Here is a 72,089-nt window from a genome sequence, read left to right as displayed (position 1 = left end):
TATCAGTCATCAATGATTGAAAAAAGTACAGTAGCAAAGTCAAGATCACATTGTGAAGAAGTGAAAAAACGTGCTCGCTAATAAAATTCTTTAAAATTACAAGAAAAAGGTCTTTAAATTAACAGTGAAGTGAAGGTGGTGCATCCTGAGACATCCTGCTACACACCAGCCAGTGATTTTTTTTTGTTCCTCCTCGCCAGACGGCTCTTTGGGCTCTTTTTTAATAGTGTCTTTTATTCCTAAAGGTAATATCATTGCTCCAGAGGCTCTCCATACAACTTTTCCTGAAATACAGTCCACTAATTGCCATTCTAATATACTTAAAGGTAACCAATTGATACTGAGGCTCAAGGAGAATATATCCGGATACTAATTTAATTTCTGTTGGTTTCCTTGAAGGTTTGTCTGCACATTTTTTTTGGTCTTCACGCCGACGAGGAGATCGAATTGCATCCCTACCATGCCTAATACATTGGAGAAAAGCCGTGGAGCTTACAAGGGCCAATTGACCACCATCAAGAAGATACTGGAAAGATACAAGATGAATCCTAAAGCCCTTGAAGAGGAAGGAGCTGAACGCACTCTCATAGCCCAACGTGAGATGGTGGGTCGCATTGAGAATAAATTCCAGGCGGTTCAAAGGGGAATTATCGACGAAGCAACAACTCCGGAAGAACTTACTGCTGAAGAAAATGAATTAGTTAACTTCATAGATGAGTGTTGCCAAGTGGAATTGGAGTTAAGTCAATTGATTGCTTCATTTAACACTCCTGATAAAGCCGCCAAGGAAGAAGGATCAGTGTCAGGTGTTGATTCAAGCGATCAGACTATTCAACAATTGATAACTCTCATGTCTAAACAACTTAATGAACAAAGACAGCAGAGAATGAGCGAAGAGAACAAACTAAAAGAGATTCTCGCTTCCCAGCGAGCTGAAATTGAGAAAATAGTGAGTTCTAAAGTGGAATCTGATCGAACCAGCCCTGAAGTGCGTAATAATAAAGGCTCCGGACTTGAACCAATCAAGATCCCAACATTTGGAGGATTATATCACGACTGGCCAACGTTCAAGAACTTATTTATATCCACTCTGGAGAATAATAAGAGCCTAACGGGTTCTCAGAAGATGCAGTACTTAAGGTCAAACACAACTGGAGAGGCCTTAGGATTATTCGTGAACATGCCCCTCACAGATGAAAACTACAAGATTGCGTGGAGCCGACTAGAGAAACGATACGATGACAAACTGGTTATTGCAACAGCCTTCATGGACAAATTTTTGGGAGTCCAAGAGACCACTAAGCCAGATGCTGTAGCACTACGTCGCATTCAATCAGTCACTGGACAATGTCTTGAGGCGCTTGATGCTTTGCCCGTCACCGGCCGTGATCCTTGGCTAATCCATTGGACTTTGCAACGTGTTGATCATCAAACTCGTTCTCTGTGGAGTGACAAAAAACCTGAAGGAATTCCAACCTGGAGCGACTTCGACGACTTCTTGAACGCGAGATGCAAAAGCCTGGAGAGCTGCAGCAGTCAGCAAAAGAGTAAGTCGAATAAAGGTTCCTCTTGTGTTGTTGAAAATAAAAAGGTTAATTGCAAATATTGTAAAATTCACCCACACAAACTCTATAAATGTAGAAAATTCTTGAGCAATGCCCCTACTCAAAGATTAGAAGTAGTTAAAAATCTCAAGTTGTGTCAAAATTGTTTGATAGAGTCCCATAATCTTGAAAGTTGCTCATATCAATCTTGTAAGAAATGTAATCAGAGACACAACCATTTGCTTCATGACTCACTCACAATTCTCGCGCCTCCAACCAATTCTAATTCCAATGTACCACCCTTGCCATCACCTCCTAATGGGAATCCGCCAAATACTTCAGCTACCCTAAGTTGTTCTGGAGCTGCCAAGGGCGTCAATTCTCACGTGTTGTTTGCAACTGCAATGGTCAAAGTTCTTGGAAAGGATGATGGGGTTGAGACTTGCAGAGTAATTTTGGATCCTGCTTCCCAAGTAAATATTATTTCCACAAATATGTGCCAAAGGCTACGTCTCTCTCCTAAGCGCACTAATTTCATTGTGGATGGGGTGGGATGCTCATCAAATTTGAGTCAGAAGTCAGTCCAAATTAAACTACAATATCAAGTTAACAGTTCTGTTCAAGTGCAAGCCATTGATTGTCTGGTCATGCAAAAGGTTGTCGGTGAACAACCAAATTGGAAAATCAATGTTGCAACCATTCCCATTCCTGCTCATGTGGTATTAGCTGACCCATCCTGGTACGAAACTCAAAGGGTTGATCTTCTCATTGGGGGAGCTCATGCTTGGGACTTCCTGGGAGTTGAGAGACAAAGTCTAGGGGAGGGCTTACCAATGTTGCAGCAAAGTGTTTTTGGGTGGTTAGTTGTAGGCCCGTGTTACAGTGTGCAGCAGCCTGAGGTTGTCTCATGCAATGTCACGACTCTTAGCAGCATTGAAAGAGCAGTAAAAAAGTTCTGGGAAATCGAGGAAGTCCCAAGGGAGTTCATATCTTCATCTGAAAATCAGGAAGTCGAAGCTCAATTTGGTGCTACAACAACTCGAAGTCCAGATGGTAGATATGTAGTGCAAATTCCATTGCGCTCCAATGTAAATGAACTTGGTAACAATCGTCGTATTGCAGTAAACCAATTGAATTATTTGAGACGCAAACTGGAGAAAAATCAACCATTGTACTCAGAATATGGAAACATTTTCAAGGAATACTTGACTCTGGGCATAATTGAAAGAGTCCCTTTGACCCAATTGGAGAATCCTTCATACTATCTCCCTCATCATTGTGTGATTCGTGAGTCTTCAGCATCCACAAAAATTAGAATAGTGTTTAATGCAAGCTCTAAAACCAAGTCGGGAATCAGCCTCAATGATTGTATAAAATCGTGCCCCGTTGTTCAACCCTCGCTTATTGCCATATTATGGAGGTTCCGCATGCACCAGTACGCCATGACTTGTGACATCGTAAAGATGTACCTCCAGGTCGGACTCCACCCACCTCATAAAGATCTTCACAGATTTGTCTGGGTAGAAAATAGCGAAGTAGTGGATTTCCGTTTCCAGAGAGTTTGTTTCGGAGTGGCGGCTTCTCCTTACCTGGCAACGCGTGTGCTGAACCAATTGGCAGAGGACGAAAAACAGACATATCCAATCGGCTCTATGATCTTGCAAAATCACTTTTATGTTGATGACTGTCTGTACTCCGCACCTACAATTGAAATGGTTCAAGAGGCAGAATCTCAGCTGAAAGGAATTCTTCAAAAGGCTGGAATGACTCTTTCCAAGTTTCGAACCAATGACGGAGCCATATTCTCCACTGAAAATGATTCACTTTCTAAATTAACGTCCCTTGAATTAGACAAGGAGGCAAAAGCACTGGGAATCACATGGAATCCCTCAAGTGACACATTTCAATTTAAAGAAACGATGTCAGAAAAGCCAGAAATAATCACTAAGCGTTACTTATTTTCTACCGTAGCAAAAATCTTCGACCCCTGTGGATTGATAGGACCAATAATCACCACAGCAAAGGCCATGCTTCAGGAGACCTGGACCAAAGCTCTTGAATGGGACAAGGAAATTCCTGGAGACTTACTACAGAAATGGAACGCATTCACAGATGATTTGGCACACTTGAAGGAATTGAGGATCAATAGATGGATATCCCACTTGCCCAAAGTTTATCAATATGAGTTGCACGCTTTCTGCGATGCAAGTATGCTAGCCTATGGCACTGCAGTGTACTTGGTGTGTGAGAGTGAAGATGGGCAGCGCTCATCAAATCTGCTGACATCGAAATCCCGAATCACACCTATCAAGTCAAAGGAAGATGGTACCCGAGTGCTCACAATACCCAAAGCAGAACTTATGGGCGCAGAATTGTCTGTGCAACTCATGAAAACAGTTTCTAAAGATCTAAATATCCAGCAATGTTTTTTCTGGACCGATGCCAAAGTAGTTTTGCATCAAATATACGCACCTGAGGGGCGCAGAACTGAATTTGTCAGGCACAAAGTGTCACTGATTTTAAAATCATCAGAAGCTCATCAATGGCGGCACGTGTCTACAAAGGAAAACCCTGCAGATGTCCTGTCAAGAGGGTGTAAAGTTACCCATTTGATGACACACGATATTTGGTGGCATGGGCCTGAATGGCTCACGATGGATAAATCTCAGTGGCCCCCCGAATTTGATCCCACGAACAATCCACCTTCATGCCTCAACACTATTGCTCATGATGAACCGGAGCCTGCAAGTGTCTTTGAAAAACTTCTGGAACGTTGTAGTTCATTTGTTCGCATGAAAAGAATACTTGCATGGGTGATGATGGCTGCTCAAGTTTTCAAAACTGGCTTGAGTCGACGTACTAGGAGTTCTGTTTTGGTAGATACCAGTAGACTCAGAGTCAAGGACCTCCAGAAGTCCGAATTACTATTGTTGAAATGGGATCAGCAAGCCAACTTAATGGACGCAATTTCATTGTTGCAAAGGAATCAATTCAACAATATTCCACCCAATGTTCGAAAACTGAAGCCATTTTTAGATTCCGATGGTGTCATGAGAGTTGGAGGGAGAATAGATCAATCAGCTGAGCCATACAATGTCAAACATCCAATCATATTGCCCCGTGGAAGACTAGCAGAGTTAGTTGCCCTCAGTGAGCATCAAAGGTTACTTCACCCTGGACCTCAATTGTCACTGTCCTCTTTGAGACAGAATTTCTGGCCGCTGAATGGAAGAAATCTAGTCCGAAAAATTGTGAGAAATTGTATAGTTTGTACAAGAGTCAAGCCTCAAGCAACTCAACAAATCATGGGTGATTTACCAGCACCACGAGTGACTCATGTTCTACCATTTCTTCACACTGGTGTCGATTTCACAGGACACATTTCCATTAAGCGAGCTCCCAGAGGTAAAGTTTTTGAAAAAGCCTACGTTGCAATATTTGTTTGCATGTCAACAAAGGCGGTGCATTTAGAAGTTCTCACATCATTGTCGACTAACGCGTTTCTGTCAGCTTTCAAAAGGTTCATATCCAGAAGAGGGTTGCCAGCTCACATCTACTCAGATAATGGCACGAATTTTGTCGGAAGTGACAAGATGCTCCAAAAAATGCTTCAGGATCACCAAATGCAGAACGAATTGACGGACTACTCGAGCAATTTGAAAGTGCAATGGCACTTTAATCCGCCGGCTGCCCCTCACCACGGAGGTCTTTGGGAAGCAGCGGTTCGTTCTTTTAAGCATCATTTTAAGAGGGTCATTGGCGCTGCTATTTTGACGTATGAGGAGTTAAATACCATCGTAGTTCAAATCGAAGCGGTCTTAAACAGCAGACCCCTGGTAGCAGTCACGAACCATCCCGATGATCCAAAAGCCCTGACCCCAGGAGACTTGCTGATTGGGAGAGCACCCGCGCAACTTCCAGACAATTCTGACCCTGGTGAGGGATTGAGCAACCTACAACGCTGGCAACTATGCACAAAAATCCGCAATGATTTCACAAAACGTTGGAGGCAAGAGTATTTACATACTCTTCAGGAGCGACAAAATTGGGATAAGGAGCATTCGGATTTGTCGCCAGGTGATGTAGTTTTGTTGAGAACGGAAAGTGCAAATTCGGAATGGCCACTCGGAATAGTTCAACAGGTGTGCCCTGGATTGGACAACAAAGTAAGGGTGGTACAAATAAAAGTCAAAGACAAAATTTTCACTAGACCTATTTCCAAACTTGCAAAATTACCAATCGAAAAATCAAATTAAATAACGATTGTGTCTCTGAGGATAGGTCTCCCAAATTTAAATTGAAGTAAATCTCAAAGCAATATTAAGTTGAATTAAAGTTGATATAAAGTTAAATTTAAAAAAAAGGTATTTAAAGTAAAATATTAATTAAATTAAAAGAAAATTTTAGGTAAAGTTAAACGACAATCAAAATCTGGGGGAGTTAATGTATGGGACAGTTCGAAATGAGACGAATATTGTAGATTTTGCTTGTCTCCAGTCAAATGCAATTGTCTCTCTTTTCCCACTCTGTATCTTTTTCTCCCAAAAATTAATGATTGTTAATTTCTCTCTATCACTCATCAATGATTGAAAAAAGTACAGTAGCAAAGTCAAGATCACATTGTGAAGAAGTGAAAAAACGTGCTCGCTAATAAAATTCTTTAAAATTACAAGAAAAAGGTCTTTAAATTAACAGTGAAGTGAAAGTGGTGCATCCTGAGACATCCTGCTACACACCAGCCAGTGATTTTTTTTTGTTTCTCCTCGCCAGACGGCTCTTTGGGCTCTTTTTTAATAGTGTCTTTTATTCCTAAAGGTAATATCATTGCTCCAGAGGCTCTCCATACAACTTTTCCTGAAATACAGTCCACTAATTGCCATTCTAATATACTTAAAGGTAACCAATTGATACTGAGGCTCAAGGAGAATATATCCGGATACTAATTTAATTTCTGTTGGTTTCCTTGAAGGTTTGTCTGCACAGATATGATTTTTTGAATTTCGTGAAATTTGACCCCTCATATCTCCGGTTCTATTTGACCGATTTTGATGAGTGAGGGCTTAAACGAAAGATCTCACTAATTGCTACAACTTTCTAGAACACTTGAACTTCGTGGGACCAACACCGGGAGCGCCACAGTCGAAAAGCCAATTTCAATATCACATAACTTCAATTATCTCGACTGTCGCTGAACCGAGTCTGATAATTACTTCGACATAATTGTAGAGAACATTTGTCTCTATATTTTGTCCTTACATCACTTTTCGATCAGATAATGCTATCTGTCCGATTTTGTCGTTTAAGTGTGAAAAAATTGATTTTTCCCATAATAACGCTTTGAAACCACTCAGATGCCAATTTGACTGCTTCTACTCGACTAAGACACTTAAATTAGGGTTTTAAATGGAAAGTGTCACAAAATACAACAATTCTTTGATATAGGCTGCTATTCTGCCATCTTTATAATTTTGTAACTGAGCAAGATCCAAGAAATTTGGTATTCTCACAGAAAAAATATAAAGTTCTAAAATATTAGTACTCTCCAAATATTTTAGACCTTGTTATAAAGTCTCCAACAAAATTTTCAAATTACCGTATTCTATATCCAAGAATTTTTCAATTAATCCAAGAATGGTTTTATCGCTTTCCCTACGCTGTTGTGTTGAATTGTAGCGACATTCGCTTTTTTCTGCCCAAAAAAATACTGTGAAAATATTGATAAATTGAGACAAATCTGTGGATATGGCTGGCGGAAAAGCAGGCAAGGATTCTGGAAAAGCCAAAGCAAAGGCCGTTTCGCGTTCAGCTAGGGCTGGATTGCAGTTCCCTGTGGGCAGAATTCATCGGCATCTCAAGAATCGCACCACAAGCCATGGACGCGTGGGGGCCACAGCGGCCGTCTACTCAGCTGCCATCCTTGAATATCTCACCGCTGAAGTACTGGAGTTGGCTGGTAATGCATCAAAAGATCTTAAAGTGAAGCGTATAACTCCCCGTCACTTGCAGCTGGCCATCCGTGGAGATGAGGAATTAGACAGCCTTATTAAGGCCACTGATTAAAGATTAAACTGCGAGAATTATCGCGGTATCTCTCTGTTGTGTACTGGATATAAGGTACTCTCCAACGTTACGTATAGTAGACTGCTCCCATGGGCAGAAAAGATAATTGGTTCATATCAGGCAGGATTTCGACCGGGAAAATCTTCAACTGACCAGATTTTTGCATTGCGCCAGATTCTGGAAAAATGCACAGAGCAATCCATCACTACACATCACTTGTTTGTTGACTTCCAACAGGCATATGATAGCATAAAACGCGATCGGCTATGGGACGCCATGGTATCTTTCGGCGTTCCTAATAAGCTTGTCAGAATGGCAAGACTTTCAGTACTGGGTAATGAAAGCTGTGTCCGTATAAATAACAAGCAATCGGACAGCTTTTCCATTAGCTCTGGACTGAGACAAGGGGACCAGATATCGCCTTTACTGTTTAATTTTGCACTGGAGGCAATTATCAGACAAGTAACCATCAGCCCCAATGGCTCCATATTTAATAGATCCTCCCAAATTTTGGCATATGCCGACGATCTGGTTCTGATTGGCCGAAGAGTGACTGATATACAGCAGAGATATCAAGAACTCGAGGAAGCAGCATCGCATATGGGACTCGCAACAAACGAATCAAAAACAAAATATATGATGGTATCGAAAAGCGATGCAACTCACAGTGGAAACATTTCATGTGGAGAGAAAACCTTCGAATGGGTGGATAGTTTTAAGTATCTTGGTTCCAATGTCAACTCTAAGAATGTAGTAAGCACAGAAATTGCCTCAAGAATAAACCAAGGAAATCGGGCGTTTTATGCTTTACTACATTTATACAAGTCTCGGTCCCTCTCGATCCACACCAAATTAAAGCTCTACAAGACACTTGTGCGGCCAGTGGTAACTTACTCGTGTGAATCCTGGACAATCACAAAAGCTGATGAAAATAAACTTGCCTCTTTTGAAAGAAAAATTCTTAGGAGGATTTTTGGTCCAGTAGAGGAAACGGCTGGAAATTGGCGAATCCGTAGGAACGATGAGCTCAAACGGCTATACAAGGATGCGAGTCTAGTTGCACACGTCAAGGCCACACAAATACAATGGGTTGGACACGTTGTGAGAATGGAAAAGGGTACGCCAGCTAAGCGAGCATTTGAAGGGGAACCAGCAGGAAAACGTGCTAAAGGTCGACCCAGGATGAGATGGTTGGATCAAATAGAGGGAAATTTGAGAAAATTAAATGTAAGAAATTGGAAAAGGTTGGCTGAGGACAGATTAAAATGAAGACAGGTTGTGAATGAAGCCAAGGTCCTAGACGGACTGTAGCGCTACAAATGATGATTAAGGCCACAATTGCGGGTGGTGGTGTCATTCCACACATCCACAAATCGCTCATTGGAAAGAAGGGTGGTCCGGAATAACCGTATCACTCCGGAAATCCGAGCTCGTAATCATAATTTCCAAAAACTCCAATTAAATATATCCATCTTTCCACGACTTTAATTGCCTTTTCTCTCCCTAAAATAAATTACTTGACCAATTTTGCGTTCATTATCTTATAAGTACAGGAACCCTAGACAGATGGATCTTCAATGCAGGAGTCCACAGAATATCTATTTGTAATGTCAAATAAATTCCGGACAATTCTTTGACAGTTTCATACATTTTCTTGTACGATCCAAGGAAAGTTTAGAGGTCTTTTTAAATTTTGTGAAGTGAAAGTCTTGAGAAAATGAATCGAAATTTGGCCAATGTAATGCTATTATAAAAGATAGAACGTCAAGAAATGCTGTAAGTGTTGAATAAAGTCAAATTACGCATATAATTAATATTTATTTTTAAATAATTGGTTTATTTTTTATATTTTTTTAAAAATATTTTTCAGTTCAGAAAATGCTCGCAACTTGAAATATTTGAAATGTCAAGGAGATTTGTTTGATATTTCTACAGAGGCATTCATAAGTCGTTTCCGACTGCTTCCTCATGCTGCCCAACAATTAATTGAAGATCTGGAACAATATGATCATTCCGCATCAGAAATTCCATTTCACACCAGAGTCTTGGCTAAACTCAACTTTTTTGCGACCGGAAGCTACCAGATGCCCGTTGGAGACAACAGTTTGGTCAATTTGAGCCAGCCCTCAGTATTTCGATGTGTATCGAATATATCCAAATTAATTGTGAAGAACATGACTAAATACGTCAGGTTTCCAGGAAATCATCGCTCCTCCGAAAACGGATTTGGAGCACCACCACATCATTTTCGATGTTACAAAAGATTTTATAGCATTAATGTTGAGGCTATGCGTGATAGTTCTTTGCAGTTCTTAGCAGTAAATTCTAAATATCCGTGTGCTTACTATGATGCCAGTATTTGGGCATCTTCATCTTAACACGGATGCCGTTGAAGAATACGAGATTTACTTCAATGCGCGACAAGTTCCCACCAGAAAACATATTGAACATATCGAGCTCCAGTACCATCCTATAAGAGCAGCCAATATTATTTACTGCTGTTTCATTTTGAATAATTTTATGCGAGCTCATAATTTTCCAATGAGTGAAGATGATGTCCCGGCTGAAGAATTCGAAGAACGAGCACACGATTATATTGAAATTACCCTTTCTAGATTCATCAGAGATAATTATGCTCGAAATTTAATATAAAAATAAAATATTATTATCCGATTTATTTCACTTTTATTTAATTCTGAATTATTATGTTCAGAAATCACTCAAATGTTTTTAATTCAATTTACAGTACTTCATTGAATCACAAATTATTGCTTAGAAAATACTTTCTCGAGAGCTCCTGCCATCTTATTTGCTGCATCTGCAACAACCTTCATAATTTGGGAATTTTGACGATCAATTTGGAGCCTTTCTTCCTCCATCTTCAATCTCTTTTCATCCATTTTCTGCCTCTCATTTTCTTTGCTTTGCTGATCAACCATCACCTCGATTACTTGGTCCATTCTGTCTCCTAAAAAATACGTAAAAAAAGACTTTTATGAAATTTAAAATAAAAGCACAAATTTACCATTTGTGACTGCGACACGGCGTCTCTTCCTGGAAATTGCAGCTGCTACATTACCGGGAACACTCACATCAACCAATTCTTGATTTGAACTCCCGGCTAGGAATTTCTAACAACCAACAGCGAAAAGTAACAGAATGTTAACAGCCGCTGTTACCAATTTCATGCGAGTGGAAAGTAGGTGACGGTTGGCATGAATTTCATGCCAGTGCTGTTAGGTTTTTCAGTTATTTTAGCGCTCCAAGCGGTCGATCGCAAATACTTTGCTTTTGATATTTGGTTCGGCTCGCCGCGGTGTATGATTGTGAAATTTTATACAAAAAAGTGAATAAATCCTGTATCCTGCCTGACAAGTATTCTGCAAAATTAATGAGGTAAGCACCCAAAAAAATCAACAGTTGAGAAAGTAGAAAAAGTTCAAAGGAACATTGAAGTATACTTTTATTTCCTGAAATTAACAGACTTCTAGGATTCATTTTACTTCACAAAATCCTAGACAAATAGTACCAGAACTTGCCTCTGGTCTTATTCATTCCTCAAGAATCCCATACAATGTACTCTGAATCAGTTTGTCGGTTGCTAAATCAATCGCAGTGGATGGCAATTCTTGAGTCTGTGGGTAGGTGTAATGTGGCCTTCCAGGGAACACTGATGGAATCGCATCCTTTTTCAACCTGATAACTTTTAGTGGAATTTTAGTTGAACATCCATCCACACGATGATATTTATCCAGATCAGATGGAGTAAAATGGTTGAGACACACTGCAGAATAATTTGAAGGAGTAAATTGTGGACGATCCATAGATGTTATCCATTTTTGCTTCAATTCAACATCATTCGGAAAACTGAATGTTATGATCTTGTCCTTGTAGCTCTTACATCCTTTCACGGAGCAACGACGAGGCATTTTGACTATGTAAAATATTTCAAGATAGGAGATAGAGGAAATTACGTATCAATTTGAATAATTTACCTTGAATTATTATATAGCGCGACTTATTGACACTATACGAATTCGAAAAAAATACCACCGAATTATTAGGACCGAAGATATATTTCATTTTGAATTTTCGAAAATATCAAAAAACTAAAAATCCGCATCAAAAAAGAATCCAGGTGCAACCAATTCATTAATTCACTTACTTCCCAAAAACACTTTGCTTCGTTTCTATTTATATGAGTATTAATATAAACATCAAACAAAATTGCACAATCATAAAGAGTATTGCCAGAAAAACTATTTAAATTTTTGGTCTGTTTTTTTCCTTAACGTTTATGGAAGCAAAAAAAAAAACACTGAATTAGAATCTGTTAGACTTTCCAAGGTTGTAAAACGTTTCACAAATTTTGTTTATCGGTTTAATTTTTATTGTTGATTTTCGGTCGCTAAAAAGTATCACGTTTTTAAAGGGTTAATTAGCCAGAATCTAAAGAAATTTACCTTTCTTATCAATGAATGAAGGATGAAATACAAGTGAATGTATAGTGAAGCAAAGAAGCACAAGCCTGTAAAAGTATTTAAAAAAAATTAAGTATTTCACCTCGATCATTATAGATCATAATCTTACTTGGTACAGAGCAGAGATTCTCGAATTAAAGATGAAGAATGAGTGTAATAAAATGTTGTAATGAAGTGATAAAGCTGCAATAGAATGAAAAAAAAATTGTAGACATTTTTACTAATATTTGTGGAGGACAGAGCGAAAATGGCACATATCCTATGCTTTAGCAATATCCTATGCTTAGCAATAGAATATGTGACATTTTTGGTCCGCTCTCTACATTTATCCATTTAAATTCATTATTGAAATATTTCTTACTGCCTGAAAAAATTGCTCTGGATGACTCATCAAACACTATACTGTTATATCAGGAACAAAGACCTCAATGATATGATTGAGGACGCTCAGTCTATCAACTGCAAGATTTTCTTTAACAAAATAACTAAAAATCGTACTAAATATTCACTTCCAAGTTTAATAACATAACATTTAATGTTTAGATTTAGAGTACACAGTATTACACTGATTTAACAAATTTTGAACTATTCAAATACTTTTTAGACAATTTTTTTTGGCGACAAATGAACACACTGATAGCACTTAATAAAAGATAATGAGAGATCGAGTGATCAATGCAATCGTTTTTATAGCTTCACAATTATCAGTGAATTAATTGACAAAAAAGCGGGAAACGTAGAGAATGATATCCAGATTTGCTCTGATTTATTGACAATTATTTCGCGCCAAATTTAAACGCAACGGTTATAAACATGTTGAATCAATATTAGAAAGATTAAGTTCCACAGCTGCATATCTGTAACATTAGCTCAATATGTTTTACTTTACAACTAAAAGCAAGGAATTATGAAATATAAGAGTATTTTATGAACGTGATTTTCACATCGTTTATGCTGCAATGACTGTTTAGAATGGTACTTCTTCTATATGAAATATTGTATTTTTTGGGTTGTGTTAGAAATGGCGCCAACCTTTTTGCCGTTGGCGGCGCTGACGAGACTATGTATGGAGGAGATAGACGATTTTTCGATGTAATTTAATTGTCAAGCTGAGGGGAAGTAAGAATAAAGTGAAAAGAAGAGTATTGTGGAAAATTTTGAGTTTTTCTAACAAAGTGACGCCCAAACGTGAGCATAATGCCTTCCGAATCAACACGCATTGAGGATGAAGCAGCCGGGCAAGTTGGCCTGAAGAGAAAACTGGAAGTAACTCGCGAGAAGATAAAAAAGTTAAAACACGAGGAGGAGACGCTATTGCATCAGATTGAGACGACTGCTGAAACTGACGAAAGGCAAATCGGATACCGTGATGAGGATTTCTGTGTGATAGAGGAACCTAATATATCGTCAATTAAGGAAATGAAAGACCTTTCTATGGCTGTGACACAGCAAAGCCAAAATGTCGCAAAACTGGCAATACGATATGCAGGATTAAAGGAGCTCCCGAAATTTTCGGGAAACATTGATGAATGGGCAAATTTCTATGCACAATATATGAAAACAACTTCCGACGGGCAATTCACTTCGTCAGAAAATGTCACCCGATTAGAAAAGTGTTTGTCTGGTGAAGCCAGAGAATTGGTGGCTTCTCTACTGACAGTTTCTGGCGAAGCGGAGTCTATTATGGCGATTTTGAAGGAGAGATTCGGCCATCCGAGGCAACAGCTTCAGAGATTGATTCAAAGAGCAAAACAGGCTGAGGCTCCAAATGACAACAAACCTATTTCTGTAGTCAAGTTTGCAGCCGAGGTGAGGAATGTAGCGATTATACTTCAAACCTTAAATAGAGGACGCCATCTTCAAGACTCAACAATTTTAAATGAATTTGAATATAAACTCACTCCGATTATGAAGAACATGTGGGCGGAAGTGATTCATGAAAATCCAGACTACTCGATAATGAATCTGATGGAGTTCCTGAATATGAGAGCAAAGTTGGCATTGGCTATTACACCTTTGGACGGAGAGGTGCCATCATCAACCTCATGCCAGAAGCGCATGGAAAGAAAGTGCCCCAAGTTTAGAGGTAATGGAGTCTTAACAGCATTATCGATCAGAACAGGAAGTTGCGCGGTATGCCATGACGGTCATCATGCATCTGAATGTCCCAAGCTTAAAGAGATGTCCCTGGAGCAGAGACTTGCCAAGACCAAGGAATTAAACTTGTGCAGATCATGCCTCGGGCGAAATCACAAGATGTTTCAGTGTCTCAAGAAACATGAATGTGGGGTAAATGGATGTAAGTTATCACATAATAACTTGTTACATCAAAAGATTGAGAAGAAAGAATCCACGATGGAAACGACAGTATAAGGTAAAATTTAACACATACTTCCTTTGATATGAATTAAAAAGAGAACAAAAAATTTTAAGAAATAAAAAAAAATATATTGGTAAAATAGAACATGAAAAAAAAAGAAAGTAAGAGATACTAGTAAAGAAGTTATGAGAACTAAAGGGAAATATAAGATGTTAAGAGAATTATAAGAAGTAAATAAATGCTGTAGAAGGGTATTTAGCTGATGTTTTGTTAATGCCGAGTTATAATTCAAAATCTAGGCTAATATGGCCAAGACAAGAAGAGTTATAAAAAAAAAGAAGAAAGAAAAGAGAAATAAATATAATGGACAACTGTAGTTAAATTTAGAAAGTTACCAAAATCGCTAGTATTGCGGGAGTTAATTTAAAAGCTACCTATAATTTAACCCTTTAAGGACGAAAAACCTTTCACTAATTGAAAATCAACAATAAAAGTGAAACCGAGAAACAAAGTTAATGAAACGTTTAACTTAAGATTTTGAGAAATACAAGATAGACGGATTCGACGTTTGGCACCTCATGTAATGAACGATTGAGGCTTAAAATCCACAACATTTAAGATTTCCTAAAAATACCAACGAATTATAATTGCCATTCTCGTAAAAGATTTTGTATAGTAATTACAATTTGAATTGCCAAGAAGCTTTACGAAAACATTTGGAAACATAAAAAAAAAGATTATAAAATTAAACGATCAATGAGACATTTTAAAAATTCGTGATTTTGATCATAAATAGTTACTATATAATAAATAGCTGAAGATTCGCAAAGTATCCTAGATTCCTGCAAACTTCTACTTGTGACTATTATATCGATTTTAAAATAAAAAGGGTAACTTTAGATATTCAAAAATATAATCATTGTCTGTGCTTGACATACTGGTGTGCCAATTGTCCTTAAATGGTTAAAGGTAGATTAACTCTAGTAATTAAAAGACAAGGTATTAATATCTTGAAATGGGTATAAGCGTATTAAGTAAGAACAGTGTGTTAATATCCAGCAATGAATATTAACCTGTTAAGCAAGAACAGTGTGCTAGTCTTGTGAATAGAGACTAACCTGTTAAGTAAGAACGCAGTGTGTTAGTATCCCGAGTAAATACTAGCCTGTTACATGTAAACAGTGTGTTAATATCCAGCGATGGGTATTAACCTGTTAAGTAAGAACAGTGTGTTAGTATCCTGGATAGATACTAACCTGTTAAATAAGAACAGTGTGTTAGTATTCCGAGTGAATACTAACCTGTTAAGCGTAAACAGTGTGTTAATATCTAGCAATGAATATTAACCTGTTAAGTAAGAACAGTGTGTTAGTATCCCGAGTGAATACTAACCTGTTAAGCGTAAACAGTGTGTTAATATCCAGCAATGAATATTAACCTGTTAAGTAAGAACAGTGTGTTAATATTCTGAAATGAATATTGACTGTTAAGTGAAAAAATGAGCAAGTAGTAAATCTGGGCAGTTAACTATGATTAGTGCTAATACCCTTCGCAGGTTTATCAGGGAAAATTCTAAAAGTAAACAAAATTGATTAATTTAAATGAATATAATTTTTAAGGTATTGAGACAATGCTTGTTGTAATGATGCCTTGATTAAAATACGAAAGTGCAGAGAGTTAATGAAAGTAAAATGAAAAAAAAAAGATATGAATGAATTTATTAAACCCGATATTTTTAGTATAAAAATAGTAAAGATTTGAGTAATAACTATGGAAAATCTTTACCAATTTTAAATGTATATTGCATAAATCTACGACAAAGTCACGTAGCGGTACGAGTTCAAAGCAGTACCGGCACGAAAATGGGAACAGTTATGAAGACCTTGATCATGCTCAATTCACGAGCTACGGTTATAAATAAATTATTGTAATTATTATTATTAAAGGCGCGTTGATTGGCAAAAGTATTACAAGAATCAGACTTGTCTGAATTATTAACTACAAAGAACAGCAAGATAAGAACTAAAACAACCATTCTAATACTTTGAAAACATAGAGCTTAAACATCAGTAGGCAGCCAAAGATTCTTAACGGAAAGATAGTGATACATTGTTTGCAATTCATCAGTTAATACCATGTGTAGAGTACGTTTGTTGGTTTGTTTGTTATTTTACACATTTACAATAGTTCATACATAACATGACTGAAGATAAATATCAGGTATCCCGCAATGAATACGGTCAGCTACAACTTGAACGATAAGAAGTTGGTGGAACTGAGTAAAATGATTTTCACCTGGGTTGATTTTGAGGACGAAAATTCAGTAAAATCTTGATCTAACGCAAAGATAAGACTTTAGAGATTCTGAAAAGTACAGTTAAACATGTAGGTAAGAGATGTAATTAGAGGCAAGATTCCTACATGGAAGATCCTAGGGATACTGATGTCAGACTCATAGCAAACAACCGGACGTGATCGGCAAATATGAAAGAGAGTGCATGAAGTTTAGTTCGAGTAGTTGTATGAAGCAAAAATACGTTATCAATCTGATAAAACCGTTAATTGAAAACTACCATTACGTTCCACCAATAAACACATACCTAGTATTTTAATGTAATAGAAATTATTTGGATAATTATGTGGATAGTCGCAATAATGAAAAGAGAGAGAGTAATGCATCTTGTTTAAGACAACCAAGACAACAAATACAAAATAGAGAAAAACCTATGGGAAATATTTTTTCGGATGTCTTCATTCAGATCTTAAAACGAAGCACAAGCAGATATTGTTTCGACTATACGAGAATCATTCGGAATGTTTATTATAAAGGTTTACAACAATCTCCTAGGGCGGCAGACGAAACGAAAAATTACCCGATAGAATTATTAAAATTAAAGAACACGGACAATGTATTTGTGGCAACTGTACGAGTTTGAGGCTCTTGTTGTCTAACTGTAACGGTTTCAAGAAGGGAACGACTTGAAGTACGAGAACTTACAGAGATCGGAGTAGATTAGATCTTACTATTACAGAATAACTTATTTGTGATGCATGAAGGATACATTATCACTGTCACTGGTAATAACAGAATAAAGGTTGTAGTGCTGAGAGAGTTGTCTGGCTTTTCTATGCAAGTTGCTAGGATCGTTAATTGAAAGCCAATTGATACCGTAAAATACAGATCGACGAATATAAAGTTGGTATCTAAAAAGAATATTTTCAAGCAATTCTGAAGTGCAATGAATGAAATTAGACTTGAGAACCAGTAAGTCCTAAATGCAGAAAACCATAGCGATCAGTTAATACCCTAACTACCATAGAGATCAGGGGTGACATGATAATTTATTTTCGATAGTATCGACTGTCGATTCTGAAAAAATTAAACTTTATCTGCACCTTTTGTAGCTATTGTAGATATTTATCAAAGGTTGCATTCTTTTAAGGATATCACAATGAATGGTTGAACAATACGTAAAAAGTCAACATTTGTTTAATCTAACAGTTATAGATTTATTTATTTATTTACTCCAGCTTTAATTTACCAATACAAGCACAAAAGATAAAGGGAACTTCCAACACTTCCAACGATAGTCCTGAGTTCAAATTGGAAGCGTATATCTATCGCTTTACCAAAGTTTCCAGGAAAGGCAACGGATCCAGATTTTTGAAAATCTATCGTCGCCTGTACAAGCCAGTCAGAATATGGATCTTAGGATGGAAGAATTAGTCGAGAAGGTATTCGCCCAGTATCCTACCTTGCAGTTCTCCAGTTACTCACCGCAATGCGGGAATGCACAATGCCAGAATGGACAAAAATGAAAGAAGGAATTGGCGCTAAATAGAGCCCCAATTCGGAGGGGAATGTTAGAAATGGCGCCAACCTTTTTGCCGTTGGCGGCGCTGACGAGACTATGTATGGAGGAGATAGACGATTTTTCGATGTAATTTAATTGTCAAGCTGAGGGGAAGTAAGAATAAAGTGAAAAGAAGAGTATTGTGGAAAATTTTGAGTTTTTCTAACAGGTTGGATTATATATTCTAAAACTGTTACTAATGTAATTTCGTAATTTCTCTCTTCTTTTTCCTGGTCCATCATATTGCAGATGAATACCGAATATTTTCCTAAAGTATTTGATTTTGAAGAAGGAAATGTTTTGAAATTTAAATTCAACCGCGCGGCAAAATTGAGAAGAAAGAAAAAAGAGGGAGAGTCACACGTGACCAGTACCGCACCAAACAAGCGCTTTATAAAGTGACTACCGAATACATTCAAACCTCTACCTATCGTCTATGCTGGTAATATGAAGGAGTCAGATGTTGTCAAAGTGCCAAATGGGTTGTACTGGGAAATTCTTCAACACCTAGAATAATCTTCATTAATTGATCCTTCCGATCAGCATTTCTTCCAATTTGTATCGAATTGTTGCAAGATACAAAAAGATATCGTCGGTTCCAAAGAAGATTATTGTGAGTCGAAAATGTCAATTTTACAGGAGAGAGCTTTAAAGTTTGACAGCTAAAATTTATTTTTATTAATTTCACTGTAATTAATATACTTTTATCTTTTGAAACTATTGTATCATATGTTACCAATAGGGGGTAACTTTTTAGTCCCACGATGCGGTGCGGTGATGGTCTTCTGGAGCATGAACTCGAGGGAAGACACAATCACCGTACTTACCTGGTACACTTCTACTTCTCTAATTTTTTTATGTTGGGCGCCAGGTCTTTAAGAGACCATGCACCAGTAGGGGAATTCTGTAATAGTATGATAATATCATATGACAAATTTATACTTTTTTATGTGGTAAATTCGGAAGAACTAATCAAAAATCCGATTTATATCAGTTACTAAGGGCTTCATAGCACTCCTTGTAATGGCCATATCATTCGCACTGGGCTTTAATGTTGTCCTACTCCAGAAGTTACTACGAAAATTTGTCATATGACATTGTCATATCGTTACAGAATTCCCCTACAGGAAGGAAACACCCACGATTTAGGACTAGAACACCTATATTTCAATTAAACAAACACAGTGTTTTACAATGACAATTTTAATATTTACAAAAAAAAAAAAACGCGGAACAATTTAACACTAGGTGTTGCTGGGACGCTGGCTGCAGAGCAAGAGAAAGTGTCTCTCCCTATCACTCGATATCAAAAAAATTGCAAAAGTCGATGAATAAAAAAAAGTAAGATGTTCAAAAAAAAAGTTTCTTCCACAAATTATACCCTTTGAGTTCCTCTAACGAACAGTCCAAGTGCGAGAATTGTGGGTTACTCCTGGTCCCAGAAGTAGATGGCCAAAAAAGACGTTGCAAAATGTGTCTTCCTCGACATAAATGGTTCTGGATGACCATGGTTTATCCAGAGCAGATTAAGTATACCAGATTCTAAAAGCTAATGAACCAAGCTTTCCAACAATAGTTCACTCATCCAATTATGTTCATCAGGAACTGAGATATACCACTCCAAACTTTCAACCTCTTCTAGTGACAGAATATATGTGCTCATCTAATATATCTTTCGAGGACAATTGTTAGGATCAGTTGGGACTTATATAAACTATATTTATAAAAAAAATTACTAAATTACGCAAATTAATTTATGGAGATAAACCATCCGAAAGAATCGACCATTACTATACTATTCTAACTGAAAATGTAATTTGAAATTTGAATATTTATAAAACATTCAATTGAGTTTTATCCATTGGAACAGAGGGAGTAGTTGAACGATATTTGAATTTTTTTTTAGCAATAATTTTGATGAGAAAATTAAGACAATTGCGATAAAAAGAACATTAATTTAACCCTCAGGACAATCTTTAATCGCGTTACATGCTCACAAACATTTTTTCTACTGTAATTAAATGAAAAGCGCAAAAATCATTTCATTTTTGAGACTTCCACTTCCGCAGTACTTCCACCTCAGTGTACATGTACACCACTTCCAAGCAATTATCTCCACCTTGTTCATAAAAATTAAGTATCGTAAATGAAAATCCCACCCCTCGTGTATATTTTTCTCCGTCGCTCCAATAGAAAAATGCAATAAGTTGTCTCAGCGTGCTTTTCAGCCACGCCACACAACGAAACATCAACTGAGCGCGCGATACTTTTTCTCTCCGTCACTCCTGTGAGTTCAAAGCGGGAGATCGAAAGAGGAGAGAAAAATTCTCTGGCGCGCGCAGTTCCAACGACTCCTTCATATTATCATAGACGGAAGGTAGAAAATTTTATTCATACATACCCAGTCGCCGATAGGTATCTCGAAGCCCAACGACTTTTGCCGATTGCTACTCACCCCACTCACTCGCTCGACACGCCGATGATATGAAAGAGATGATGATGAGAAAAAGAGGAGGACAATGCTTTTTGCTTTTGGTTAAAGACGTTTTAATTTTCAGTACTTCTGTATTTTTCGCTTCATACTTACAATTTCATCACTGACTAAAATTGAAAAATTTTTGAATATAATATTGCTTAAATTAAAAAAATTAAATTAAAATTGCACACATATGTTTAAAAAATATTAACAAATGATTTGAGGGAACTTTCAAACCACCTCTTTGCATTTCATTAAAAAAATCATCATCGATCTTAACACCTATGCCATCATACACAAACTCCTTACATAAATCACAAACTTTTTTTTTTTAAATAAGCATGAGCAGCATATCCACAAACATAAATATTAGCTGATTCATTATATTCTGCTTCATCCAAATAATTGGTGTCCAGGATATGTAGGTAACTGCTGACATTTGTTTCCGGTACTTCTGTCTCTGCGCCTTTCTCAATTTTAAAATCCAGTAGATTGGAGTATCGCAAAATATTTTGGATCCTTATTTTTTTCTCAGATTCCATTAAATTGTTGATTGAAATATGGTAGTTTGAACCTGATAAAAAGCGATACCTTCCAAATCTTCTTTCGAGGGAATCTGTTTGTATTTTTCCAGGTAAGAAGTATGATACGTTCTGAATTCTAATGGAAAACTTAATAAACTTGATCATACATTCCGTAGTTTGGTACATGGCGCTGTAAGTTTCCCTTGTAAGGCAACCTTTATTACCATCACAGTTCCATATCTCCAGCCATGACAAAAAATCGTACAGGAACCCAATGCGGAAGTCAGCATCTGAATAAAACGGGGTTTGCCAGTCGTTTCTTTTCTGAATACCAATCAAATTATTTCTTGTGTTGAATATTGACCACCATTTCTTAATTATATCCATGAATTCATAGGTCTCCGTATATCCTTTGACCTTCAATGAATTAATAGTTGAATCATGGAATATATTTTCAACTAGAATGACTTTTTGTCTGTCTATTCCATCAGGATTCAGAGTTAAATGGTTCAATTTAAAAAAAAATGGAGCCTGGCGAACTGGCATTTTCCTTTCCTCGTTGTAGAGCTCCCTCAAATCATTCCAAGATGCGTATTGCAATGCATAAGACTCAAAATTTGGGTATATAAATTCTTGAGAATTTTTGCAATTAACCCAATTATTTCTGACATTTTTGAGCAAATGCACGGAATCATAAAATAAGAAGATATGATTTAGAGGATCGACTGGATTAAGTATCATAAATTTGGTCCTGCACACAAGATCTCCAGCATCAGTAAATTGATCAGTTAATTTTAAGAACAACGTAACATTCACCTTGTTGTTATCGAGTTCAATTACTCGAGTAGTTAAACCTACAAGTTTAATAATCTTGAGGATCCTTAGAGTTTGATCAAATAGATCGTTGCCGGTGCAATCTTTAACTGGGATTATAGCAATAACTTGTTTAAAATTGCCATATATTGAAGACACCATAAATGTTTGGGCCGTCTTTGCAACTTTGGAGGGATCATTGTCTGCATATCCTGATATTGTCCCAGCTCTATAAGTTACTCGAGAACTAATATGAATTTCGTCGATCAATAAAGCTACAATTTTATCTTGAACGTCTTGTATCGTGGACACAATTTGCTTCAGGAACAAGATATTTGAGCATTCCTGATCAATGGACACGCTCAACTGACTGCTTAATTGCCTCAGATAAGTATGGTTAGGCAAAATCAAAAAGGTTCGTAGTTCTCTGTATGCTGAAGGTGAAATGTTGTGAAGTAGGAAACTAATCTCCAAAGTAGTTGGATCATATCGTCTTCGGTTGCTAACCATCAGATTAAGTTGATTTTTGATAAAATGAAGCTCTCCGACGTATATAAATTCCTCAACATCGTTTGTTGCATCAATTGCTCTATCTATAGCGTCTCGCGCCATTTCAATATAAAATGTGACACTCAAATCAATTCCCGTCTTATTGTTTTTGAAATAAGACATCAAATTAATCATTTGAGACCAATTTGTTAGAATCATGTCCTTGTGCATTATCCATTTCAAGCTCGTATATTTAATTTCCTTTCCGTCTTGAATTATTCTGATTTTCAGGTTACACACAGAGAAGTGATTTTAAGAAAGCGGTGTTGAAATTGGGGTTGAATTTGGTGTTGGAGTTGCTTGAACACCAAATGTAGTACCATTCACACCAAATTAACACATAGTTTTGAATCAATGGTGTTGTATGAAATGCTTTGGAGGTGTTGTATTAACTCCACCACAAAAATGTCTAAAATGGTGCAATAGTAACACCATCAATTCTCTATAATGGTGCTGTCACAACGCCAAGCGGTGTTCTTCACTATCCTTCGTGTGCTCTTTTCCCTCCCTGCTGCATTAGTAACAAATTGGCCAGTGAAGAGTGCGGAAGTCATGTTACGCGATTTTCTGTGCTTTATCTAAAATATTAATTGTGTTAATTAGTGCATTTTCGGAACGTATTTTTTTACCGATAATTTAGATTTAATAAACCGATAATTTACCGATAATTTAGATTTCGGTGGCAGAAGTGTTTTCTTTTTTTTCAATGGAATTTTCCAGCGGAAACTTCACAGAGATTTCTTGGTGAGTTTGCCCTTTGATTAATAATCTATATCAGAAAAATACCCCTCAATAGGACTCAAAAATCCCATTTATTTATTTAAACTGGTGTTAATGCTTGTTTACTGCTTTTGAAAAATTTCAGGTCAAACTGGCCGAATGACGATTTTGAAGGCAGGAGTCCAGAAAGGGCAATTCGGAAGATATCTCAGGAAATGTTCAAGCTTCATCATCAAGGAAATTGAAAAAAAAACCAGGGCCTCGCGATTGGGGCTTCGGAGTTGAAGCCATTTTTTATTTCACTCCTCCATCTCGCTTACTCTTATAGAAAAGTGCTAAATTTTTAAACGTTAGGGCTTGTAGTTTAAAAACTATGGTTCTTATCAAAATACGGTTTTGACTTATCAAAAGTGGATCTAATAAGCCATCATTATGCAAAATATAATAAAAGTCTGAGGTCTTGTTTAGGCTGTGGTACTCGTTCCGAAAAAAATGCGTATCAACACACAGCATATTTGAGTGTATACTTCAATATTACGCAATTGAATCAACCATTGCGTTCAATTTGAGTTATATTGTGTTCATTAATTGCTCTTAATGATAATGATTTAAAGAATTAATACTTATAAGATTAATTTGAGCACATTTCGTCACAATTTTTACATTTTTGCCATTTACTTTTGTATGAAACCCAGTAAATAATCAGAAGTGGAATTATTTTGGAATGTCCATGGAATTTTCTTAGGAATGGTCTTCTATTATATTAATTTGAAAAACAAATTTTTTTCGTGAAATATCATTTCCAATAGAAATTTAACATTAATTCTTCTTTTTAATTAGAAGATAAAGTGTAATACGAATTATTTTGTGCTTGAGATATTGCATGAATCTTGAAATATTTAAGAATACATCTCCATTTTTTGTTTTTTTTAAGCAATTAATGTAAAGTTCCCTTTATGTTTGGGAGGATTGTCTAAAAGGCAATGAAGGAAATTTTAAGAAAGGTATTTTTTTCTAAAAATCAACAAATTTTGAAATAAAAATTGTTTTCAAAATTCTTTCAGTTAATTTGGAGTTATACTCACCTGTTAACAATATGGTTTTATGATTCTCAATAAATTTATTATGCGTTGTGCTGACTAACGCTAAGTTGAGTTTTTTAAAGAAGTCTCAAAAATTCAAATGCCAACGACAAAATTTTGATTTGATTTTGTGTAAATTGAATCAATATTGCAAAACCTAAAACTTTGAGCAATAAAAAATATCTAAATATATTTCCATTTAAGCAGAAATGGAAAATTAAGTCTGATTTCAAAGTCTGGAAAATATTAAAAAAGAAAAAAGCATTTAATGTTTTTATATATTTATATTTTAATAAAATACATTTTTTCTTTAAAACAAAAGTGGATCACATTTTTCAATTTCTTCACATTATGTCTTTTTTCTTAAAGTGAATCAATTTCTATTTATCCAGAAATCGAAAATTCAGTGCGTTTTTAACGATTTTGACAAATATAAAAAAAACAATTTAGAAAAAGCATTTTAGTTGTCTTATATTTTTATGTTTTCATATACTATAATTATTTTATAATTTCTTATAAAATAATGAAACACATTTAAATTTCTTTTCATTGTATCTTTTTTTCCTTAAAGTGGATCAATTTTTATTAATGGGGAAATGGAAAACTTAAACTACTTTTAACTGGTTTTGAAAATAATAAAAAAATATATATAAAGCATTTTGGTGTTCTTATATTTTTATTATACATTTTAGTCATTTCTTAATAAAACATTGTTAGCACTAGCTTCTCCCCAACGGTTAAACCCCCCGTTGGTATTTGAATTTGACATCATAGATGTCTCTCGGAGCGGCGCCGATTTCTCCTAAGAGTGTTCCTAGTGTTAGCCTGTGAGTTACCCCTACGGATCGTCGTAGTGTATAGATCGTTAGGAGGAACGCTGAGGGTTCTGGAGAAATCTCTGGCGGCCAAGGCGCTCATCCACGCGATTGTATTGAGGGCTCCGCCCTTACAGATTCCCTGACGGTTCTAACAATATGTCTTTTTCTGCAAAAAAAAATGGAACATATATACATATATAGACATGTATTTACATTAATTTGTACTATAGTCAAGTGTGCTAAGCTAATCCGGGCGCTTCGCTATTTGGATCGTTTATGCCTAATCCACTTAAAATAATATTTTTATTTTTATTTCCGTAATATACTCACTACAGTAACATGATAATATAACAATTCAACTTTGAAAAAAAGCAAAATTATTATTTATTTCCATTAAATAAGTGAGTGTAATCGACTCATTTAAACTTGTGCCAGCTGGGTTCTGCACTAAAAATTTTTTAGCGGTGATATTTTCGCTAATGAAAGCTGGTTGATTAAAAACAATTATTGTTCTTTTCCTTGTGAAAAAAAGTATTTAAAATCCAAAGGTTTAATTAAAAGTGAATTACCCAAAAGGCGACCCAGTTAGTGCATGCTGATTTTTTTCAGTATTTATCATTATTTTATAAATTTTCGTTAATATTTTTGATATTTATTTATATTATGTTTCTGAATGAAACAGTGCATAATTCTATGGATTTAGAAGAAGTAAAAAGAATTTTATCAGTCCAAAAACTAGCGTTTAAGTAGCACTCTACGGAAAACGATCCAGTTACCCACCTTACTATACATAAAAAAATTACATATTTTTAAAATGCACTAGACTGTGCAACTTGCTTCGTTCTGAAATTACATCATTTATTTGAAGGCTTTGGACATATTCCACGTGAACATTTCGTCCAAACATATGTGACCAAAAAATCACCATTCAAAGATATAAGATTAACTATTATAGAGGGTTTTTCAAACGATTTGATTCAATATGGATTTTTTGGAAATGTCTTGAAATAAGTAATGAATCGGTTAAATATCCATAAATGACATATCTTTCTCGTATTTACATTATTTGTATATTCGTATGCTTGTAACTAATGCCAAAGTATTATAAAAATTATCATTTCTTTATCAATTTTTGTTTTTGAAATGCTTTTGTGATTTTTGAATCAATTTAATATTTAATCTCTAGTAGACAGGTAAGTACCAAAAGACCATGTAGAACAATATCTAATTCACGGAAAGCTCTATCTCGTGAGTTCAAGTATACGCAAAGCTAGGAGGATTTACCATTTATTTTTTTTTTAAATTCTTTTATACGTAATAAGGTCAATAAAATACATAAAGCAAGTATAAAAATTATTAATCAGAATGGGCCACCGGTGTTCGATTTTTCTTTACTATAGACAACAAACTATTTATTTATTTATTTATAAAGATACATTCGAGATCCCCTTACATAGAGATAGACTACGTAGTTTTTAGCGTCCACCGCCGTCTTAGCGTTGGTGACCAACCTCCAGAGGAAAACGGTGGACAAGCTCTTTCTCAGGTTGTATATGCCAAATAACTCATTAATCTTTAAGAAAGGGTTTACGCAAGCCTCGAAGTAAAAAAACCATATTTTTTCTCTAATTTTTTTTTCAAAATATTAAAAAGGAAGTATATTAAATTTAAACTATTACTGTGTTATCACACTTGCACATTAAAATTTTAATATGATTCACAACGCATTGTCGCTGGTGAGAGTCCAAATGTGTACTTTGTGTGTTTGAATCATTTTATATTCAAAATTTGATCTATTTGTTGATAAAAAGGTAGACTTGGCCCGCAAAATTTGATTTATAGCATTAATGTGAAAAATTAATGCGATTTTCTCTTTAATTTTTTAATGTGAAAAATATTTATGCTTTAGGTAAATTTAAACTTACTTTTGCAGGCCAAGTCCACTTCTTTATCAATAAATAGAAACGCCCTAAATATCAAGTGACTCAAAGACTCAAATAATATATTTGGACGCTCACAAGCGACAATTAATGTGAATCACATTAAAATTTTAATGTGCAAGTGTGATAATGCCGTTAGGCATGAAAAAGGACATTAATTGAACATACTTAATAAAATGAAATTTATTAATAAAAAAGAGATGGCAAAGCGTCCCAGCTTTGCAGAATGCTCGAACTCACGAGATAGAGTTCACGGTGAATTAGCTATTTGCATAATCTTTTGGAATCACTGATCTACTAGAGATTAAATTGATTCATAAATCACAAGAGCATTTGAAAATCAAAAAATCGGTTCTTAATCCATTCATTACCGATGAAGATAGATGCAGCCGGGTTCTAATTTGCAATACTTTTCTAAAAAATCAAAATTTAACCAAAAAGAAAAATGAGCCTTCCAAAGTGGTTGGCCTTTGACCTTCAATAATTCCAAATGGCGAATTTTCCGGTCATAGGTATGTTTGGGGGAAATATTCGCCTGGACCAGCTCTAAAACATATACAAAAATCTTTGAAAAAGCTTGGGCCAATTTTGAGAAAAACCGGAAAAGCATTATTTTTAGGGAATTTTAATTATTGGGGATGTAAAATTATTCAAAAATCGGTACTTAACCGGTAAAGACCGATGCAGCCGGGTTCGAAATTACAATACCTTTCCAAAAAATCCAAATTTAACCAAATCTGTTCAAGTCTGAGCCTTCCAAAGTGGTTGACCTTTGAGAGCTCTGCCTTATATTCCTTTTCACAAATTTTTCTGGTGCATATAAAATTATTGTCGAATTAAATTTGTCTATAAGTCACCACAAAACCATTTTCATGAAAATTGTTCAAGAGGGTTTCAAAATATCATTAACCTCTTAATTAGTTAATTGACCAAATCGGGTGAAAAGTAGGCTTTTGACCTTGAATAATTCAAGATGGCGAATTTTCCGGTGATAGGTGTCTAAGAACGAAATGTTCAGCTAGACTAGGGTAAATGTCCTAATTCAAAATCATTTGCAGACGCTTTAACTTTGACAGAAGATTCAACACATTAAGTTCATATTTTTTCTGAAGAAAATTACATAAATTTGCGCCTTGACTCTTCTAGAACGTTACTGTTAGTGAAAATTCTTTAGATATAATTTGAAAACTTCTTAAATACAAGAAAAATACACGAGTGTAAAATGCTTCTATTGGAAATATATTAATCCAAATGGAGACAAGGGAAAGTTTCTAATTGGAGACAAATGAGACGCTCAGTGCAAAAGTGGACCGTTTTAATACGGAAATGCATACAAAGGGGACCACTCTTGCTCTGAGCGTCTCAAATAGTGTAAGTGGAACCGCAACGAAAGGCTTCCAAAACCTTGTTGAGTTGCTCTTGAGTCCACGATTTGTTCTTATTCCCGGTCTTTTCTCCTTTCCCATCAACAACAATAGGAAAATCTCTCCGAAAAAATCATATTTCCAGGGCTTCCTATTGAAGCATTTGCAGACACTTTAGAAAAACCATTTTTGTTCACGAAATAGGTAATTATTTGATTTGAAAACTTCACGTACCGTTAACAATAAAGATTAGCATTTAATTTAACTAAAATTAGCCAGAAATGTGACATTAAATGTTAAACAAGACCAATAAACAACATTTACCTAATTGTGTTTTTCATTGGTCGATCGATGAAAAATTCCATGGTGAAAAGGTACACTTTTCATTTTTTTGAGAAATTAATAAATTAAAATTTGTGAATATGAATGGATTTTTGCTTTATTTGGAGCAAAATTAACTAAATAATAAATCTCTGGTATAGAAAATACATAAATATAATAATTTAATGCTATATTTATCGTGAAAACAATGACGTTTCCATTTGGAGTAGCGAAAAATTTCCATTTGGAGCAGGTTTTGAATTAACTTAATTTACCCTACCTGCGAAACATATCCAAAACTGAAAGAAATCGTAAGGGCCAATTTAAAAAATCCTATGAAAAAATTTCACTGCCCGCCCATACCGACAAGAATTTTTAAAAGCTCTATTTTCCAAAGATTTATTTCGAAGGAATTGAAACTCTGGGAATTTATTCTTTTTACGTTATACAATTATTCAAACAGATTTTATTTTTTAATTCAAAGACCCACGTAACTCATTAAAAGGTTAAATTAATTGAGTATTCAATTGCGATTAAATTGCGATTATTTTACATATATAATATATTTAAATTAAAGTTAAATAAAAAATTAGTGAAAATTTGATTTTTTGGTTAAAAATACCTGTACTGTTATTAACGTCAATTTGGAATTTATATGATTTTTTCTTCGAGTTTTAAGTGTTAAAATACTAAGAAAAATAAAATTATGTTTTCTTCACGAGAGAGAAAATGTTTTTTTTAGTAAATTTTCAATAATTTTTTACAACATTGGAAAATGTCCTATGGATGTGTCTTATGACTCTGCGGACAAAAAATTTACTGGGATTTCGTGGAATTCTCCCGCCTATGAAGTGATTCTGCGAAATATCGCTATTTCTCTATTGTTTATAGATTTCTCACAATTTTCTTAGGTTCACTAGGTTCTATGAACACTGATTAATAGAAATTTGGATAATTTGGTTCACCATATAGTTGTATTTCACAGAATTTGAGGATTTTAACACTATTTTGCACTACATTACTTACCCGTGGAATGACACCTTTCGGGAGTCTCTTTCTGTCGCTCCGCACACTATGCATCGCATTTTTCATCACACTGATTAAGATTTTACCAAATTTACACTTTATTTTGCGATTATAAAACAAATTTTCGCTTAAAAATTCCGCGACGGCTTGCTTTCATGCACACACATACACACACTCATGAAAGGACCGCGAAGCATTTCGACTTTCCGAAGCAAGTCGGCGCTGCTACCGCCACAAATCAGAATTTCGGAAGAGCTTCATTTAGCTCCATATAAAATGAACAGAACACCGAGGCCCTGAAAAAAACACGAGATTTCTACCATTATCATTATCATTTTCAACCGATTATTCCTTTGGGGTCGTGAAAATATTTACTAAGGTAAGTAATTTATTTATTTTGAAACCGAAATTATAGCTATACCAATTTTTTTTTCAATGGCTACGGGACATCTTTTACATCAGGAAAATTTCATGAAATCAAAATTTATATCCCTTTCTTTCTCAAGAGCTTTGCTTAATGTCTTTCGCCCTCTTCATTTCTTTTGAACATCACACAGAATTTAATTTAGTTTGGTCCAATTTTGAGGACTTATGCAAGTCTTGTGAGAGAGAAAGGGACGCGAATTTTGATTTCTTCAAATTTACTGAGCTAAAAAGTGTGCCTTAGGCATGATGATTTATATTGAGAAATATAAATACCTATACATCGCGCACATTAATATGTGGTAAATTTATTTAGCTTTCCAAACTTAAAGATAAAATTGCGAATACGTACTTAAACTTATCTTAAGGAGGGTGCCTGCATTACTAAAATTTTATGCGTTCTCCTGGATATAACACTTTAAGCAAAAAAAACATTCACGCAGGACCCAATCACGAGAGTTCGAACATTTCCTAAAGTTGGGACGCTTTTCCGCCCATTTATACCTAGACCTAAAATTTAAGAGCCGTGCATGATTTTATTATTGTTTAATTCTACTTTTAGTTAGATAAAGATTATTTAAGATATTTTATTAAGAAAAACTCCGTGTTTCATTTAAAAAATTGAATATCTAATTTTCTTTTTCAAACATAAAATTAAATGTTTATTTCTAAAAAATGCGCTATGCTTTATATATGTTTTCAGATGAGGAAAATTGATGGCCTGAGGAAAATATCCAGCCGTGAGAACAAGTGGAAATGAGACGGAAAGCCACATTTCAACTGCGATGTTCAATGAGGGAAAAAATTTGTTTTCTTTGGTATATTGGGAAAATCCAGGTAAATTATAAAAAAAATAAGAAAAAAAAAAATTTTTCATGTGTTAGAAGCTTTTTACAAAAAAAATGTGATTAAATATATGAATTAAAAAAAATTAATGTTATATTATATTTAATTCAAATATTGTACTAAAAACTCTTTTAATAAAAATATTTATTATAACAATAAAATTTGTGTTTCATTTATTCTATTTCGTACGGCTATAGGTTTGGATATGGAAGCTTTTGAAAAAATCGTTATATTTAAAAAAAAAATAGTGGTGGAAAATTCACACTTTTATTGGTGTAAAACGAACACCTATATCTTCTTGAGATGGTGTGATACAAAACCCACAATGGTGTTCCAACAACGCTAAATTTGGTGTTAATAATTGGTGTGAAATTGGTGTAATCAGAAACCAAAAACCGGTGTTGGTTGCTATTTTGTCACCAATTGGTGTATTCTGAACACCAAATTGGGGTTAGTTGATTTTGGGGTTGAGGTTGGTGTGTCCAACAACACCAATTGGAGTTGTCATGCCACTAAAATTTCTCTGTGTGTATGATTCACGAAAATTTGAATTGGGATTCTCAGTTGTGATGGACTTTCATTTGATAAATTTACAATGTAAAATATCATCTGATGATAGTCTTCGTATACTTTATATTCCGCCAAATTCAAATGGTCCTGATACGAAGCTTTGAAATCGTGGAAGCTCTTGATTTTATCACTGTTTAACAACTCCTCATTTTGTTTATATATTTTATTCCATTCCTCGGTTGCTGAATCAATCGCAGTGGATGGCACTTCTTGAGTCTGTGGGTAGGTGTAATGTGGCCTTCCAGGGAACACTGATGGAATCGCATCCTTTTTCAACCTGATAACTTTTAGTGGAATTTTAGTTGAACATCCATCCACACGATGATATTTATCCAGATCAGATGGAGTAAAATGGTTGAGACACACAGCAGAATAATTTGAAGGAGTAAATTGTGGACGATCCATAGATGTTATCCATTTTTGCTTCAATTCAACATCATTCGGAAAACTGAATGTTATGATCTTGTCCTTGTAGCTCTTACATCCTTTCACGGAGCAACGACGAGGCATTTTGACTATGTAAAATATTTCAAGATAGGAGATAGAGGAAATTACGTATCAATTTGAATAATTTACCTTGAATTATTATATAGCGCGACTTATTGACACTATACGAATTCGAAAAAAATACCACCGAATTATTAGGACCGAAGATATATTTCATTTTGAATTTTCGAAAATATTAAAAAACTAAAAATCCGCATCAAAAAAGAATCCAGGTGCAACCAATTCATTAATTCACTTACTTCCCAAAAACACTTTGCTTCGTTTCTATTTATATGAGTATTAATATAAACATCAAACAAAATTGCACAATCATAAAGAGTATTGCCAGAAAAACTATTTAAATTTTTGGTCTGTTTTTTTCCTTAACGTTTATGGAAGCAAAAAAAAACACTGAATTAGAATCTGTTAGACTTTCCAAGGTTGTAAAACGTTTGACAAATTTTGTTTATCGGTTTAATTTTTATTGTTGATTTTCGATCGCTAAAAAGTGTCACGTTTTTAAAGGGTTAATTAGCCAGAATCTAAAGAAATTTACCTTTCTTATCAATGAATGAAGGATGAAATACAAGTGAATGTATAATAGTGAAGCAAAGAAGCACAAGCCTGTAAAAGTATTTAAAAAAAATTAAGTATTTCACCTCGATCATTATAGATCATAATCTTACTTGGTACAGAGCAGAGATTCTCGAATTAAAGATGAAGAATGAGTGTAATAAAATGTTGTAATGAAGTGATAAAGCTGCAATAGAATGAAAAAAAAATTGTAGACATTTTTACTAATATTTGTGGAGGACAGAGCGAAAATGGCACATATCCTATGCTTTAGCAATATCCTATGCTTAGCAATAGAATATGTGACATTTTTGATCCGCTCTCTACATTTATCCATTTAAATTCATTATTGAAATATTTCTTACTGCCTGAAAAAATTGCTCTGGATGACTCATCAAACACTATACTGTTATATCAGGAACAAAGACCTCAATGATATGATTGAGGACGCTCAGTCTATCAACTGCAAGATTTTCTTTAACAAAATAACTAAAAATCGTACTAAATATTCACTTCCAAGTTTAATAACATAACATTTAATGTTTATATTTAGAGTACACAGTATTACACTGATTTAACAAATTTTGAACTATTCAAATACTTTTTAGACAATTTTTTTTGGCGACAAATGAACACACTGATAGCACTTAATAAAAGATAATGAGAGATCGAGTGATCAATGCAATCGTTTTTATAGCTTCACAATTATCAGTGAATTAATTGACAAAAAAGCGGGAAACGTAGAGAATGATATCCAGATTTGCTCTGATTTATTGACAATTATTTCGCGCCAAATTTAAACGCAACGGTTATAAACATGTTGAATCAATATTAGAAAGATTAAGTTCCACAGCTGCATATCTGTAACATTAGCTCAATATGTTTTACTTTACAACTAAAAGCAAGGAATTATGAAATATAAGAGTATTTTATGAACGTGATTTTCACATCGTTTATGCTGCAATGACTGTTTAGAATGGTACTTCTTCTATATGAAATATTGTATTTTTTGGGTTTGATTATATATTCTAAAACTGTTACTAATGTAATTTCATAATTTCTCTCTTCTTTTTCCTGGTCCATCATATTGCAGATGAATACCGAATATTTTCCTAAAGTATTTGATTTTAAAGAAGGAAATGTTTTGAAATTTAAATTCAACCGCGCGGCAAAATTGAGAAGAAAGAAAAAAGAGGGAGAGTCACACGTGACCAGTACCGCACCAATACAAGCGCTTTATAAAGTGACTACCGAATACATTCAAACCTCTACCTATCGTCTATGGTAATATGAAGGAGTCGTTGATATGAAGGAGTCGTTGTTCAGAGCGGCAATGCCTGAACCATTGCCGCTCTGAATATGGATAGGGAAGTGAGCGTGTATGACAGCCTGCTGATGCGTTATTGCGTTAGTGTGCGAGTTTGAGAATGCTCAGTTGTTTTCATGCGGGATGCTCCCACATTTTGTTAGTTTTTCGCTAATTTCTTAAGTTTTTGTGAAAAAATAACATTCAAATTACTTAAAATAAGTGATCTTTTAGCATATAGTGATGAAAAACTAGTGAAAACAGTCTAAGAAATGGTTAAAATCGTTAAAAGAACGAAACATAACCTAATTTTGAAATGTCAAATGGATTCCCGATATTTTACTTCGAAAATGGGACTTTAAGTTATAAATGGGGCTTCGAAATCGATAAAACTTGGTTCTGTGATTCATGTGCAAGTGGTCTTCAGTGATTTTTACTCGAAATTAAGTCAATTTTTAATAGTTGTAACGCAATCAAAATACATCAATAACTTTCTGATAGTTCACTCCCGGACGGACTTTATGCAAGAATGGGACCTCATTTGTTTAGTGGATCGTCAATAAATGTTAGAAAAGTGATTCTTTCGATCATCTAGAATAGGTTTTCAGTAATTTTAACGAGAAATTAAGTGATTTTTGTGTAGTTTTGAAAGACACAAAATACGTGAATAACTCCCGGATAGTTCATTCCCTGAAGTTTTTTCTACAAGATTGAAGCTCAGTTGCACAGTTATTTGTGATTAGTTGTTGGAAAAGTAAATCTCTGGATAACCTAAGACAGATTTTAGTGATAAAAATATATGACGATTCCGGAGAGAGAAAATCTTGTTCAAGCATCGGATGACGTAAAGTTTATGGTCTTTCACATGGCATGTATTCATGTATTCATTCAAAGACAATACCTTAAGTGCATTGATAGAAGTTACATTAGAAAGTGTTCGGTCAGAAGGTTTTGTAATTGATATTGAACAATTCGTCAGTTAAATCAGCATTTGTCGTAACTACGGCTTTATATGTTACGGCTTTATAAACGATGGAAGTTACGATAAAATCTTATTGTGTTTCATCGAACATATATCTCAATATCTCAGCTTTTAAATCATTTTATAAAGATTTTCTCGAGTTAACTTACAGTTTATTAGTGCCACTTTTATTATTTTGACTCAAAAGTATCGCATTTGGGGCTCATTTTTAAGAAAAAAATAAAGCTGAACTGAAAATTTCGTCTCCTGAAAAGTTGTGAAACGTAAGTTACGACAAATGCTGATTTAACTGACGAATTATGTTCAGTATGTGGAGTTCTCAGTGAAAATATTTTTAAGATGGCCTTCAGACCGATGGTGAATTTGCTTTTAAGCGATTACACAAAAAATATGATCTCCTGCTTGGGCAAGAAAAACTAAAAACTCTGACAAAGACAGAAACTCTACGATTTTCATAAGTTAATGCTAAATGCTTAAAATATTAAATTGATTAAATATTCAATTGAATAATAAAAATATAATACTAAAGAAAAAAAGTATCTAAAATGTGTAATGCTTTAAGATAATAAATTTTGATAGAATTCGAAAAGTCTCATGATATAGTCACATTTCACCTGCGAAAACACAAACATTTTTTTTATTTTAAAAAATTTAAGAAAATCACACAAAATTATATTAAATTACTTTTTTTTTAATTTTAAACATATTCCAACGACGAACGAATTGTGCTGCTGCACTGAACACCTCAGATCGCCAATGTTCGCTTGCACTTATGTGTGTAGTGTGACCATTGCCGCTCTGAAATGTAGAGAGGGACAACGACTCCTTCATATTCCCAACGACTCCTTCATATTACCATAGACGATAGGTAGAGGTTTGAATGTATTCGGTAGTCACTTTATAAAGCGCTTGTTTGGTGCGGTACTGGTCACGTGTGACTCTCCCTCTTTTTTCTTTCTTCTCAATTTGCCGCGCGGTTGAATTTAAATTTCAAAACATTTCCTTCTTCAAAATCAAATACTTTAGGAAAATATTCGGTATTCATCTGCAATATGATGGACCAGGAAAAAGAAGAGAGAAATTACGAAATTACATTAGTAACAGTTTTAGAATATATAATCCAACCCAAAAAATACAATATTTCATATAGAAGAAGTACCATTCTAAACAGTCATTGCAGCATAAACGATGTGAAAATCACGTTCATAAAATACTCTTATATTTCATAATTCCTTGCTTTTAGTTGTAAAGTAAAACATATTGAGCTAATGTTACAGATATGCAGCTGTGGAACTTAATCTTTCTAATATTGATTCAACATGTTTAGAACCGTTGCGTTTAAATTTGGCGCGAAATAATTGTCAATAAATCAGAGCAAATCTGGATATCATTCTCTACGTTTCCCGCTTTTTTGTCAATTAATTCACTGATAATTGTGAAGCTATAAAAACGATTGCATTGATCACTCGATCTCTCATTATCTTTTATTAAGTGCTATCAGTGTGTTCATTTATCGCCAAAAAAAATTGTCTAAAAAGTATTTGAATAGTTCAAAATTTGTTAAATCAGTGTAATACTGTGTACTCTAAATCTAAACATTAAATGTTATGTTATTAAACTTGGAAGTGAATATTTAGTACGATTTTTAGTTATTTTGTTAAAGAAAATCTTGCAGTTGATAGACTGAGCGTCCTCAATCATATCATTGAGGTCTTTGTTCCTGATATAACAGTATAGTGTTTGATGAGTCATCCAGAGCAATTTTTTCAGGCAGTAAGAAATATTTCAATAATGAATTTAAATGGATAAATGTAGAGAGCGGACCAAAAATGTCACATATTCTATTGCTAAGCATAGGATATTGCTAAAGCATAGGATATGTGCCATTTTCGCTCTGTCCTCCACAAATATTAGTAAAAATGTCTACAATTTTTTTTTTCATTCTATTGCAGCTTTATCACTTCATTACAACATTTTATTACACTCATTCTTCATCTTTAATTCGAGAATCTCTGCTCTGTACCAAGTATGATTATGATCTATAATGATCGAGGTGAAATACTTAATTTTTTTAAAATACTTTTACAGGCTTGTGCTTCTTTGCTTCACTATACATTCACTTGTATTTCATCCTTCATTCATTGATAAGGAAGGTAAATTTCTTTAGATTCTGGCTAATTAACCCTTTAAAAACGTGACACTTTTTAGCGACCGAAAATCAACAATAAAAATTAAACCGATAAACAAAATTTGTGAAACGTTTTACAACCTTGGAAAGTCTAACAGATTCTAATTCAGTGTTTTTTTTTTGCTTCCATAAACGTTAAGGAAAAAAACAGACCAAAAATTTAAATAGTTTTTCTGGCAATACTCTTTATGATTGTGCAATTTTGTTTGATGTTTATATTAATACTCATATAAATAGAAACGAAGCAAAGTATTTTTGGGAAGTAAGTGAATTAATGAATTGGTTGCACCTGGATTCTTTTTTGATGCGGATTTTTAGTTTTTTGATATTTTCGAAAATTCAAAATGAAATATATCTTCGGTCCTAATAATTCGGTGGTATTTTTTTCGAATTCGTATAGTGTCAATAAGTCGCGCTATATAATAATTCAAGGTAAATTATTCAAATTGATACGTAATTTCCTCTATCTCCTATCTTGAAATATTTTACATAGTCAAAATGCCTCGTCGTTGCTCCGTGAAAGGATGTAAGAGCTACAAGGACAAGATCATAACATTCAGTTTTCCGAATGATGTTGAATTGAAGCAAAAATGGATAACATCTATGGATCGTCCACAATTTACTCCTTCAAATTATTCTGCAGTGTGTCTCAACCATTTTACTCCATCTGATCTGGATAAATATCATCGTGTGGATGGATGTTCAACTAAAATTCCACTAAAAGTTATCAGGTTGAAAAAGGATGCGATTCCATCAGTGTTCCCTGGAAAGCCACATTACACCTACCCACAGACTCAAGAATTGCCATCCACTGCGATTGATTCAGCAACCGACAAACTGATTCAGAGTACATTGTATGGGATTCTTGAGGAATGAATAAGACCAGAGGCAAGTTCTGGTACTATCTGTCTAGGATTTTGTGAAGTAAAATGAATCCTAGAAGTCTGTTAATTTCAGGAAATAAAAGTATACTTCAATGTTCCTTTGAACTTTTTCTACTTTCTCAACTGTTGATTTTTTTGGGTGCTTACCTCATTAATTTTGCAGAACACTTGTCAGGCAGGATACAGGATTTATTCACTTTTTTGTATAAAATTTCACAATCATACACCGCGGCGAGCCGAACCAAATATCAAAAGCAAAGTATTTGCGATCGACCGCTTGGAGCGCTAAAATAACTGAAAAACCTAACAGCACTGGCATGAAATTCATGCCAACCGTCACCTACTTTCCACTCGCATGAAATTGGTAACAGCGGCTGTTAACATTCTGTTACTTTTCGCTGTTGGTTGTTAGAAATTCCTAGCCGGGAGTTCAAATCAAGAATTGGTTGATGTGAGTGTTCCCGGTAATGTAGCAGCTGCAATTTCCAGGAAGAGACGCCGTGTCGCAGTCACAAATGGTAAATTTCTGCTTTTATTTTAAATTTCATAAAAGTCTTTTTTTTACGTATTTTTTAGGAGACAGAATGGACCAAGTAATCGAGGTGATGGTTGATCAGCAAAGCAAAGAAAATGAGAGGCAGAAAATGGATGAAAAGAGATTGAAGATGGAGGAAGAAAGGCTCGAAATTGATCGTCAAAATTCCCAAATTATGAAGGTTGTTGCAGATGCAGCTAATAAGATCACAGGAGCTCTCGAGAAAATATTTTCTAAGCAATAATTTGTGATTCAATGAAGCACTGTAAATTGAATTAAAAACATTTGAGTGATTTCTGAACATAATAATTCAGAATTAAATAAAAGTGAAATAAATCGGATAATAATATTAGGTGAGATTCTTAACAATCTCACCTACTATAATCCTAACAAAATTTCATGTCGTCCGATCGACCTCAAACTTGGCCAAAATGTGTTTCGCCACTTCCTGATTCCGAATATATATGTGGCTAAGTTACGTTCCCGGCCGGCCGGCCGGCCGGCCGCTCTTTGGAGCTTAATAGCTCCCAAACTAAAAAAGATATCGACTTGCGGTTTTCGGCAAAGGTTATATATCGGGTGAAAATTGCAACTTGGTGCATAGACCCCCCACCCCCCACCCCTCCTTCCGCCATTTTGAAGACCCCCCTTTTTTTGTTTTCTCAATAGCTCCGCCCCTATGGCATCGAGCGGGCTCAAATTTTAGTATGTTATAGCTGGGCCTTAGAGCTTTCCATCAATACCAAACTTAAGGTCCCCCGACCCCCCTGACCCGAGCTATAAGGGTCCAAAAAAAATTTCTTAAAATGTCCATAACTCCGGTTCTAATTGTCAGAATTTAAAAAGTGAGGGCTTTTTGGAAAGCTCTCGTGAAATGCCACTTCCCCTTCTAACATCGCAAGTTCATAAAACCACCGCTAGGGGCGCTTTTTTTAAAAAGAAAATTTTTAAATCTTAAAAGTTAAATAACTTAAAAATTCCATTGTGCATCGGGCTGAAAATTTAGTATGTTGTAGCCGTTGATTATACCTATCAAACAAAAAAAACCTTAAGTCGATCCATAACCCCTCACCCGAGCTATAAGGGGTCAAAGTTCGAACATTGACCGGCCTCTATCTCCGGTTCTAATTAACATAGCGACCTAAATTTTACCTTTTTGGTTTCGTCTCGATGAGCACTTTCAGATGGAAGTTCAAAAAGTCACCACAGGTGGCGCTGTGATAGCGTCAAAATTCATCGAAATTCAAAGTCACTTTTCTCAAAAACGGCATTGTGCAAGTTAATGAAATTTTAGTATGTTGTAGTCCAGTCTAGGACGTTTCCAAAATGGTGCGTATGTGCGCTGTGGTTAAAACAGAACCGGAGATATGAGGGGTCAAAGTTCACGAAATTCAAAAAATCATATCTCCGGTTCTATGTGACCGATTTTGATGAATGAGGGCTTAAACGAAAGATCTCACCAAATGCTACAACTTTCTAGAATGTTTGAACTTCGTGGGACCAACACCAGGGGCGCCACAGTCGAAAAACCAATTTCAATATCACATAACCTCAATTATCTCGACTGTCGCTGAACCGATTTTGATGATTACTTCAACATAATTGTAGAGGACATTTGTCTCTACATTTCGTCCATACATCATTTTCCGCTCAGACTACGCTATCACTCCGATTTTGCCGTTTAAGTGTGAAAAAATTGATTTTTCCCATAATAACTCTTTGAAATCACTCAGATGCCAATTTGACTGCCTCTACTCCACCAAGACACTTAAAATAGGGGTTTAAATGGAAAGTCCCGCAAAATACAACAATTCTTTGATTTAGTTGAAGTTCAACAAATGAACACTTGGGGCACTCTGGATGAAAAAACGAGTTAAGAAACAAAAAACCTCGCTTATCTTGGCTTCTGAGTAATCGATGAGTTCAAGTTCTACGGCAAAATTATAGAGAGCATTCTGGTCTACATTTCACCCATATAACACTTTTCTGTCAGTTCATCCAAATCCTTGATATTTTGGTTCAAATACAAAACTTGTATAATTTCACGAATTTGATTCAAGATAACTGACTGGCGTCTCCCAACTTCAGCATCAAATCGAATTTGCATGCACTCCGAGTTAGCTCACGTTAAGAATCTCACCTACATAAGCCGGTTAGGATTATCTGTCCCTTTTATTTTTATATTAAATTTCGAGCATAATTATCTCTGATGAATCTAGAAAGGGTAATTTCAATATAATCGTGTGCTCGTTCTTCGAATTCTTCAGCCGGGACATCATCTTCACTCATTGGAAAATTATGAGCTCGCATAAAATTATTCAAAATGAAACAGCAGTAAATAATATTGGCTGCTCTTATAGGATGGTACTGGAGCTCGATATGTTCAATATGTTTTCTGGTGGGAACTTGTCGCGCATTGAAGTAAATCTCGTATTCTTCAACGGCATCCGTGTTAAGATGAAGATGCCCAAATACTGGCATCATAGTAAGCACACGGATATTTAGAATTTACTGCTAAGAACTGCAAAGAACTATCACGCATAGCCTCAACATTAATGCTATAAAATCTTTTGTAACATCGAAAATGATGTGGTGGTGCTCCAAATCCGTTTTCGGAGGAGCGATGATTTCCTGGAAACCTGACGTATTTAGTCATGTTCTTCACAATTAATTTGGATATATTCGATACACATCGAAATACTGAGGGCTGGCTCAAATTGACCAAACTGTTGTCTCCAACGGGCATCTGGTAGCTTCCGGTCGCAAAAAAGTTGAGTTTAGCCAAGACTCTGGTGTGAAATGGAATTTCTGATGCGGAATGATCATATTGTTCCAGATCTTCAATTAATTGTTGGGCAGCATGAGGAAGCAGTCGGAAACGACTTATGAATGCCTCTGTAGAAATATCAAACAAATCTCCTTGACATTTCAAATATTTCAAGTTGCGAGCATTTTCTGAACTGAAAAATATTTTTAAAAAAATATAAAAAATAAACCAATTATTTAAAAATAAATATTAATTATATGCGTAATTTGACTTTATTCAACACTTACAGCATTTCTTGACGTTCTATCTTTTATAATAGCATTACATTGGCCAAATTTCGATTCATTTTCTCAAGACTTTCACTTCACAAAATTTAAAAAGACCTCTAAACTTTCCTTGGATCGTACAAGAAAATGTATGAAACTGTCAAAGAATTGTCCGGAATTTATTTGACATTACAAATAGATATTCTGTGGACTCCTGCATTGAAGATCCATCTGTCTAGGGTTCCTGTACTTATAAGATAATGAACGCAAAATTGGTCAAGTAATTTATTTTAGGGAGAGAAAAGGCAATTAAAGTCGTGGAAAGATGGATATATTTAATTGGAGTTTTTGGAAATTATGATTACGAGCTCGGATTTCCGGAGTGATACGGTTATTCCGGACCACCCTTCTTTCCAATGAGCGATTTGTGGATGTGTGGAATGACACCACCACCCGCAATTGTGGCCTTAATCATCATTTGTAGCGCTACAGTCCGTCTAGGACCTTGGCTTCATTCACAACCTGTCTTCATTTTAATCTGTCCTCAGCCAACCTTTTCCAATTTCTTACATTTAATTTTCTCAAATTTCCCTCTATTTGATCCAACCATCTCATCCTGGGTCGACCTTTAGCACGTTTTCCTGCTGGTTCCCCTTCAAATGCTCGCTTAGCTGGCGTACCCTTTTCCATTCTCACAACGTGTCCAACCCATTGTATTTGTGTGGCCTTGACGTGTGCAACTAGACTCGCATCCTTGTATAGCCGTTTGAGCTCATCGTTCCTACGGATTCGCCAATTTCCAGCCGTTTCCTCTACTGGACCAAAAATCCTCCTAAGAATTTTTCTTTCAAAAGAGGCAAGTTTATTTTCATCAGATTTTGTGATTGTCCAGGATTCACACGAGTAAGTTACCACTGGCCGCACAAGTGTCTTGTAGAGCTTTAATTTGGTGTGGATCGAGAGGGACCGAGACTTGTATAAATGTAGTAAAGCATAAAACGCCCGATTTCCTTGGTTTATTCTTGAGGCAATTTCTGTGCTTACTACATTCTTAGAGTTGACATTGGAACCAAGATACTTAAAACTATCCACCCATTCGAAGGTTTTCTCTCCACATGAAATGTTTCCACTGTGAGTTGCATCGCTTTTCGATACCATCATATATTTTGTTTTTGATTCGTTTGTTGCGAGTCCCATATGCGATGCTGCTTCCTCGAGTTCTTGATATCTCTGCTGTATATCAGTCACTCTTCGGCCAATCAGAACCAGATCGTCGGCATATGCCAAAATTTGGGAGGATCTATTAAATATGGAGCCATTGGGGCTGATGGTTACTTGTCTGATAATTGCCTCCAGTGCAAAATTAAACAGTAAAGGCGATATCTGGTCCCCTTGTCTCAGTCCAGAGCTAATGGAAAAGCTGTCCGATTGCTTGTTATTTATACGGACACAGCTTTCATTACCCAGTACTGAAAGTCTTGCCATTCTGACAAGCTTATTAGGAACGCCGAAAGATACCATGGCGTCCCATAGCCGATCGCGTTTTATGCTATCATATGCCTGTTGGAAGTCAACAAACAAGTGATGTGTAGTGATGGATTGCTCTGTGCATTTTTCCAGAATCTGGCGCAATGCAAAAATCTGGTCAGTTGAAGATTTTCCCGGTCGAAATCCTGCCTGATATGAACCAATTATCTTTTCTGCCCATGGGAGCAGTCTACTATACGTAACGTTGGAGAGTACCTTATATCCAGTACACAACAGAGAGATACCGCGATAATTCTCGCAGTTTAATCTTTAATCAGTGGCCTTAATAAGGCTGTCTAATTCCTCATCTCCACGGATGGCCAGCTGCAAGTGACGGGGAGTTATACGCTTCACTTTAAGATCTTTTGATGCATTACCAGCCAACTCCAGTACTTCAGCGGTGAGATATTCAAGGATGGCAGCTGAGTAGACGGCCGCTGTGGCCCCCACGCGTCCATGGCTTGTGGTGCGATTCTTGAGATGCCGATGAATTCTGCCCACAGGGAACTGCAATCCAGCCCTAGCTGAACGCGAAACGGCCTTTGCTTTGGCTTTTCCAGAATCCTTGCCTGCTTTTCCGCCAGCCATATCCACAGATTTGTCTCAATTTATCAATATTTTCACAGTATTTTTTGGGCAGAAAAAAGCGAATGTCGCTACAATTCAACACAACAGCGTAGGGAAAGCGATAAAACCATTCTTGGATTAATTGAAAAATTCTTGGATATAGAATACGGTAATTTGAAAATTTTGTTGGAGACTTTATAACAAGGTCTAAAATATTTGGAGAGTACTAATATTTTAGAACTTTATATTTTTTCTGTGAGAATACCAAATTTCTTGGATCTTGCTCAGTTACAAAATTATAAAGATGGCAGAATAGCAGCCTATATCAAAGAATTGTTGTATTTTGTGACACTTTCCATTTAAAACCCTAATTTAAGTGTCTTAGTCGAGTAGAAGCAGTCAAATTGGCATCTGAGTGGTTTCAAAGCGTTATTATGGGAAAAATCAATTTTTTCACACTTAAACGACAAAATCGGACAGATAGCATTATCTGATCGAAAAGTGATGTAAGGACAAAATATAGAGACAAATGTTCTCTACAATTATGTCGAAGTAATTATCAGACTCGGTTCAGCGACAGTCGAGATAATTGAAGTTATGTGATATTGAAATTGGCTTTTCGACTGTGGCGCTCCCGGTGTTGGTCCCACGAAGTTCAAGTGTTCTAGAAAGTTGTAGCACTTAGTGAGATCTTTCGTTTAAGCCCTCACTCATCAAAATCGGTCAAATAGAACCGGAGATATGATTTTTTGAATTTCGTGAAATTTGACCCCTCATATCTCCGGTTCTATTGTAACCACAGCGCACTTACGCACCATTTTGGAAACAACCTAGACTGGACTACAACATACTAAAATTTCATTAACTTGCACAATGCCGTTTTTGAGAAAAATTAGTTTGAATTTTGATGAATTTTGACGCTATCACAGCGCCACCTGTGGTGACTTTTTGAACTTCTATCTGAAAGTGCTCATCGAGACGAAACCAAAAAGGTAAAATTTAGGTCGATATGTTAATTAGAACCGGAGATAGAGGCCAGTCAATGTTCGAACTTTGACCCCTTATAGCTGGGGTCAGGGGTTATGGATCGACTTAAGTATTTTTTTGTTTGATAGGTATAATCTGCGGCTACAACATACTAAAATTTCAGCCCGATGCACAATGGAATTTTTGAGTTATTTAATTTAGAAAATTGAAAAATTTTCTTTTTAAAAATAGCGCCCCTAGCGGTGATTTTATGAACTTGTGATGTTAGAAGGGAAGTGTCATTTCATGAGAGCTTTCCAAAACGCCCTCACTTTTTAAAATCTGACAATTAGAACTGGAGTTATGGCCATTTTAAGAATTTTTTTTGGACCCTTATAGCTCGGGTCAGGGGGGTTGGGGGACCTTAAGTTTAGTATTGATGGAAAGCCCTAAGGCCCAGCTATAACATACTAAAATTTTAGCCCGATCGATGCTATAGGGGCTGAGCTATTGAGAAAACAATAAAGGGGAGTATTCAAAATGGCGGAAAGAGGGGTGGGGACAGGGGGGTTAATGCACCAAGTTGCAATTTTCACCCGATATATAACCTTTGCCCTAAACTGCAAGTCGATATCTCTTTTAGTTTAGGAGCTATTAAGCTCCAAAGAGCGGCCAGGAATGTAAATTAGCCACATAGATATTCGTGATCAGGAAGTGGCGAAACACATTTTGGCCAAGTTTGAGCGCGATCGGACGACATGAAATTTTGTTAGGATTATAGTAGGTGAGATTATTAAGAATCTCACCTAATATGTATCATTTTGATTTCCTTTTTTCTTCTTTTAGCCGATATTCTCTAAAATCTCTTTGAAAATATCCATTCATTTTTTTTTAGGGAAATTGATGTGTGATTTATTTCATTTATAATATCTAATTTTTAAATGAATCTTATTTAAATAAATTATTATTATTATAAAACCATTTGTGGCATTGGTACTCTTGAGAATCTTTGTAATCTTAGCTTTGTTTGCCCCTAGCAGAGACAATTTCGTGGAAACATGCAGAAAAGGAAGCATTGTGTGAGTGGTGAGATTTTATATTCTTTTCCTTTCGCACTGCCATTTGATACTTGCAAGTGCGAGCGAGTAAACTTGAGCGGATGAATTTAATTTCAGTGCATGTGTTGACTGTGTGAACTGCGCGCGCCAGAGAATTTTTCTCTCCTCTCTCGATCTCCCGCTTTGAACTCACAGGAGTGACGGAGAGAAAAAGTATCGCGCGAGAGTATGACGGAGAGAATAAATTTTTTGATGAGTCTTTTTTAACACTTCGTAGAACCCTAACTAAATGTGTCACGGAAGGACCAAGTGGCAGCCGCTGCCATTTATCGAATTTTACATAATATTTTGATATTTTTACTTATATTTAAACATTCGGAGCTTTAGTCAATTCTTTTCTGGTGTCTGAATCAGAAATTTCATCTCCTTGGGTACTGTATCTAAAGATTTTTAACCGCATTCGATGTTTTCATCTTTATCAGAATCATGGAGTAAGGGAAAGTTGTCTGCCTTTGAATACGGCAACCTTTGAATGTTTCAATTTTTCTCTTATTTTTCAAAGCAAAAATTCTACTTTATTAACAATAGTTAATACTATTAACTATTTTCTATTAACTTCGCTTAACAAAATGGATTTTTAGCTTTGGGAAATAAGAGAAAAATTGAAGCATTCAAAAACTGACGCATTCAAGGGTGATTGTGGAATTGGAAGTGGAAGTGATTTATTGATTCAAAATTTCGGGTTTATATACAAATAATTTTGCTAACTAATCCATTTTTATTGTGGGAAAATTATTTTAAAAAAGTGCATGATGAGCAAAGAGAAGAGAAAAACAAATGGCTCAAGTAGCCGCGCGCGTCATAGAGGAAAGCCCGTGCGGTGTCAATTGTCATTGCACCGCAAGGGGCTAATAAATTCGTCGTTGCACCGCAAGGGGCTAATAAATTCTCTTCTCTTTGCTCACTAGCATATTGTTCATGTATGAACATCCTGGCCGGGGGCAGTATGAGCTGGTTCAGAAATCCGCAGCTTTCCAAACTTCTCGGCCAGTGTTTCCTTTGGTTTGTGGCATTTGCTCCAGAGCCTTTTCCACTGCTTCCGGGATATCCAACAAAGTAGACCAATGATGAGCAAGATGGATCCACTGCTCACGGCTGGATGGGTTATAACTTCTCCGTATGTTGGTGGTTCGGGCACTTCCACATTTTTGGCTTGGTGGAATAAGTTCTGCCCATTGATGATTGGCTTCGGATCAATTATAGCGATCTTTCTGAGTCCGGAAGACTCTACGACTGCAAACTCTAAAGGCTTAATGTATGTAGCAGAAGCCTTCATATGGTGTTCTATCGTTGAATGAAGGGTTTGCCTCTTGGTTTTGATAACGCAGCCTTCTTTAATCCGGAGAATTCCAGCATTCTTCAGCAGCTTCTCTTCTCGATGCCCCTTACAGATGACTGCAACGGACGTAGGTTGTGAAGCAATGAACAGCCACGTGTTTTCCATTGCCAACCTCTTCCACAACGTCCCCTCTAAGCGTACGGCTATCATCTCACATTTGGTTTTTGGATGTCGATGATATATTTCGTCGATTACACAATTAGGGTTCTGGTCCATGTTGTGCAAGAGACTTAGTCTACAGTAGTATTTCCCGGAACCGATAGGAGAACACTGATTGTGTCCATCCTCTAATGTGAAGTAAATCTGTTTGTTGAAATCGATTCCCATTGTGTCTGCTTCTATTTCTGGCACGATGAATGTGCCGTTTTCCACTGCAACGGGAATTGGTGTTATGTGAATGAGGTGAAACTCATCCTTTTCGAGAATGGGGAATTTCCCGAAGATGACAAGTTCACCGTCCCGAAAGATATAGTCACTTGGCTCTCGTTGCCTTCGGGGTATATCTAAGTCTGGACCGATGTGCCTCAATGTCCTTTGAATGGTGTCTTGGAGAATTCTTCCCATGACGAGGCTATGTAAATCTAGCCTACCATCTTTCGCGAGTTGAATGTTGGTCAGTTTCCTGTCGAATTCCTCGTAACAGTCAGCAGCATTGATGTAGGTGGTTAAAATGTCAATGCGCACTCGGTTGTGGTCTATTCCAACATACCAGTTGGCCATTTCACCTATGGCCTCGTTGATCTGCATGATTTTTTCATCAAATTTCCGAAGTTTGTTTTCTATTATGGTGTTGGACAGATCCACCTTTGTACTCAGCATCAATGATTGTTCCTTGATCAGCTTCTGTGTGTCTTCCTGTCTCTCCTTGAGTTGATCAATGCTTGCATATACTTGATCATTAACCCCAAAGAGATATGTCACTGCTTGGCCAAGTAATCCACGTTTTTTGCGTACACCTTGTTTTTCTGATATACGGCTGATTTCCTCAAGTAAATAATCCCTCTTATGTTGGAGGTGATTGATGTTATGTGTGCAAGTAGTATCAGCGTCCGACACGGCTTCGCTTGCTGTTTTGCAGGCCAATGACATCTTGTCCCAGATTGCGTTGATTAGTTCCTGATCTCTTTGAGATTCAGCTGTTGTATATGTGATTTCCACTTGAAGATTCCCACGTTGTAGACGTGCAATCCCCATCTTCTCAATGTAAAGTCCCGGTTCTGGAATAAAAACTTCGATGTTGGGTTTGTCTGGGTTGTTAGACGTAGCTAAAATAGTGCTTAACAGCATGTAAAACATAAGTACTGCATGAAGTATAGTTGTAGCCCATGTGCAAGGAGCAATTCTTGTCTTCTTCTTTGAGTTAAAAACCAATGAAGATGTCTTCTTTCTCCTGAGCCTCTTTGACTTTTTGATATTGGCTGGAGCATCTGTCGAGTTGGCCTTTGCAGTTTCAGATCCTGAAGGTAAATCCTTGTTACGAGTAGAAAGATCGGAATCTTGATCATGGACGTTCGTAGATAATTGGCAGAGCTTATGGACTGGTCGATCCTTCTCATATCCTCTGAACTTCCCGGTCGCCACTTGGATTATTCCATCTGGACCCGAGTGTGATTTTACATCAATTTTAGAGAATCCCCCAAAGTGGGGTCTTGCGGGCGGGCGGACCTCTAAAGCATTTCCATCAGCGGCCCGTTGTTCTGTAGTCACATCAGTTGCCTTCTTGGGTGTGTCGTCATTTATATCCCAATGTTGGTCTAGTTTTTGATTCCATTTGATAACAGAGATCATGCTTATTACTCGTGGAGAGTCTGGTGTGGTCGATGTTTTCCCAATCAAGGTCCACCCAAGCTTGGTATTTTGCATAGTGAGCTGTCCGTCTTTGACTTTCCTCAAGTCATTCTCCACGATATATGTGTACACGTCAGCCCCTAAAAGTAGTTCAATTGGGCCGGGCGTCATGTAAGTCGGATCAGCAAGAATTTTGTTGTCGTGATTATCTTCGCTTTGTAGTTGTATTGCCTTTTCTGGCAAAGAATTGGTGATTTTCGGTAGCACGAAGGCGGAAATCTCCATCGCAAAAGATGACGGAAATCTTGGACCCATGGTAAGCTGGACTTTGTAACGGGATGAGCCAGCTGTTGTTTTTCCTATTCCAGAGATTGTAGTGTTGATTCGGTTCTTCCTAAGTTGAAGACTCTGAGCGGCATCTTCGGTGATGAAACTTGCTTGTGATCCAGGATCCACAAGAGCTCTCAGTAACTCCGTCCGCCCAGATGTTGATTTCACTTTCACGAGCGCTGTCGCTAACATGACAGTGTGTTCCTTGCGGATTGCAAGGGATTTGACCTCTTCGTCATTTGATGTGTCTGTGTCGGAAGCAGTTTCGTTTGTATTATTGGACTGCTCATTCTCCTCTGCCTCCTTCTTAAAGTGGAGAAGAGTGTGGTGTGGTTTTTGGCATTCGTAGCACGTTTTCTTGCTGAAGCATTTCTCATCGCGCTTATGCATGAGGCAATTTACGCAGAGTCCCAGTTTGTCAGCCATTTTCTTCCGGTTCAGTGTGTTCAGTTCTATGAACTTTTTACATTTAGTTATTGAGTGTTGTTCTTTGCACATACCACACGACTGAACTGTGGAGTGGAAGGTTTTCTTGTTAGTTGAACTTGTAGCTGCCTCTGGCTTAGCTGATTTCTTGCCCTTGTTGAAATTCAACAGATTATGGTGGCGTTTCATCAAGAACTCCAATAATACTTTTAATGTTGGCATTATTTTTGCGGAATCCAAACTTTCATCAAAGAGACGCTGTGTTTCGTTGTCCAGCTTCTTCATGGCGATGTGCACTATTATAGCGTTCCATTCATTGGTTTTGTAGCCCATGTTAGCTAGTCCAGTCAGACATTCCCGAATGGCACCATGAAGAGATGAAAGGTCCTCTGCTACGCGATGCTCCAACTTTTTATGGTCGACGACGATGTCCAAGTAAGAAGTAATAATGCGTCGGGGATTCTTGTAGCGTTCCTCCAGTATTTCTAGAGCGGCGATGTAGTTCGTGTCGCTAAGCCGAAGTGTTGAAACCAAGGTTGCTGCTTCCCCCTCCAAGTAAGAGAGAAGATATTGAAATTTGGTCACGTTCCCCAGATTATAGTTGTCGTGTATGACGCTTTTGAAGACATCATAAAACTTATACCAATCCTTATAAATTCCGTTAAACTTTGGAATTTGAACTGGTGGGAGTTTTGGCAAATGGGTTTTTTGCCAAGCCGGGAGATGGCCTTGTTGTCCACCATATTGCCCGTAAGGTGGCAGATATTGCCCTGAATTGTAGATTGATGTGACTGGCTGTACACCATATGAAGCCCAAGATGGCCAGGTATTGACGTTTCCCAAAAATGGAGAGTTGTTCGGAAAGTTGTTCACCCCTGTTGTTGTAGAAGGTAGATTCCAAGTTGGCGTAGTTGTATTGAGCGGATGCTCAGTCGTGGTGATGGGATGATTCCATCTGGAACTAGTAGTAGTAACTGCGTTGTTGCTGGTTGTCGCAACCCTGTCGTATTGACGTGGAATTGTCCCAGTGTACACGGCCTGTGTAACTACTGGTGTTGTTGTTGTTGGGATGACGTCAGATGAAGATTCAGACGTCACTGTTACACCTTCCATAGTACTGGAAAGTTTTGATGGTCGAAGTAACCCCGCATCTGATGGTGGAGTATCGTCCGACTCTGAGTTAGAGTCTTTCTCAAACTCAGGGCAGTTTTTGATTTTTCGCATAAAATCCTCGTAAACGGTTTTGGTTTCTTGGTATAATTTATGCAGGATATAAGGATGACTTCCCGGGAGCTCAGATGTGAGAGTCGCATTGTTGGTCACGAACTGCCTCCAATATGAGTTGAGCTCCTTAACCTTGTTTTCAAGGTAAGGCGCTTTCCATTTGCTAGGGCCATCCTTCTTGAAGTTCGTCCGCAGCCTTTCGATGGTCTTGGCGATGCTCTCCTGCTCCTTTAGAATGGTGCTGGTTTCCATTGCTGTTTGGATTTAAAGTATTTCTTCAAACCAAAAGCTTGATATCTCGATGGGACCACGATGTTTGTGGAATTGGAAGTGGAAGTGATTTATTGATTCAAAATTTCGGGTTTATATACAAATAATTTTGCTAACTAATCCATTTTTATTGTGGGAAAATTATTTTAAAAAAGTGCATGATGAGCAAAGAGAAGAGAAAAACAAATGGCTCAAGTAGCCGCGCGCGTCATAGAGGAAAGCCCGTGCGGTGTCAATTGTCATTGCACCGCAAGGGGCTAATAAATTCGTCGTTGCACCGCAAGGGGCTAATAAATTCTCTTCTCTTTGCTCACTAGCATATTGTTCATGTATGAACAAAGGGTATGTCACTTTCCCCCATAATTTTTCTCAATAATTTGTAAAAACACTTTCAATTTGTGCTTTTAAAGTTTTTATACACTAACAATCAAGAAAATTACATCTGCAGAACGTGAAACTCCCATATAAAATGCATATGGCAGCAACTGCCACTTGGTCCTTCCGAGTGCAGTTTTTTGTTTTTGCAATATATTTACATTAATATTTAATATTTATTAAAACGAAAAAATAGCCAGATAAATTCTGCACGCATTCAATCAAGCCTCCAGGCCAAATGATATATTCTTCACTATAAAAAATTAAATTGAAAACTAAATTGGCAGCGGCTGCCACTAGGGTCCTTCCAAGTATTAAGAAAAGGGCCCAAAGAAAAAACATAATTTTCGTAGGCAATAACGTGAAATTGTGTGTATCATAACAGATGTTGTCAAAGTGCCAAATGGGTTGTACTGGGAAATTCTTCAACACCTAGAATGATCTTCATTAATTGATCCTTCCGATCAGCATTTCTTCCAATTTGTATCGAATTGTTACAAGATACAAAAAGATATCGTCGGTTCCAAAGAAGATTATTGTGAGTCGAAAATGTCAATTTTACAGGAGAGAGCTTTAAAGTTTGACAGCTAAAATTTATTTTTATTAATTTCACTGTAATTAATATACTTTTATCTTTTGAAACTATTGTATCATATGTTACCAATAGGGGGTAACTTTTTAGTCCCACGATGCGGTGCGGTGATGGTCTTCTGGAGCATGAACTCGAGGGAAGACACAATCACCGTACTTACCTGGTACACTTCTACTTCTCTAATTTTTTTATGTTGGGCGCCAGGTCTTTAAGAGACCATGCACCAGTAGGGGAATTCTGTAATAGTATGATAATATCATATGACAAATTTAAACTTTTTTATGTGGTAAATTCGGAAGAACTAATCAAAAATCCGATTTATATCAGTTACTAAGGGCTTCATAGCACTCCTTGTAATGGCCATATCATTCGCACTGGGCTTTAATGTTGTCCTACTCCAGAAGTTACTACGAAAATTTGTCATATGACATTGTCATATCGTTACAGAATTCCCCTACAGGAAGGAAACACCCACGATTTAGGACTAGAACACCTATATTTCAATTAAACAAACACAGTGTTTTACAATGACAATTTTAATATTTACAAAAAAAAAAAAAACGCGGAACAATTTAACACTAGGTGTTGCTGGGACGCTGGCTGCAGAGCAAGAGAAAGTGTCTCTCCCTATCACTCGATATCAAAAAAATTGCAAAAGTCGATGAATAAAACAAAGTAAGATGTTCAAAAAAAAAAGTTTCTTCCACAAATTATACCCTTTGAGTTCCTCTAACGAACAGTCCAAGTGCGAGAATTGTGGGTTACTCCTGGTCCCAGAAGTAGATGGCCAAAAAAGACGTTGCAAAATGTGTCTTCCTCGACATAAATGGTTCTGGATGACCATGGTTTATCCAGAGCAGATTAAGTATACCAGATTCTAAAAGCTAATGAACCAAGCTTTCCAACAATAGTTCACTCATCCAATTATGTTCATCAGGAACTGAGATATACCACTCCAAACTTTCAACCTCTTCTAGTGACAGAATATATGTGCTCATCTAATATATCTTTCGAGGACAATTGTTAGGATCAGTTGGGACTTATATAAACTATATTTATAAAAAAAAATTACTAAATTACGCAAATTAATTTATGGAGATAAACCATCCGAAAGAATCGACCATTACTACACTATTCTAACTGAAAATGTAATTTGAAATTTGAATATTTATAAAACATTCAATTGAGTTTTATCCATTGGAACAGAGGGAGTAGTTGAACGATATTTGAATTTTTTTTTAGCAATAATTTTGATGAGAAAATTAAGACAATTGCGATAAAAAGAACATTAATTTAACCCTCAGGACAATCTTTAATCGCGTTACATGCTCACAAACATTTTTTCTACTGTAATTAAATGAAAAGCGCAAAAATCATTTCATTTTTGAGACTTCCACTTCCGCAGTACTTCCACCTCAGTGTACATGTACACCACTTCCAAGCAATTATCTCCACCTTGTTCATAAAAATTAAGTATCGTAAATGAAAATCCCACCCCTCGTGTATATTTTTCTCCGTCGCTCCAATAGAAAAATGCAATAAGTTGTCTCAGCGTGCTTTTCAGCCACGCCACACAACGAAACATCAACTGAGCGCGCGATACTTTTTCTCTCCGTCACTCCTGTGAGTTCAAAGCGGGAGATCGAGAGAGGAGAGAAAAATTCTCTGGCGCGCGCAGTTCACACAGTCAACACATGCACTGAAATTAAATTCATCCGCTCAAGTTTACTCGCTCGCACTTGCAAGTATCAAATGGCAGTGCGAAAGGAAAAGAATATAAAATCTCACCACTCACACAATGCTTCCTTTTCTGCATGTTTCCACGAAATTGTCTCTGCTAGGGGCAAACAAAGCTAAGATTACAAAGATTCTCAAGAGTACCAATGCCACAAATGGTTTTATAATAATAATAATTTATTTAAAAGGACAGATAATCCTAACCGGCTTATGTAGGTGAGATTCTTAACGTGAGCTAACTCGGAGTGCATGCAAATTCGATTTGATGCTGAAGTTGGGAGACGCCAGTCAGTTATCTTGAATCAAATTCGTGAAATTATACAAATTTTGTATTTAAACCAAAATATCAAGGATTTGGATGGAGTGACAGAAAAGTGATATATTGGTGAAATGTAGACCATAATGTTCTCTATAATTTTGCCGTAGAACTTGATCTCATCGATTAATCAGAATCCAAGATAAGCGAGGTTTTTTGTTTCTTAACTTGTTTTTTCATCCAGAGTGCCCCAAGTGTTCATTTGTTGAACTTCAACTAAATCAAAGAATTGTTGTATTTTGCGGGACTTTCCATTTAAACCCCTATTTTAAGTGTCTTGGTGGAGTAGAGGCAGTCAAATTGGCATCTGAGTGATTTCAAAGAGTTATTATGGGAAAAATCAATTTTTTCACACTTAAACGGCAAAATCGGAGTGATAGCGTAGTCTGAGCGGAAAATGATGTATGGACGAAATGTAGAGACAAATGTCCTCTACAATTATGTTGAAGTAATCATCAAAATCGGTTCAGCGACAGTCGAGATAATTGAGGTTATGTAATATTGAAATTGGTTTTTCGACTGTGGCGCCCCTGGTGTTGGTCCCACGAAGTTCAAACATTCTAGAAAGTTGTAGCATTTGGTGAGATCTTTCGTTTAAGCCCTCATTCATCAAAATCGGTCACATAGAACCGGAGATATGATTTTTTGAATTTCGTGAAATTTGACCCCTCATATCTCCGGTTCTATTGTAACCACAGCGCACTTACGCACCATTTTGGAAACAACCTAGACTGGACTACAACATACTAAAATTTCATTAACTTGCACAATGCCGTTTTTGAGAAAAGTGACTTTGAATTTCGATGAATTTTGACGCTATCACAGCGCCACCTGTGGTGACTTTTTGAACTTCCATCTGAAAGTGCTCATCGAGACGAAACCAAAAAGGTAAAATTTAGGTCGCTATGTTAATTAGAACCGGAGATAGAGGCCGGTCAATGTTCGAACTTTGACCCCTTATAGCTCGGGTCAGGGGTTATGGATCGACTTAAGGTTTTTTTTGTTTGATAGGTATAATCAACGGCTACAACATACTAAATTTTCAGCCCGATGCACAATGGAATTTTTAAGTTATTTAACTTTTAAGATTTAAAAATTTTCTTTTTAAAAAAAGCGCCCCTAGCGGTGGTTTTATGAACTTGCGATGTTAGAAGGGGAAGTGGCATTTCACGAGAGCTTTCCAAAAAGCCCTCACTTTTTAAATTCTGACAATTAGAACCGGAGTTATGGACATTTTAAGAAATTTTTTTTGGACCCTTATAGCTCGGGTCAGGGGGGTCGGGGGACCTTAAGTTTGGTATTGATGGAAAGCTCTAAGGCCCAGCTATAACATACTAAAATTTGAGCCCGCTCGATGCCATAGGGGCGGAGCTATTGAGAAAACAAAAAAAGGGGGGTCTTCAAAATGGCGGAAGGAGGGGTGGGGGGTGGGGGGTCTATGCACCAAGTTGCAATTTTCACACGATATATAACCTTTGCCGAAAACCGCAAGTCGATATCTTTTTTAGTTTGGGAGCTATTAAGCTCCAAAGAGCGGCCGGCCGGCCGGCCGGCCGGGAACGTAACTTAGCCACATATATATTCGGAATCAGGAAGTGGCGAAACACATTTTGGCCAAGTTTGAGGTCGATCGGACGACATGAAATTTTGTTAGGATTATAGTAGGTGAGATTGTTAAGAATCTCACCTAATATTATTATCCGATTTATTTCACTTTTATTTAATTCTGAATTATTATGTTCAGAAATCACTCAAATGTTTTTAATTCAATTTACAGTGCTTCATTGAATCACAAATTATTGCTTAGAAAATATTTTCTCGAGAGCTCCTGTGATCTTATTAGCTGCATCTGCAACAACCTTCATAATTTGGGAATTTTGACGATCAATTTCGAGCCTTTCTTCCTCCATCTTCAATCTCTTTTCATCCATTTTCTGCCTCTCATTTTCTTTGCTTTGCTGATCAACCATCACCTCGATTACTTGGTCCATTCTGTCTCCTAAAAAATACGTAAAAAAAGACTTTTATGAAATTTAAAATAAAAGCAGAAATTTACCATTTGTGACTGCGACACGGCGTCTCTTCCTGGAAATTGCAGCTGCTACATTACCGGGAACACTCACATCAACCAATTCTTGATTTGAACTCCCGGCTAGGAATTTCTAACAACCAACAGCGAAAAGTAACAGAATGTTAACAGCCGCTGTTACCAATTTCATGCGAGTGGAAAGTAGGTGACGGTTGGCATGAATTTCATGCCAGTGCTGTTAGGTTTTTCAGTTATTTTAGCGCTCCAAGCGGTCGATCGCAAATACTTTGCTTTTGATATTTGGTTCGGCTCGCCGCGGTGTATGATTGTGAAATTTTATACAAAAAAGTGAATAAATCCTGTATCCTGCCTGACAAGTGTTCTGCAAAATTAATGAGGTAAGCACCCAAAAAAATCAACAGTTGAGAAAGTAGAAAAAGTTCAAAGGAACATTGAAGTATACTTTTATTTCCTGAAATTAACAGACTTCTAGGATTCATTTTACTTCACAAAATCCTAGACAGATAGTACCAGAACTTGCCTCTGGTCTTATTCATTCCTCAAGAATCCCATACAATGTACTCTGAATCAGTTTGTCGGTTGCTGAATCAATCGCAGTGGATGGCAATTCTTGAGTCTGTGGGTAGGTGTAATGTGGCTTTCCAGGGAACACTGATGGAATCGCATCCTTTTTCAACCTGATAACTTTTAGTGGAATTTTAGTTGAACATCCATCCACACGATGATATTTATCCAGATCAGATGGAGTAAAATGGTTGAGACACACTGCAGAATAATTTGAAGGAGTAAATTGTGGACGATCCATAGATGTTATCCATTTTTGCTTCAATTCAACATCATTCGGAAAACTGAATGTTATGATCTTGTCCTTGTAGCTCTTACATCCTTTCACGGAGCAACGACGAGGCATTTTGACTATGTAAAATATTTCAAGATAGGAGATAGAGGAAATTACGTATCAATTTGAATAATTTACCTTGAATTATTATATAGCGCGACTTATTGACACTATACGAATTCGAAAAAAATACCACCGAATTATTAGGACCGAAGATATATTTCATTTTGAATTTTCGAAAATATCAAAAAACTAAAAATCCGCATCAAAAAAGAATCCAGGTGCAACCAATTCATTAATTCACTTACTTCCCAAAAATACTTTGCTTCGTTTCTATTTATATGAGTATTAATATAAACATCAAACAAAATTGCACAATCATAAAGAGTATTGCCAGAAAAACTATTTAAATTTTTGGTCTGTTTTTTTCCTTAACGTTTATGGAAGCAAAAAAAAAAACACTGAATTAGAATCTGTTAGACTTTCCAAGGTTGTAAAACGTTTGACAAATTTTGTTTATCGGTTTAATTTTTATTGTTGATTTTCGATCGCTAAAAAGTGTCACGTTTTTAAAGGGTTAATTAGCCAGAATCTAAAGAAATTTACCTTCCTTATCAATGAATGAAGGATGAAATACAAGTGAATGTATAGTGAAGCAAAGAAGCACAAGCCTGTAAAAGTATTTAAAAAAAATTAAGTATTTCACCTCGATCATTATAGATCATAATCTTACTTGGTTCAGAGCAGAGATTCTCGAATTAAAGATGAAGAATGAGTGTAATAAAATGTTGTAATGAAGTGATAAAGCTGCAATAGAATGAAAAAAAAATTGTAGACATTTTTACTAATATTTGTGGAGGACAGAGCGAAAATGGCACATATCCTATGCTTTAGCAATATCCTATGCTTAGCAATAGAATATGTGGCATTTTTGGTCCGCTCTCTACATTTATCCATTTAAATTCATTATTGAAATATTTCTTACTGCCTGAAAAAATTGCTCTGGATGACTCATCAAACACTATACTGTTATATCAGGAACAAAGACCTCAATGATATGATTGAGGACGCTCAGTCTATCAACTGCAAGATTTTCTTTAACAAAATAACTAAAAATCGTACTAAATATTCACTTCCAAGTTTAATAACATAACATTTAATGTTTAGTTAGATTTAGAGTACACAGTATTACACTGATTTAACAAATTTTGAACTATTCAAATACTTTTTAGACAATTTTTTTTGGCGACAAATGAACACACTGATAGCACTTAATAAAAGATAATGAGAGATCGAGTGATCAATGCAATCGTTTTTATAGCTTCACAATTATCAGTGAATTAATTGACAAAAAAGCGGGAAACGTAGAGAATGATATCCAGATTTGCTCTGATTTATTGACAATTATTTCGCGCCAAATTTAAACGCAACGGTTATAAACATGTTGAATCAATATTAGAAAGATTAAGTTCCACAGCTGCTGAATATGTTTTACTTTACAACTAAAAGCAAGGAATTATGAAATATAAGAGTATTTTATGAACGTGATTTTCACATCGTTTATGCTGCAATGACTGTTTAGAATGGTACTTCTTCTATATGAAATATTGTATTTTTTGGGTTGGATTATATATTCTAAAACTGTTACTAATGTAATTTCGTAATTTCTCTCTTCTTTTTCCTGGTCCATCATATTGCAGATGAATACCGAATATTTTCCTAAAGTATTTGATTTTGAAGAAGGAAATGTTTTGAAATTTAAATTCAACCGCGCGGCAAAATTGAGAAGAAAGAAAAAAGAGGGAGAGTCACACGTGACCAGTACCGCACCAATACAAGCGCTTTATAAAGTGACTACCGAATACATTCAAACCTCTACCTATCGTCTATGGTAATATGAAGGAGTCGTTGATATGAAGGAGTCGTTGTTCAGAGCGGCAATGCCTGAACCATTGCCGCTCTGAATATGGATAGGGAGTCTCATCCGTGCTAATGCCCATTCTTTTTAAGTGGGAGCCAAGAGCGCAGTGTTCCGTGAGCAGGCCAACTAGCAATCTTAGCTGTATTTTGTTGAGATTTTGAATTTCTTTTCTCCATTTGCCGTCTGGCTCCAGGATTAACTTAGCACGCCGAAGACCAGGCTGCTTAGCCCAGTGTACTTTGTGCTCATTGGTCGCCTTCTCATTGAGAAGGTGCTTGATACGGCTCCCAGAATAACCGCAAGTAGGCATTGGACCAATGAAGGGTGTCTTGGCACTAGATTTAGCCAAAGAATCTGCTGTGTTGTTGCCCCCCACATTCGAATGGCCAGGGACCCAAGTAAGAATTACTTGATGTCGTTCAGCCAGTTCGTTCAGTTCTTGCCTACATTCAAGAACTAGTTTTGATGAGCATATGGGGGCAATTAGAGCTCTCAGAGCCGCTTGGCTGTCTGAGAATATTTTAATAGTGGTGGAATCTGTATACTTCCTCCCACATTCTGCAGCACAGAATACCAGGGCCATTATCTCTGCCTCAAAGACTGAGATGTCAGCACCCAGGGGGAGTGAAATATATGTGTCAGGGCCAACAATGCCTATACCACATCCACATTCCATTTTAGACGCGTCCGTATACCAATGATCTTTCGATTCATCGATGTGTTGGAGTGCATCTTGTCTGTTGAGTATTGCTACCTTGAATTTGTTCCCGATCAGCGGTCTTTTGATTCTGAGATCATGCAGTCCCACTTCAACTGGGGTGTTCTGTAGGTGTTTCAGTATTTCCAGGTGGCCTGTAAGGTTACCTGGTTTAAGGTCCTTGATCATAGTGATCGCTAGCCCTTGTTGGGTTGCAGTTTTCTGCAAAAATATTTGTAGAGGTACTATATCTAGGATGGCTTCCATTGCCGCAGTTGGACAAGATCTCATGGCCCCTGTTACAGCAAGGCAAGCGAGCCTTTGTACCTTCTGGAGTTGGTTTGTGGCCTTAGTTTGTTGGGTTTTCTTCCACCAAACTAGGCAGCCATATGCTATGATTGGTCTAACAATGGATTCATAAATCCAAACGATGATATGGGGTTTCAGACCCCATTTTTGACCAACCATTTTACGACATGTCCAAAGGGCTTTTATGGCTTTATTGGTAATGTACGTAATGTGTGCGTTCCAGGTCAATTTGCTGTCAAGCATGAGCCCTAGATATTTAACTTCTTGCTTGATCTCAATAATAGTTCCTTCTAGAAGGATATTATCGAGATTTACCTTACGCCTTCTTGTAAAAGGTACTAAGGTAGTTTTGGAGGGATTGATTTTCAGTCCCGCATTTTGACACCATTTCGAGATGATATTTAGGGCGTGTTGCATGCAAGATGAAATTATCTTATCATGCTTACCCCTTATAATAATGACTAAGTCGTCAGCATATCCTGTAGCTCTGATCCCGTTTTCAGATAATTCTGTAAGAAGTCCATCGATGACCAGGGACCACATTAGTGGTGATAACACCCCACCTTGTGGACATCCCTGAGTCACCCGAGCTGCCACTCGGTCTTGGCCTTCTCCGGTTTCTACCGTACGGGATTTGAGCATTGCCATCATCCAGTCTATAATGAACTGGTTGATGTTCTTATTACGTGAAGCTTCGAGTACCATGTCAAATTTGGTGCTGTCAAATGCCCCAGAGATGTCAATAAAGGCACATAGCGCAACTTCTTTCGCCTCCAGAGAGCCCTCAACAGCATAAATCAGTTCACTCAAAGCGGTATTAGTGGAACGGCCACTTAGGTAGCCGTGTTGTGTTTTGTGTAAGGGGAATTCTATGAGTATTCCCTGTCGTAAGTGTAGATCAATCACCTTTTCCATACATTTCAGTAGGAATGAAGTCAAGCTAATTGGTCTGTAAGATTTGGGTGATGAGGGGTCTTTGCCACCTCCCTTAGGTATGAAGACTACTCTAGCATGACTCCACACAGAGGGAACATGTCCCAAAGTGAAGCACAGCCTGAAAAGTCGGACAATAAAGGCAGATGAATAAGGAATCGCCTTTTGAAGAAGGGCCGGAAAAAGGCCATCCGGCCCTGGAGATTTGTAGGGTTTGCTGTGGTTAATGGCCCATTCTACGGTTTCAATCGTAAAGATTGTTTTAGACAGCCTATCTCTGTCTTTACACTGTTTTGGTATGTGCTTCCATTTTGGTCTGTTAACAGATTCTGGAGCACACAAAATCGCACCCGGGAAATGCGTTTGAAGGAGAAGGCGGTTCGTTTCTTTTTGGTCTCTCGTGAAGTTTCCAGGACCATTCTCTAGTGAGCTCGGTCCAATTGTTGGCTCCTTCGCTAGGACCTTCTGAAGTCGCGCAGCCTCTGTGGTGCTGCAGATGTCTTCAGTGAAGTTTCTCCAGGATCTCCGTTTGGATTTCTCCAATTCTTTATTATATCGTGTAAGGGTCGTTTTGTATTCGGCCCAGTCATTTGTTTTTTTCGATCTGTTCCATAGTTTACGGACTTTGGATCTCAATAGCTGAAGTTCCCTATTCCACCAGGGCATATCCCGGTTAGTCTTCCTGGTTTTTACGGGGCAGCTATCATGATAGGCAGATATCAAAAGGGAGGTAAGGTCATTCGCCCCCTTTTCCAGTCCTTCAACTGAACAGACCGGTTTGTGCAACCCAGGTATTCCCGACTGAACCATATGTTCATATGAATTCCAGTCAGTGAGTTTAGGAACCCTATTTTCCCTGGATACAGAATGAAGTGTCGCTAAAATGTCAAATCTTATTTGAAGGTGATCAGATCCCGAATAATAATCTGACACATGCCAATTCGTAATATGTTCACTGATAAACCTTGTGGACAGCGTGATGTCCAACACCTCCTGTCTGATCTTTGTTACAAAGGTGGGTTTGGAACCAGTGTTAATAATTTGAAGGTTGTTAGTAGATATAAATTCAAGTAGAGACTCACCCCTAGTGTTGATATTACTACTTCCCCAGATTTTGTGATGGGCATTTGCGTCGCATCCGATTATAAGCTGCTTTTTCTCTTTCTCGCAGTAGGCTACAAGCCCGGCTACTTCAGGCGGTGGAATTTCGTCGATTGTCCCATCAAAATATGCCGAAGCAACGACGACATCAAGTCCACCCTCTGACTGAGGGAGACTCAGTTGTACAGCAGCTAAATCGGGTGTGAGGAACTGTGTTAGAACAAAGTGGTTGAGGTCCGTGGTCAGCAAAATTGCCGTCCTGGGCCTCTGTTTGTTACTGCAATAGATTAACTTACCTATTTTTGTGTTGAGCCCTTTGATTAGACCGTTATGGGTCCATGGCTCTTGAATTAATGCAATATTAATGTGTTGTTGGGTAAACCTACATAACACAGAGTCCGCAGCAGCTCTCGCGTGATGTAGGTTCGACTGTAGGACCCTTAGGGTCCTAATGGTGGTGCTGTCCTTCATCTCCATAATTGGAGCTCGAGCCCGTTGGGCCCAAGCCCAGGGGAGCCTGGTAATGGTGTGTAGGGTCCAGATTTGGGCCTGGGAGGACCAAGTTGGCGCCCCGAGAACCAGAAACGGGAAGAGAAGAGCTGGTTTTGGAATCAGAGGCTCCAGCACCTGGTTTCCCAACCTTAGCCTTAGACTTAGTTTTGGCCAGGGGTTTTTGGGTCACTGCTTTACTCTTTCCGGAAGGGCCAGCTGGGGTTGAAGTTGAATCTTTAGGATTGGAAGTAGGCACGGGTGTGGGTTTCTGCCGCTCCTCAGGCCCCAGATTGGGCCCTTTTTTGGCAGATGTGGATTGTGCCTTGTTCCTTTGCGGATTCTCAGAGGTCTCCACATTCCTTTTTTTGGATTCAGTCTTCTTTCCGTGTTTACTGGCAGGTTGTCCCGTGGCATTGCCTGGGCCAGGTTGACCAGTATCACGTTTGCGTGACGGTGGTTTTCTGTAGGACGATCTCGGCCTAAATGCCACCTGCTCAATGCCGAAACTCACTTTCAGACCTTTGGCCTGTAAGGCTCGGTAGGTAGTATGATCAACTGACACTACCAGTTTCGCGGCATGACCAATGTTCCTCCTCTCGAGAATTCTCCACAGGGGAACACGACATGTGGGGTTTTGAGAAGTGATGAGCTTAAGAAGTCCCTCAGTCGAGATCTTCGCAGCGTCGGGAAAGAGGCCTTCGATGAGTTTACCCCTCGGTACCTCCTTCTCATCTACCGCCTTAAGTGTGGCACCTACCCAAGGTCTTAGAGTGGGTGCAGTTTGTAGTAGCCAATTAGCAGAAGCTTGGTCTAAGCAGAGCAGGACTAAATACCCCGCTCTGTAAAGACAGCCATTGAAGTTTGGCGGAGTGGAGTGCTCAGTGGAAAAGATGGCCTCATTGATGGCCTTCTTAACACTATCTAGCTGAGAACTTGTGAGCACGACCTCAGGGAATGCAGCATCCAGAACCGCAATGCGGATGGTTGACAGAGCATCCCTAAAAGTCGGATAATTGGATGAATGGCCTGAGTTGCCTTTCATCTGTTTTGTGGGTTGATCCGGGGTACTCCCATCGGATCTTTGCCGTTTTGAACCTGATGCGGTTTGATTCGTGCCTTTTGCGAGTGCTTGCTTTAGCGCCTCGGAATAGGACATTCCGCTTTGTCTAAGCTTCTTGATGCGTTTTTTACACGCACCACTTAACTTAGGTCTAGTGTTTTTTTGTGGTGTTATGTCGAGAGTGTCCATGAGACTACTTAGCTCACTCTCTGCAGGTGAAGGAGGCCTCTGCGAAGCCTCCGTGATTTGCGTTGCCTCTAGGGCTTTATTTGGGCATGAAGTTGAGGCCCCCAAAATCCGCGCCTCAGCTCCAGAAGTTTCTGGAGGTGGATTGCCGACGTTTAGTCGGGTACCACTTGGGGTATATGATCCTTTGTTAGACCGCATGACCCATGATTGAGCTCATGGTCGGGGACTGCTTATTTACGATGAGACGCTTATTCGCAGCTGACCCTAGTGGGACTCATTGAACCCCCCTGGGGCCGTCCAGTGATCCGCCACCTACTGACCCCCCCGGTAGCGTGAGCAAAGCCCCGGGAATATTCGGTATTCATCTGCAATATGATGGACCAGGAAAAAGAAGAGAGAAATTACGAAATTACATTAGTAACAGTTTTAGAATATATAATCCAACCCAAAAAATACAATATTTCATATAGAAGAAGTACCATTCTAAACAGTCATTGCAGCATAAACGATGTGAAAATCACGTTCATAAAATACTCTTATATTTCATAATTCCTTGCTTTTAGTTGTAAAGTAAAACATATTCAGCTAATGTTACAGATATGCAGCTGTGGAACTTAATCTTTCTAATATTGATTCAACATGTTTATAACCGTTGCGTTTAAATTTGGCGCGAAATAATTGTCAATAAATCAGAGCAAATCTGGATATCATTCTCTACGTTTCCCGCTTTTTTGTCAATTAATTCACTGATAATTGTGAAGCTATAAAAACGATTGCATTGATCACTCGATCTCTCATTATCTTTTATTAAGTGCTATCAGTGTGTTCATTTGTCGCCAAAAAAAATTGTCTAAAAAGTATTTGAATAGTTCAAAATTTGTTAAATCAGTGTAATACTGTGTACTCTAAATCTAACTAAACATTAAATGTTATGTTATTAAACTTGGAAGTGAATATTTAGTACGATTTTTAGTTATTTTGTTAAAGAAAATCTTGCAGTTGATAGACTGAGCGTCCTCAATCATATCATTGAGGTCTTTGTTCCTGATATAACAGTATAGTGTTTGATGAGTCATCCAGAGCAATTTTTTCAGGCAGTAAGAAATATTTCAATAATGAATTTAAATGGATAAATGTAGAGAGCGGACCAAAAATGCCACATATTCTATTGCTAAGCATAGGATATTGCTAAAGCATAGGATATGTGCCATTTTCGCTCTGTCCTCCACAAATATTAGTAAAAATGTCTACAATTTTTTTTTCATTCTATTGCAGCTTTATCACTTCATTACAACATTTTATTACACTCATTCTTCATCTTTAATTCGAGAATCTCTGCTCTGTACCAAGTAAGATTATGATCTATAATGATCGAGGTGAAATACTTAATTTTTTTTAAATACTTTTACAGGCTTGTGCTTCTTTGCTTCACTATACATTCACTTGTATTTCATCCTTCATTCATTGATAAGAAAGGTAAATTTCTTTAGATTCTGGCTAATTAACCCTTTAAAAACGTGACACTTTTTAGCGACCGAAAATCAACAATAAAAATTAAACCGATAAACAAAATTTGTGAAACGTTTTACAACCTTGGAAAGTCTAACAGATTCTAATTCAGTGTTTTTTTTTTGCTTCCATAAACGTTAAGGAAAAAAACAGACCAAAAATTTAAATAGTTTTTCTGGCAATACTCTTTATGATTGTGCAATTTTGTTTGATGTTTATATTAATACTCATATAAATAGAAACGAAGCAAAGTATTTTTGGGAAGTAAGTGAATTAATGAATTGGTTGCACCTGGATTCTTTTTTGATGCGGATTTTTAGTTTTTTGATATTTTCGAAAATTCAAAATGAAATATATCTTCGGTCCTAATAATTCGGTGGTATTTTTTTCGAATTCGTATAGTGTCAATAAGTCGCGCTATATAATAATTCAAGGTAAATTATTCAAATTGATACGTAATTTCCTCTATCTCCTATCTTGAAATATTTTACATAGTCAAAATGCCTCGTCGTTGCTCCGTGAAAGGATGTAAGAGCTACAAGGACAAGATCATAACATTCAGTTTTCCGAATGATGTTGAATTGAAGCAAAAATGGATAACATCTATGGATCGTCCACAATTTACTCCTTCAAATTATTCTGCAGTGTGTCTCAACCATTTTACTCCATCTGATCTGGATAAATATCATCGTGTGGATGGATGTTCAACTAAAATTCCACTAAAAGTTATCAGGTTGAAAAAGGATGCGATTCCATCAGTGTTCCCTGGAAGGCCACATTACACCTACCCACAGACTCAAGAATTGCCATCCACTGCGATTGATTCAGCAACCGACAAACTGATTCAGAGTACATTGTATGGGATTCTTGAGGAATGAATAAGACCAGAGGCAAGTTCTGGTACTATCTGTCTAGGATTTTGTGAAGTAAAATGAATCCTAGAAGTCTGTTAATTTCAGGAAATAAAAGTATACTTCAATGTTCCTTTGAACTTTTTCTACTTTCTCAACTGTTGATTTTTTTGGGTGCTTACCTCATTAATTTTGCAGAACACTTGTCAGGCAGGATACAGGATTTATTCACTTTTTTGTATAAAATTTCACAATCATACACCGCGGCGAGCCGAACCAAATATCAAAAGCAAAGTATTTGCGATCGACCGCTTGGAGCGCTAAAATAACTGAAAAACCTAACAGCACTGGCATGAAATTCATGCCAACCGTCACCTACTTTCCACTCGCATGAAATTGGTAACAGCGGCTGTTAACATTCTGTTACTTTTCGCTGTTGGTTGTTAGAAATTCCTAGCCGGGAGTTCAAATCAAGAATTGGTTGATGTGAGTGTTCCCGGTAATGTAGCAGCTGCAATTTCCAGGAAGAGACGCCGTGTCGCAGTCACAAATGGTAAATTTCTGCTTTTATTTTAAATTTCATAAAAGTCTTTTTTTAAGTATTTTTTAGGAGACAGAATGGACCAAGTAATCGAGGTGATGGTTGATCAGCAAAGCAAAGAAAATGAGAGGCAGAAAATGGATGAAAAGAGATTGAAGATGGAGGAAGAAAGGCTCCAAATTGATCGTCAAAATTCCCAAATTATGAAGGTTGTTGCAGATGCAGCAAATAAGATGGCAGGAGCTCTCGAGAAAGTATTTTCTAAGCAATAATTTGTGATTCAATGAAGTACTGTAAATTGAATTAAAAACATTTGAGTGATTTCTGAACATAATAATTCAGAATTAAATAAAAGTGAAATAAATCGGATAATAATATTTTATTTTTATATAAAATTTCGAGCATAATTATCTCTGATGAATCTAGAAAGGGTAATTTCAATATAATCGTGTGCTCGTTCTTCGAATTCTTCAGCCGAGACATCATCTTCACTCATTGGAAAATTATGAGCTCGCATAAAATTATTCAAAATGAAACAGCAGTAAATAATATTGGCTGCTCTTATAGGATGGTACTGGAGCTCGATATGTTCAATATGTTTTCTGGTGGGAACTTGTCGCGCATTGAAGTAAATCTCGTATTCTTCAACGGCATCCGTGTTAAGATGAAGATGCCCAAATACTGGCATCATAGTAAGCACCCGGATATTTAGAATTTACTGCTAAGAACTGCAAAGAACTATCACGCATAGCCTCAACATTAATGCTATAAAATCTTTTGTAACATCGAAAATGATGTGGTGGTGCTCCAAATCCGTTTTCGGAGGAGCGATGATTTCCTGGAAACCTGACGTATTTAGTCATGTTCTTCACAATTAATTTGGATATATTCGATACACATCGAAATACTGAGGGCTGGCTCAAATTGACCAAACTGTTGTCTCCAACGGGCATCTGGTAGCTTCCGGTCGCAAAAAAGTTGAGTTTAGCCAAGACTCTGGTGTGAAATGGAATTTCTGATGCGGAATGATCATATTGTTGCAGATCTTCAATTAATTGTTGGGCAGCATGAGGAAGCAGTCGGAAACGACTTATGAATGCCTCTGTAGAAATATCAAACAAATCTCCTTGACATTTCAAATATTTCAAGTTGCGAGCATTTTCTGAACTGAAAAATATTTTTAAAAAAAAATAAAAAATAAACCAATTATTTAAAAATAAATATTAATTATATGCGTAATTTGACTTTATTCAACACTTACAGCATTTCTTGACGTTCTATCTTTTATAATAGCATTACATTGGCCAAATTTCGATTCATTTTCTCAAGACTTTCACTTCACAAAATTTAAAAAGACCTCTAAACTTTCCTTGGATCGTACAAGAAAATGTATGAAACTGTCAAAGAATTGTCCGGAATTTATTTGATATTACAAATAGATATTCTGTGGACTCCTGCATTGAAGATCCATCTGTCTAGGGTTCCTGAACTTATAAGATAATGAACGCAAAATTGGTCAAGTAATTTATTTTAGGGAGAGAAAAGGCAATTAAAGTCGTGGAAAGATGGATATATTTAATTGGAGTTTTTGGAAATTATGATTACGAGCTCGGATTTCCGGAGTGATACGGTTATTCCGGACCACCCTTCTTTCCAATGAGCGATTTGTGGATGTGTGGAATGACACCACCACCCGCAATTGTGGCCTTAATCATCATTTGTAGCGCTACAGTCCGTCTAGGACCTTGGCTTCATTCACAACCTGTCTTCATTTTAATCTGTCCTCAGCCAACCTTTTCCAATTTCTTACATTTAATTTTCTCAAATTTCCCTCTATTTGATCCAACCATCTCATCCTGGGTCGACCTTTAGCACGTTTTCCTGCTGGTTCCCCTTCAAATGCTCGCTTAGCTGGCACACCCTTTTCCATTCTCACAACGTGTCCAGCCCATTGTATTTGTGTGGCCTTGACGTGTGCAACTAGACTCGCATCCTTGTATAGCCGTTTGAGCTCATCGTTCCTACGGATTCGCCAATTTCCAGCCGTTTCCTCTACTGGACCAAAAATCCTCCTAAGAATTTTTCTTTCAAAAGAGGCAAGTTTATTTTCATCAGCTTTTGTGATTGTCCAGGATTCACACGAGTAAGTTACCACTGGCCGCACAAGTGTCTTGTAGAGCTTTAATTTGGATATGCGATGCTGCTTCCTCGAGTTCTTGATATCTCTGCTGTATATCAGTCACTCTTCGGCCAATCAGAACCAGATCGTCGGCATATGCCAAAATTTGGGAGGATCTATTAAATATGGAGCCATTGGGGCTGATGGTTACTTGTCTGATAATTGCCTCCAGTGCAAAATTAAACAGTAAAGGCGATATCTGGTCCCCTTGTCTCAGTCCAGAGCTAATGGAAAAGCTGTCCGATTGCTTGTTATTTATACGGACACAGCTTTCATTACCCAGTACTGAAAGTCTTGCCATTCTGACAAGCTTATTAGGAACGCCGAAAGATACCATGGCGTCCCATAGCCGATCGCGTTTTATGCTATCATATGCCTGTTGGAAGTCAACAAACAAGTGATGTGTAGTGATGGATTGCTCTGTGCATTTTTCCAGAATCTGGCGCAATGCAAAAATCTGGTCAGTTGAAGATCTTCCCGGTCGAAATCCTGCCTGATATGAACCAATTATCTTTTCTGCCCATGGGAGCAGTCTACTATACGTAACGTTGGAGAGTACCTTATATCCAGTACACAACAGAGAGATACCGCGATAATTCTCGCAGTTTAATCTTTAATCAGTGGCCTTAATAAGGCTGTCTAATTCCTCATCTCCACGGATGGCCAGCTGCAAGTGACGGGGAGTTATACGCTTCACTTTAAGATCTTTTGATGCATTACCAGCCAACTCCAGTACTTCAGCGGTGAGATATTCAAGGATGGCAGCTGAGTGGACGGCCGCTGTGGCCCCCACGCGTCCATGGCTTGTGGTGCGATTCTTGAGATGCCGATGAATTCTGCCCACAGGGAACTGCAATCCAGCCCTAGCTGAACGCGAAACGGCCTTTGCTTTGGCTTTTCCAGAATCCTTGCCTGCTTTTCCGCCAGCCATATCCACAGATTTGTCTCAATTTATCAATATTTTCACAGTATTTTTTGGGCAGAAAAAAGCGAATGTCGCTACAATTCAACACAACAGCGTAGGGAAAGCGATAAAACCATTCTTGGATTAATTGAAAAATTCTTGGATATAGAATACGGTAATTTGAAAATTTTGTTGGAGACTTTATAACAAGGTCTAAAATATTTGGAGAGTACTAATATTTTAGAACTTTATATTTTTTCTGTGAGAATACCAAATTTCTTGGATCTTGCTCAGTTACAAAATTATAAAGATGGCAGAATAGCAGCCTATATCAAAGAATTGTTGTATTTTGTGACACTTTCCATTTAAAACCCTAATTTAAGTGTCTTAGTCGAGTAGAAGCAGTCAAATTGGCATCTGAGTGGTTTCAAAGCGTTATTATGGGAAAAATCAATTTTTTCACACTTAAACGACAAAATCGGACAGATAGCATTATCTGATCGAAAAGTGATGTAAGGACAAAATATAGAGACAAATGTTCTCTACAATTATGTCGAAGTAATTATCAGACTCGGTTCAGCGACAGTCGAGATAATTGAAGTTATGTGATATTGAAATTGGCTTTTCGACTGTGGCGCTCCCGGTGTTGGTCCCACGAAGTTCAAGTGTTCTAGAAAGTTGTAGCAATTAGTGAGATCTTTCGTTTAAGCCCTCACTCATCAAAATCGGTCAAATAGAACCGGAGATATGATTTTTTGAATTTCGTGAAATTTGACCCCTCATATCTCCGGTTCTATTGTAACCACAGCGCACTTACGCACCATTTTGGAAACAACCTAGACTGGACTACAACATACTAAAATTTCATTAACTTGCACAATGCCGTTTTTGAGAAAAATTAGTTTGAATTTTGATGAATTTTGACGCTATCACAGCGCCACCTGTGGTGACTTTTTGAACTTCTATCTGAAAGTGCTTATCGAGACGAAACCAAAAAGGTAAAATTTAGGTCGATATGTTAATTAGAACCGGAGATAGAGGCCAGTCAATGTTCGAACTTTGACCCCTTATAGCTCGGGTCAGGGGTTATGGATCGACTTAAGTATTTTTTTGTTTGATAGGTATAATCTGCGGCTACAACATACTAAAATTTCAGCCCGATGCACAATGGAACTTTTGAGTTATTTTAGAAAATTGAAAAATTTTCTTTTTAAAAATAGCGCCCCTAGCGGTGATTTTATGAACTTGTGATGTTAGAAGGGAAGTGTCATTTCATGAGAGCTTTCCAAAACGCCCTCACTTTTTAAAATCTGACAATTAGAACTGGAGTTATGGCCATTTTAAGAATTTTTTTTGGACCCTTATAGCTCGGGTCAGGGGGGTTGGGGGACCTTAAGTTTAGTATTGATGGAAAGCCCTAAGGCCCAGCTATAACATACTAAAATTTTAGCCCGATCGATGCTATAGGGGCTGAGCTATTGAGAAAACAATAAAGGGGAGTATTCAAAATGGCGGAAAGAGGGGTGGGGACAGGGGGGTTAATGCACCAAGTTGCAATTTTCACCCGATATATAACCTTTGCCCTAAACCGCAAGTCGATATCTCTTTTAGTTTAGGAGCTATTAAGCTCCAAAGAGCGGCCAGGAATGTAAATTAGCCACATAGATATTCGTGATCAGGAAGTGGCGAAACACATTTTGGCCAAGTTTGAGCGCGATCGGACGACATGAAATTTTGTTAGGATTATAGTAGGTGAGATTATTAAGAATCTCACCTAATATGTATCATTTTGATTTCCTTTTTTCTTCTTTTAGCCGATATTCTCTAAAATCTCTTTGAAAATATCCATTCATTTTTTTTTAGGGAAATTGATGTGTGATTTATTTCATTTATAATATCTAATTTTTAAATGAATCTTATTTAAATAAATTATTATTATTATAAAACCATTTGTGGCATTGGTACTCTTGAGAATCTTTGTAATCTTAGCTTTGTTTGCCCCTAGCAGAGACAATTTCGTGGAAACATGCAGAAAAGGAAGCATTGTGTGAGTGGTGAGATTTTATATTCTTTTACTTTCGCACTGCCATTTGATACTTGCAAGTGCGAGCGAGTAAACTTGAGCGGATGAATTTAATTTCAGTGCATGTGTTGACTGTGTGAACTGCGCGCGCCAGAGAATTTTTCTCTCCTCTCTCGATCTCCCGCTTTGAACTCACAGG

General features: G+C 37.0%; 7 protein-coding genes across 7 annotated transcripts; 4 read left to right on the top strand and 3 right to left on the bottom strand.

Moving 5' to 3' along the window:
• Nucleotides 1-460: 460 nt before the first annotated feature.
• LOC129808690 (uncharacterized) lies at nt 461-6,452 on the top strand. Its single transcript, XM_055858461.1, has 3 exons — nt 461-1,547; nt 1,887-5,710; nt 6,441-6,452. Exons 1-3 carry the CDS (start codon nt 461-463, stop codon nt 6,450-6,452), a joined length of 4,923 nt encoding a protein of 1,640 aa, XP_055714436.1.
• A 732-nt stretch (nt 6,453-7,184) lies between these two features.
• Nucleotides 7,185-7,604, top strand: LOC129808689 (histone H2A.v). Its single transcript, XM_055858460.1, has one exon. The coding sequence runs from the start codon at nt 7,287-7,289 to the stop codon at nt 7,602-7,604; it is 318 nt and encodes a 105-aa protein (XP_055714435.1). The 5' UTR covers nt 7,185-7,286.
• A 5,678-nt stretch (nt 7,605-13,282) lies between these two features.
• On the top strand, nt 13,283-14,458 carry LOC129808688 (uncharacterized). The gene is made up of 3 exons (XM_055858459.1): nt 13,283-13,894; nt 14,000-14,374; nt 14,420-14,458. Exons 1-3 carry the CDS (start codon nt 13,283-13,285, stop codon nt 14,456-14,458), a joined length of 1,026 nt encoding a protein of 341 aa, XP_055714434.1.
• Nucleotides 14,459-37,764: 23,306 nt separating this feature from the next.
• LOC129808687 (THAP domain-containing protein 1-like) lies at nt 37,765-38,142 on the top strand. Its single transcript, XM_055858457.1, has one exon. The coding sequence runs from the start codon at nt 37,765-37,767 to the stop codon at nt 38,140-38,142; it is 378 nt and encodes a 125-aa protein (XP_055714432.1).
• A 5,373-nt stretch (nt 38,143-43,515) lies between these two features.
• Nucleotides 43,516-43,935, bottom strand: LOC129808686 (histone H2A.v). The gene has a single exon (XM_055858456.1). The coding sequence runs from the start codon at nt 43,831-43,833 to the stop codon at nt 43,516-43,518; it is 318 nt and encodes a 105-aa protein (XP_055714431.1). The 5' UTR covers nt 43,834-43,935.
• A 12,154-nt stretch (nt 43,936-56,089) lies between these two features.
• Nucleotides 56,090-63,790, bottom strand: LOC129808685 (uncharacterized). The gene is made up of 5 exons (XM_055858455.1): nt 62,833-63,790; nt 62,529-62,741; nt 59,230-62,438; nt 56,350-56,455; nt 56,090-56,292 (listed from the first exon to the last, which is right to left on the bottom strand). Exons 1-5 carry the CDS (start codon nt 63,788-63,790, stop codon nt 56,090-56,092), a joined length of 4,689 nt encoding a protein of 1,562 aa, XP_055714430.1.
• A 5,786-nt stretch (nt 63,791-69,576) lies between these two features.
• LOC129808683 (histone H2A.v-like) lies at nt 69,577-69,996 on the bottom strand. Its single transcript, XM_055858454.1, has one exon. The coding sequence runs from the start codon at nt 69,892-69,894 to the stop codon at nt 69,577-69,579; it is 318 nt and encodes a 105-aa protein (XP_055714429.1). The 5' UTR covers nt 69,895-69,996.
• Nucleotides 69,997-72,089: the final 2,093 nt, after the last annotated feature.

This window comes from Phlebotomus papatasi, chromosome 5 (assembly GCF_024763615.1).
Source record: "Phlebotomus papatasi isolate M1 chromosome 5, Ppap_2.1, whole genome shotgun sequence".
NCBI lineage: Eukaryota > Metazoa > Arthropoda > Insecta > Diptera > Psychodidae > Phlebotomus > Phlebotomus papatasi.
This window is presented reverse-complemented; position numbering and strand designations above follow the sequence as displayed.

Bases quoted from the DNA above. Each gene is read 5' to 3' on its own strand.
- LOC129808687 (XM_055858457.1), top strand. From the start codon at position 37,765: ATGCCTCGTCGTTGCTCCGTGAAAGGATGTAAGAGCTACAAGGACAAG.
- LOC129808688 (XM_055858459.1), top strand. From the start codon at position 13,283: ATGCCTTCCGAATCAACACGCATTGAGGATGAAGCAGCCGGGCAAGTT. The intron at 13,895-13,999 runs GTGAGGAATGTA...CCGATTATGAAG, and splicing joins TAGTCAAGTTTGCAGCCGAG to AACATGTGGGCGGAAGTGAT. The intron at 14,375-14,419 runs GTAAATGGATGT...TTACATCAAAAG, and splicing joins TCAAGAAACATGAATGTGGG to ATTGAGAAGAAAGAATCCAC.
- LOC129808689 (XM_055858460.1), top strand. From the start codon at position 7,287: ATGGCTGGCGGAAAAGCAGGCAAGGATTCTGGAAAAGCCAAAGCAAAG.
- LOC129808686 (XM_055858456.1), bottom strand. From the start codon at position 43,833: ATGGCTGGCGGAAAAGCAGGCAAGGATTCTGGAAAAGCCAAAGCAAAG.
- LOC129808683 (XM_055858454.1), bottom strand. From the start codon at position 69,894: ATGGCTGGCGGAAAAGCAGGCAAGGATTCTGGAAAAGCCAAAGCAAAG.
- LOC129808690 (XM_055858461.1), top strand. From the start codon at position 461: ATGCCTAATACATTGGAGAAAAGCCGTGGAGCTTACAAGGGCCAATTG. The intron at 1,548-1,886 runs GTAAGTCGAATA...CAAATACTTCAG, and splicing joins CTGCAGCAGTCAGCAAAAGA to CTACCCTAAGTTGTTCTGGA.
- LOC129808685 (XM_055858455.1), bottom strand. From the start codon at position 63,790: ATGTCCTATTCCGAGGCGCTAAAGCAAGCACTCGCAAAAGGCACGAAT. The intron at 62,742-62,832 runs GTAAAGCAGTGA...TTCCAAAACCAG, and splicing joins AGCTGGCCCTTCCGGAAAGA to CTCTTCTCTTCCCGTTTCTG. The intron at 62,439-62,528 runs GTAGGTTTACCC...ACACAAAAATAG, and splicing joins TGCTGCGGACTCTGTGTTAT to GTAAGTTAATCTATTGCAGT.